This window comes from Schistosoma mansoni, chromosome 5 (genome assembly GCF_000237925.1).
Source record: "Schistosoma mansoni strain Puerto Rico chromosome 5, complete genome".
Taxonomy (NCBI): Eukaryota; Metazoa; Platyhelminthes; class Trematoda; order Strigeidida; family Schistosomatidae; genus Schistosoma; species Schistosoma mansoni.
This window is the reverse complement of record NC_031499.1, coordinates 8,803,870-8,864,817: the sequence shown is the minus strand read 5'-3', so window position 1 is coordinate 8,864,817 and position 60,948 is coordinate 8,803,870. Positions and strand designations below refer to the sequence as shown.

At 37.3% G+C, this 60,948-nt stretch overlaps 3 protein-coding genes across 3 annotated transcripts; 2 read left to right on the top strand and 1 right to left on the bottom strand.

Moving 5' to 3' along the window:
* Window positions 1-4,591: 4,591 nt before the first annotated feature.
* Smp_169340 (hypothetical protein) lies at window positions 4,592-5,237 on the top strand (the record flags this gene model as incomplete). Its single annotated transcript, XM_018797823.1, has 4 exons — window positions 4,592-4,636; window positions 4,700-4,825; window positions 4,860-5,012; window positions 5,048-5,237. 4 exons carry the CDS (start codon window positions 4,592-4,594, stop codon window positions 5,177-5,179), a joined length of 456 nt encoding a protein of 151 aa, XP_018652826.1. The 3' UTR covers window positions 5,180-5,237.
* A 6,305-nt stretch (window positions 5,238-11,542) lies between these two features.
* On the bottom strand, window positions 11,543-27,799 carry Smp_086750 (putative zinc finger protein; the record flags this gene model as incomplete). The annotated part of the gene is made up of 5 exons (XM_018797822.1): window positions 11,543-11,903; window positions 15,066-15,497; window positions 18,397-18,624; window positions 21,087-21,377; window positions 23,273-27,799. The coding sequence occupies 4 exons, from the start codon at window positions 27,797-27,799 to the stop codon at window positions 15,102-15,104; spliced, it is 5,442 nt and encodes a 1,813-aa protein (XP_018652825.1). The 3' UTR covers window positions 11,543-11,903; window positions 15,066-15,101.
* A 16,942-nt stretch (window positions 27,800-44,741) lies between these two features.
* Window positions 44,742-55,667, top strand: Smp_086760 (phosducin-like protein 3 (viral iap-associated factor 1) (viaf-1)). Its single transcript, XM_018797821.1, has 6 exons — window positions 44,742-44,774; window positions 47,503-47,617; window positions 47,668-47,773; window positions 47,850-48,096; window positions 49,033-49,241; window positions 55,273-55,667. The coding sequence occupies exons 2-6, from the start codon at window positions 47,612-47,614 to the stop codon at window positions 55,440-55,442; spliced, it is 738 nt and encodes a 245-aa protein (XP_018652824.1). The 5' UTR covers window positions 44,742-44,774; window positions 47,503-47,611; the 3' UTR covers window positions 55,443-55,667.
* Window positions 55,668-60,948: the final 5,281 nt, after the last annotated feature.

Here is a 60,948-nt window from a genome sequence, read left to right as displayed (position 1 = left end):
AAGTCTATATCCATTACACTATTATGATCATGGTTGAACCCTTTCACTATGTGTTCATTTCTTTACTCTCTCTTTATTTTTTTTCCCTTCTAAATAAATATTCTTAAGATTACGAAGCTTTGGATTAAGGCAATAACTTGTGTTACGCTGAATTCAACTTATCAGTCTCTTTTTATCTTCACTATGTATATACACCTCATACACATTGATTATCTTTTGCACTTAATTGAAACTTTCAGAGCATCACCCAAAACTATGACTGTGCTCGCACAAACACTTATTCTAACGTCATATCTCACCGCAATAATAAGTTATTTACTTATTAATTTATTCTGTTTTATTTTATTTTTATTACTCGTTTTTACTATACATACATAGTTGTTTATTCTTGTTCTGCGTTAAGATATTTACGTCTTCCGCGTTTCCTTTATTTCTATTTCCTTAGTTTCTTCCTTTCCTCCTTCAAAATCAATTCAAAATTCTTGCTAATTACACAGAACCTTATTTATTATTACTATTCTATTATTAATATTTTATTTTCCTTTTCCTTCCTTTCTCAAACATGGCATATGTATTGTTAACATTATTGAAAATTGTGTATTATTGCATTTTTGAAGAAACCCGAAATGGTTTCTTCACAGCACTTATGTACCCATAAGGTGTTTGTGAATAATAATAATAATAATAAAAGTGTCTTCTCACAGTTCACGAGGTCGTATAACTGATAAGTGAACCTGCGAAAATCTTTTCGATACACGGTACAGACATGACAGTATATTTTAGACAAAATAAATCTGATCAGTGAACACTTCAGTCAATTCAAAAAATTCTCCAGATCAGCACGCTCTGTCTAATGATAGCTATTTAAGTTACTTCACGTAAACTAAACTCTCCTGAATTAGTGACTGTAACTCTTGAATTTCATATTTACAGCGTTCCAGTTATGCTGAGGTTGGTCAAGACCTATCCATAGAAGCTGACTGGCTGTTTTTGGAAGTGGCTTCCGTTTCACATTGGTCACTAAACCCGAATGTGGATGTGATTGCGTAAGAAAATCGCTGAAACCTCGGTGTCTTGGAGGTCAGGTGTCGCATATGTTGGTTTATAGGCACACCAGTAGCGCGCAGGTTCTCAGTCGTGAATCTCATAGCATACATATAGGTTTACTCATCCACTTAGGAGGGTAGGTGGTCATCGCTTTCTTTGAAAGTAATTGCTATGATTGGCTGTCACCGACTTATCATATGCATGCTACTGGTAAAGAGGCTGTTATCCAGGCACTTCATGACATATACATAAACATAGGCACACTTTTTGTGAAATCTAATGATCATCAACCCATGGTTTTTAATACCATATATCTGGATGTCTTTGACGCGAATGTTTAGGTCGTTTGCGTTTCTTGGGCTCATTCACGCTCATTCCCTTTCTATATTCCCACAAATTGAAACCATATATGCAGAGACAAATGCAGGTCGTATACTTAGATACACATACTGGAAAGCCCGCGAGGTTTTAAACAGCCCCATAAACGAAAAAAATTAGCACAGTTCACAGCGGAGAAATGGTTTATTCCGTCCTCATCGACATTTCAGATTAGCCAAGAGTTTGTTCTCACTTCCCAGTAGCGTCATATGGTGAGTTTGAGCTTGATTTCACTTCTGGTGACGCAGCGTCAATGACTCTCGAATCTTTTTGTAATAAATCTCATACTGCATTTGACATTAAAATTTGTGAGATTGTAGTGGTATGTGCCCCTAACTACACTCTATTTCAAGCCAAGCATGTAATTACTGCGATTTACATTCAGCGTGTAACACCAGTGGAAGATCGAAGATGTTGAACACAGGAACAAATAATCAGTATGACGTGGCGCAGTCCTACGGGTACGGTTATCCGTGTGGCGAACCACTATTTACCACAACAAATTATTCCATCTTCAACTCAAATGTGTTCCCCAGGAGTGTTAAACATACTATTGCTGATTGTCACGATACGACGAGTCAAAATAGACATTGATGTGGATTCCAAGTAAGATCTTATAGACCAGGGAGTCGCGTCATCCTAAATCTGTTATTCCGGGTGCTATGACTTTATGAAAAAGAAGAAGATTGTACCCCATCCGTTACGATTTTACGTTCGGCCTTTTGTTACGTGATTTGTCCACCAATCGAAATATGACTTATTCTATTTTAGTAACGTGCCAAACCAATAACAGTCTACCGTTATGAGGAGACTAATGTCCTCAATGGTCCCTTGTACTCCTAGCCCGTCCATTTGAATTCAGAACACCAATGACAGCTTCCATCATGCAAACCATTTACTTCAAAAATACTTGGTCCATATACCAACCAAACATACCACATCACACCATAAAATAGAAAATAATATTTGTACAAGATCAAGCCATAATGTGACTGTGAACGTGGGATACGATAATCAATAAACTGAGCATAATTTAGGAACAGTCAATCGTATGACAATAATTCATAGGTCAAAATGAAGTTCATAATAAGATGAATATAGAAATACACAACCTAATTACTCAGTAGTTAAACAGTAAGAATATATACAGAATAATAGTCCATTAATAGGTCCTGGAAGTTGTCCGTACTTATGTCTTCACTAGGATGTAACACCGGGATTAGGCCTATTATAATTGTAAAGTGAGATCGATAAACGAACACACCAATGATAAGGTGTAACGATCACCACCACATTAACTTTCTTTGACCTTGTGTGACTATGTCTTGTTTATCCACCAATCACAATTTTATGTTCACTGTAAAACAATATTCGTCACGTTGACTCATTTTTCTTATGCTCTAGCTACTGTTCGGTATGTTATTTATGTCTCTCCTTTTTCCTATGCAATAGACTGCGCTGTTTATTTGTATACTAACGTTGTTAACTTACGTTTTTGAAACAGATAAAGTTTATAAAGCCAAATAGCTTACTTGTTCTAATTTTCGCTAAGCTAAGACTCTGTACTCGACAGTCTAGAGAATAGCTTAGAGTTGCACCTATAGGAGATTGCTTCCTACAATAATAGTACCAAAAACATATGTACCAATACCAAACAGGACCATAATTCTACATTGTTGAGTTAGTCTAAAAAAGCTCATGTTTACTCGCATGTATTACTTACGATTGTTACTCCCTGTGAATGTGCATGGGCTGCCCACCAGCATTCTTCAGCCAACCACGTTATAGATGACCCTTTCCAGTAGTTCCCAGCCACTATTCATCCTTTTCATGTCTGCTTCTAAGTCCTGGAGATTCTGACTTTGATATTGGTTGACAGTCGTTTCGAGTTCCAAATGTTCTCCAATTGTAGGAATGCCATCCTTACTTTGCCAATCCTTGCCTCAAAGTCTGAATTCGATCATCCTCGTTCATCGGTGATGCTGACTAGGTGAAAGAGAATGGTTGTCTTCACCTGCATTCGTTCATGTGTATGTGAAAAAACATTCAAGTCAAGTCGGCTGTGTAATCGTCAGCGGCTTAATTTCGAAAAGTTCAAGCTTCCTGTTCAAATCTATCCAATGCATCCTATTATTTTTTTTTCTGTGGACTGAAAGCATTATCAGAACTGTCTTTAAAATTCATAATCATAGGCGAATCATTACAAACTGTGTTCGTTTCCCAGGTTTAAATGTACATTGAGGCTGAGACCCTTTATATTTGTCAGTTGGAATTCCCGTCGGATTCCCGTGCTCTTTATTGACTAGCTGAACGATCTTGAGAGTAAATTGTACGGTCAAATCACTAGCTGACTTCACTACAAGACCTGGGCAGTTCTGGTTTTGATGGAAACACTAATTTCTTAAGTCTATTGACAAGGTTTCAGTCGCCTACCGAATTTCTGGGGACCAGCGTTGCGTTTAAGGAGCCTGCGTTGGAAGACCCAAGTTCGCTAAGTTTAACACAGTCGATAACATGGAGATGCTACGTTTCGGAATATACCCACCGATGTCCATACGTATTCCATCGACAACGTTGTCGAAAACCATCTTCTTCAGTCCATCTAGAGGCTCTGTTTGTTCATCAATCTCAGAAACTCCTTTATTCAAGGATTCTGATATTTGTTCTCCATGACCATGGTGAAATATAAATTGTTAAATAAATCTTTGGAAAACGATAAAACAATGAAAACGTTCTCAAAACGGATAAAAACGGCCGTATATAAAGTTTGGACATACTAAAACTAACCACGACATCAAAAGCTGTAAACATTTGATATTAAGTTGAGGCAAACCACAGTCAAATATTAACTGCAATAAAAATCAAAAAAGTTATCTACCGAATTTTAACCTCTTTGGGTCGAAAATGGCACTTTTTATGGGTAGGGACATGGCACAAGTTTGAGAAATCCAAATCACGTCAGAACTGAAATTCCAGTTCATAAAGCATGCATCTTGTGCTCGAAAATCATGGAACGAAATTGTATGCTGTTCCAAAACTAGGTAAGATTTACTGCTCACCAAACACAGATGCTAACAAACAGACAGTTTCGATTTCTGCCCATTGTAAATTGATTACATGCATTGACCTTATGCGATTTACAAACGCATTACAATAAAGCGGGGAAATGAGTTCGGATGCGCTACCATGTGATGACTTCCTGCAATCAGCAGTAAGCTAGCCTATGATATTCGAAACTGTCTTTAATGACATGGAACTCACGATAATTAACTAGAGACTCCTCAGTCTGTGGAGGAAATCTGATGACCGTGTACGATATGAACTTAATTCAGAATTACCTACAGCGTCATTCCTCAACAAAGTAGACTATACCAGCAAGTGTAATACTTTTGTTAATAAAGTAAGCACAACGGTGACTTTCGTAATTATAAAAGATGCTTAGTTATCACGAGAAAAGAACTAATGCGATCAAAGATTGTATCAAGCTAACGGCAGAGAGACTTATCGCACTGCAACGTTCCTCGGAGCTCAGTAGTAATGAATGCAACAAAGAAGTTACGCGCGACATTCAAAAGAAACAACTCCTGGTATATTTTTCATATCCTTGTTAATTTTTTTGCAGTTGAGACAGTTTCAAACTGAACTTTTAAATGAGGAAGTCATCCAAACTTCAGCGTTTAAAGTAATATACGAACGCTGTCGTGAGCATTTCCGACATCCTGTTTTCGACAAATTCAGAGATTATGATTTGTAGCTCTGTTAGTTTTTCGTTCAATGTTTTCCAGTAACTTTATTTAATAGATATGTTTTCGAATTTGTATATATTTTCTGTTCTGTAGTCACATTGACTAGTTGAGGTAAACTTCTAAGGTCTCTGACTAGCATCGTATTAAAAATGTGCCAACTGATATATTACTGCCAGATTCTAAGCTGTGTTCGGTCTAGGTGATCTTACATAATTTACAAATATATGCCATTCGATTATTCAGTCAGCTATAAACTGCAAGTCAGAAATTCAAGCTTCTAGACGTGCTAGGGTGAAGGTATCTGTTCCAGATTTCTGGCTGACGTGAACCACACTGAAATTGTTGGAGTCTGTGGAGTGGACGATATCATGGCTAGATTTCTAGTACGCAATCGATTCACTGAAGCTCGGTCAGATTCTTGAACAATCAACAATCAGTGTCACTCATCACATGCGGGTCCATGTACTCAGCTCTGAATTTCATAGTGATACTACGGCTGCCCGAACCCGCACTTTTTAAACCTGTTAGATAAAAGCCTACCGCTGAAATCAATAAGTTAATTTTCTACTTGAAAATATGTTGGTAGTCGTCAGCAGAACTTGTGGCTAGGTGGTTATTTTCTGCTTAGGTTGATAAATCCTAAAAATCGGTGTTTATCTTGGAGATAAGTGTCTCTTAGTTTATGCAGCATTCCTTGAATAAATATGCTGGACGAACGATTGCCACATGATTATGTATGCAGTTTTCCACTTTGGTAGCTTTGTACGATATGCCGTTCTTTGGCTAATAATAGATTTAAGGATACGGATGTCTCTGTCATCACTGATTTTAGAGGCAAGAAGAAAAGATACCATCCATAGTCAATAACATTGTCAAGATCTAGTGTCAGGAAAACTAAGTCTCATCACCATTTAGTCTATACGGATTTTAGCGCTATGGACTTTTGTTTCCACACTAACGTTCATGGCTACAAGTAAACAAGAATATAAAAAGTTAGAACAAAAACTAACCATTTCAAAGAAAAGTAACGTTATAAATGGTTAATAGGTCACACTATTTTTTTCAGTGAAACTCTGCTCAAACCGGTGCTGCGCGTTCTCACTTAACACAACCACGCAAATTTAATATAGGCTGTGACTAGAACTTCATGTTGAACATCGACACTACTTGGTTACACCGCATGAAGATTTGTGGTACTGAACATAAGTTAGATACCCCCAATGGAGCAAAGCCGCTGACCAGCATTCTCCAACGCACTTTGTCCTGGGTCTTCATTTGTAGTTCTATCGAATATTTCTTCATTCTTCTCATGTGTCTCCATTTCTCGGCGTAATGTGTTCTTTGGTGTTACTCTTCTCTTTTGGCCTTGAGGATTCCATGTGAAGGCTTGCCTTGTGATACAGTTGGGTTCTTTCCTTATTGTGTGTCCTATCCACTTCCAGCGCTTGCTCCTGATTACTTTCTCCACTGGAATCTGGTTTGTTCTCTCCCACAGTAGGTGGTTGCTGATAATGTCTGCTACATCTGCTTTCAGTGCTTCTGCTGTAATGTTATCTAGTCTCGCTGCTTTGCTGCTCTTGATTTGTCTGATGACCATGCTGACCTCTTCAATTGTTGGTGGGCCAACATCGATTGGGATGTCCTTGGGTGCTGCTTCGATGTTGGGTAGGTTCAATGGATTGTCTATTCGATTTAAGAGTTCCTTAAAGTGCTCTACCCATCTGTTTCTCTGTTCCTCAATATTGGTGATTACTTTGCCTTCCTTGCTTTTCACTGGTCGTTCTGATTTACGGTAATTTACAGCGAGCTTCTTTGTTGTATCACACAATTGTCTGATGTTTCCTTCTCTTGCAGACTTTTTTTACCGTCATTGCTAGATCTTCCACATATTTACGTTTGTCAGTCCTGATGCTCTTCACTTGCTTGTTTGCTTCTGTGTATTCAGCTTGTGCCCTGGCTTTCTCTTTTCTTGTTCAGCTGATATTGATTATTGCCTTCTTGTTCCTCCCTCCTTCAATCTTATCCGGTGTATCAACAGTGATTCGTTCATTGTGATGGTGCTTCTTGTGGCCCAGAATCTCCTGACATGTTGAAGTGATTGCCTCCTTGATCTCTTTACAGCTGTTCTCCAATTTGGTTCCCTCTCCAGTGAGTAGATTGTGAAAGGCCTGGAACTTATTTTTGAGGGCTATCTTGAATTCATTGTGTCTGTCAGTATCTCGAAGAAAAGTCGTGTTAAACTTTTATGATGTGTCCATCCCGTTGTCCAGTGCTCCTTGAGTTTCAGTTTCATCTTGGCGACCAGCAAGTGATGATCTAAGGCTATATCAGCTCCACTCTTGGTTCTCACGTCCTCCATCGTCCTTCTGAACTTCGTATTGATGCAGATACGGTTGATTTATTTCTGTGTAGTGTGTATATGGGGTACAGATGATGGCTGAGTATAAAAGACCAATTATTCCCTGCGTATTCGATTTTTAATTCTCAAAAAACTATGTGTATTATGTACTGTGCTTCGTATCATTTTGAAATTGAGATTTCTCTAAGTAAACTAGATTACCACGCTAAATGTCACAGCAAGCTGATGGTGTGCCCTTTGAAATCTCGTTACCACTTATTCGAATGCAAACCCATCAAATCAAAGTAAAATTCTGTGATCACTCCTTAGTAAGATTGTTGTGCTTATGAAATAATAAGTTAGTAACAAACAAAACGTTTTCTAGAGTTAGATATGTTCTGTAAGATTGCGTTAAGTTAACCTTTAGCAGTAAAAAATATACAACCTTGTTAGTGTCTCTACGTATATAACTGATGTATATAAAACCTATGTATATAGCCTCCAAATGCCCTGGCACGGCTGAGAGTGGGGAGAGTACTCCCTCCCTCTCCAAATGCCCTCACATGGCCTCGCGTATGTAGCCTCTGCCGGGGAAGTCCTACTCACTGCCTTCTCGTGGCATTACTGTCGTTCACGAAATTGAGAGGACGAAAAACGAATGTCCGGCGCTTTAACCGGATTGGTGGACACGGTAATTTCACATAGGGTAGTTGGAAAACCCTGATTCTAAACCAATGGTGCACATGGACTCCAGTATCCTGAGGGAACAAATGGCGTATGAATCAATCGTTGGTCACTGGCTACCATGGGACTGCATCTCCTTACGATGCTCCACTGCCTTATGGATCAGACCTTTAGGTCAAAGGCTCGGGGTGTGGCCCTCTAAGAAAACCACCTGCCTCAGTTTAGGCACCTGGACAGTATCACAGCCCTTACACAAATCAAATAAGATTTGTGTGGCGCATATATATCTGGTGCCCCTTTGTATCAATATTTATGTGTTTAAATAAAGAAATAAAATATAACCTCTGGTCGGTTTCAGTGCTTATCATTGAGCTCTAAAGCCCAGTTTAACCTCAAAAGCTCAGAGTATGTTATAAACATGAAACTAGGGAGTAGGAAATATGATGAGGGAAAAGTATATACAGCTGTAACTTTCGACAAAATTGAGATAAAGTCCTATTAGAATTCAATTCCTGACGTTATGAATTACACAAAATTCTAAGAAATCTCTTTATAGTGATAAATACAGCAAAACAACCCAATCCCTCATTAATTATTCAATTCGTTGTGATAGCCAGTCACCAGATCTACACAATATTTAAAATGATACAATGTATAAAACAAACAAGGCGTTATAATTCTAAAGAATGTTAGCTCTGCCGATATGTTTGGAATTCTGTACGAAAGTGGATTACGGAAACAAGTACGATACGCGATAATGATGCGATTAAAAAGACACCATGTGCCCTTTCGGTTTGCATATAAATAGCCAAACTAATAAATTACTGATGTGACATTGCTTAATACGTTGTAATCATGGATGGCCTATTTGTGTGGCTTACATAGCGTCAAAAGGATTGGCCGCTCAAACACCTTACAGTGCCGAAGAAATTCTACCGAATATAATACGACCATTCTTAAGTACTTGTAGAGAGCTCACCTGATTACCGACCTATTCACTTTTCTTGACTAGTGTGACTTCGCCTCTAGTGTTACCGCTGGTCCCAAACCCGTGTGAACGACTAGCAACTATAACTCATAAAAAGAAATCCCGATACAGATTTACTCACTATAGAAAATCAAAGGGTATTTATAGTAAACTGGCCATGAACCGACTACACTGAGTCAATATGAAAGTTTTTTGAGCTCCACTCCATTACGATATGCTTAATCTACAGAGCCATTGTTTGCTACGAATCTACTGGATACAAACTGATAGCCATCAGAGTTCCTAATGAAACATATATCCGTAACAATTTGAAGTAAAATCATCAATGGCTTTCTTCTTAATACAATAGTCATGTGCTATAGTTACCGAGGGAAGAATACGAGGTGTAAAAAAATCTTAAGATGAATACTTACTGAAGTCATATGTCGATTTCTCATTAAGGCTACAATGAGTTCACAGGATAAGGGATAAACTGCCTACCTCAACCAGCTCATCATTTCAGTTGCTCTTATGAAGCCAATCAAATTAGCCGTACAACCAAACAAATCGTTTGCCACAATTATGAACATCACTCCTCTTGGTTGGCCAAAGAGGAGAACAGAAAAATAAGCTCTATTTTGCCACATTTCATGGATACCGGTCACTGTGTCGATACAAATTTAGTTTTCTACGTTATTTGCAGAACTCTATCGGACTTCCCTCATATTTTTTAACATGAATAGGTATACACATAAAAAAACATAACCTTTGTGTACAGAAAAAGTCTACATGGAAACCTAATTTACCAGAACCTTGCTCATCTTGGCTACTACATTTCTCAAAAGTTTGCAATTCGATTAGTGTTAGCGGGAAATATACCGAATTATGGCAGGTTATGTGCATGATCGTGACAGTGCACGCTGATTGGCTAATTCTAAACCAATCAGCTCTGGCAGATTATTGGAGAACCATCTAGAAGTTTCTTATGCATATACTATAAATATATGAACGTTTTTCTAACCATTGATTGCTGTTCACCTACCTACCCTTGTTATTTTGAATGCAATTTCGTTCCTGTTCAACGTGTTCTGATTTTGGGGGTCTTATCGAGTGTCATTGTATAAGAATACTAAGCAATAGGAGTAGCTGGGTCGTTTATTAGCAATAATAATTAGGTTTTAATTTGTAACTTCACTTTACATCATCAATGTTGACAATCTGATTACTTACACCCATTTTATTAATTTTGAAAACACTAAATGTTTTTACATTCAATTGCTTAATTTCAAACCGAACTAATTCTTGTCCTTAAGTAGCGAATTATTATTTCTAACCAACTATGTAATCCTAACTTCAGATGTAATTTTACATCTGAGTTTCTAGCTGGTTACTATATTTTAAAGAAATATCGAAGAACATTGTTGAGTTGACCAGTCACCTTTTATTAGCCATTGCTTTTATTACTAACTTTAAAATATATAAAGCAATGCGTGAACTAACTGAAAAAATAAATACTTCTTCCCAGGAAATCTGAGGTAACTTTCTCCCCGAAGCCACTGAATTACTGCTACTCTTGATCGACCCCACAACCTTTAATTATTCATAGATAAATGTCAGCAGCACATAGATTGGTTTAAAGCGTGTTTCATGCACGATTGAGTTGATGCATGTTGATTGGCCAATCCTTATCCAATCAGCGCTAGTCGATATTTGGAGAAGGCACCAGAATCTTCTCATGTAAAAACTATGAATATACTAACATATTTCTTATTGTGCTTTTTTCTTCCATCTACCCTTTCCTGTTTAACCGTATTCTGATTTGGGGGACTTGCCAAGTGAATCGGTATCCAAGATTACTAAACAATAGAAATAGCTGGGTCGTCCATACGAGAAATCATAACGATTGAAAAAGTTTAGAAAAAAAAAGTATACATGTATATTCTGACTAAAATAATCCAATTTTAATGGTACATCAAATTAGAAATGTGCAGATTAAAAGTATTGTACACTTAGATCGTTTTCATCAAATTACAGTCGTAGTCGTCGTCATTGTCAACATGTGTGTGTGTGTGTCACATTATGAATATTCTACAAAAAATTCAGTAATGAATAAATATATAAAAATAACAAAAAATTGTTTGAATGGTGTATGAAATCACCACCATTAAACTATATATATATATATATATATATATATATATATATATATATATATATATATATATATATATATATATAAAGGTGAACATACTATACTTTCATAGTGGACAAATAGATATGTGCATATACAATTTCTGTAACAATAATAAAAAAAGAGAAGTAGCAAGACATGAACGGGTTTTTTTTGTTGTTTAGTATAGAAAAGTCCTGTACAAATCGTATGGTGATACAATCATAATAGGCATGACTAAATAGAATACATATAGAATATGGGATATCATTCAGTAATGTATCTATATATGAATAAATCATCTTCATCATCATCAAGCAATGATAATTATCAAGAAAAGAAAGAACAAATTTTCAATGAATATACACTATGAAATGCTCCATACACAAAAAACATGGAAAGTATTGTGACTAATAAAACAATATGTATGAAAAAAAGGAGGGGAAAGAAATACAGAGGGAAAAAAGAGAGGGGGAGAGAGAAACCATATTGTTTTTTATATGGAATTTTAAAAGAAAAGCACAAATTGTTGGTTGTCTTGATCGATACAAAAGTTGAGGGGGGGGGCGGACACTGAAAAGTTTAAAAAAAGCATAATTTATAGTATACAATTAGAGTAATATTTAATAACATAAACATTGTTACAACAGAGAGCGATTAATTTTTGAGCAACCTTATAAAGAAGTATAGTAGTTCTATATTCATTGTATTGTATCCTACCATGCCAGGCAGGTTGGTTGAAAAGCGGTAAGACTAAAGGCAGTAAACCCAAGGTCCGAAGGCGAAGTCGTACTGCTGACTGTACAGAAGTGTGACAGCAGTAAGGTGTTTCCTTCAGACAACCAGCATAACAGCGATGCTGCCTTCCCACAAGGTGTGGGGTTAGAAAAGGTCGACCCTAAAAATGCACACCTCGCCTTATCCTACGGATATCCGTCTCCTGAGGTAAGTTCTCAACAAGTACGGAACTAACACAAAAATTACCCTCAAAAAGGTCGTGTGTGACCGACCTCAAGCAGTTGTCCCTTTGGCACTGTGGTCACGCTCTCAGGTCATTAAGACCACTTCTAACCCAATTTCCTTTTCAGGTACCTCTCTTTCATTTTTATTGTATACTTTAGTGTGGTTCACAATTAATGGTAATATGTTTTTTATCTTACTTAAGTTATTTTACATTATTTAAAGATCTATTATTTCAGTACCACATATGGCGTGGTTATATAAGCACATGGTGATTTACTATACATGTTTCTATGTGATCAGAAATCTACTATACATGATTATATACATTTTGAATCACACAGATACCTGAACGATAGAGAAGTAATCTACTTCCTAACTTTGCCATCTGATTATTTACAGGGTTGGAAGGAGCTTAAGGACCAAAAGTCATTAAGGTCTCCGTCTCTGTCCACTAGTTAGTCACAGTGTCACTGATAAGCTAAATCACTGGTCTTACGGGAAAAATATTAGACGAATTACTCAACAGGTTGACTCAATAACTGTTTGCACCTACAAAGCGTAAATTGGTTACGCAGAGACAGAACAAAATAATGGATTTGTTTATTTTTTTTGTTGAAAATATAACTAAAGGTGTGAACTTAAAGAAATCTAAGTAGTCCTAACACTCCACAATTTCACACCATCTTGTAAGTTGAGTACAACCTCGAATGTCAATCATCTAACACACAATCCATTGTAAGAGTGGCACACAGACAAAAGATTTTTTTTAAAAATCTATAGCCATATTTTGCAGTACTTGTATATTTACATTCATGTCAAAGAGATCTCAGATTAATTAGCTTCATGTCTAAACTACAGTTCTTATCGTCTCAGTATGGGGGATTTGTGTCGATAGTAGTATTTCCACAGTTGGAATTATGAGTCGATCTAAGTCAGAGAACTACTAAAAACCTAGAAGCGTTGAATAGCCGTTTTGTTCTAGTATGGGACTCCTCAGCAGTGTGTATGCATGATACAATACGCATGGCTCGAACCCAGGACCTTCGTACTTGCGTACGAACACTTAACCTCTAGACCATAGTGATGATATTTAAATCTATGAATTTGAACAACCCTTGATCCAACGCCAGCAGTGGAGATCTGTCGTGATTCCAAATGTAAAAATACTACAATCTCCAGAAATCCCCTATACTGATAACAATCGGGTACTTACTAGTGACTAGCTTTAAGATGTTACTCCTGGAGTTCTAGTGAGAAGCCGTGACTAGTGTAGTCCAATCCGTATCGAGTGTGAGACAGATATCCACCTCAGACAAAGGATGAAGGGCTGCGCAAGATCATGAACAAATTGAAGTTGAATAATAACATCATTGGATCCCGGCTCAGTGGTCTAAAGACTAAGCAATCGCGCGCGAACCCAAAAATCCTGGGCTGGAGCCCCACATATGGGATCATGCATGCACACTGCTGAGTCCCATACTAGGAAAAAATGGCAATGCAGTGTATCCAGGTTTTAATGGTGCTCTAGCTTAGACCGACCCATGATTTCCTCTAGCGATAAGCATAAACATATTTTTTTTCTAATTCGTATTTATACATAACCTTTGTTATTTTATGATTAATTATTACTGGTAGCTTATTTTTCTGCCCCAAGGTTACAACACATGGCTACTAAATAAACAGAGTCCTTCCACCTCTATCGTTGAAGAGTTTTGTGTGTGTCAGTTGCTGAGTTATCGAGTTCGTGAGCATTGAAATAATCAATTATTGTAAGCCCAACCGAAACACAATTGTAATTGTTTATTGAAATTTAACAATTCATACAAGTAAATAATATTTACAAAAAGTTCAAATGAAAGATTATTGAAGTTAGAGCAAGACGTTTTATATATGTATCTTTTATACCAATACTTTAAGGGAGTAATTAGATAGCGATACTACTAGACATTGTTCATTTCATAAAGTTTAACCAAAAGCTTCAGTTTGATTTGAGAAACAATAATTCTATCTGAAATATGAAATGTTTTAAATATATAGACATGAACGAACCATTTCAACATTAATTCAGTTCAACGTGGTAGCCAGATATAAGTTCGGGTATATTTGACTGAGTTATACCATTAATGTGATGGTAAATTTGTTGGGACCATAGTTCTGTAAGAGCAATTTAATCACTAAAGATCAAGTGCTTAAAACCATGAATTTATTGTGTCAATGATCACCTGAGAAGTTGTTCAATAAAAGCATCTATGGAAAAGTATTAGAAGTACTAAACAAGGGATTTGAGCACCCCTTTTCTGCAAAGATATGAAACATAACTGCTTACAATATAATGTCAAAGGGTTGATCATGTTGTGTACAAAGAAATGAACTAGATGACGATTAGGATGTACATTGATTATGAAAAACTTGGAGATTAACGGTCCATACAACAATACCAATTTACAAAATCATTAACTTGATAGTTCAAAGTGTACAAGAGGAGTAGGGAGAGGGATTTACTAATTAATCTGGTTCTTTTAATGGACAGCACCAATTAAACATTCCTCTACTTTCGCATTATTTTTAATCATTTAAACTATTCCCATTATAATTGACAGTGAAATTAATAGACGAAGAGATAACTTAAGTTTAAAACACATTCATCAATGTAGCGAATGTTAACAGAACATTGAATGTACACTCAGCAAGGCCATATCTATCCATCTATCTATCTATCTAACTAACTAATAATAGGATTAGAATTTTAAATAAATTGGTTTGTTAACTTACCAATTACAAATGATATTGATCATTCATTTACATACATTATGTTAAACGTTGTTTTTTAGCTGAAGGTTCAATACTACATAAATCATCATTTAAATTAACGGATTCTAGAATAAAATTGTTAGAATTTGTATGATTCATATTGACAATGTTGTTATTATTATGATGATCATTATTATTAATATTATTATTATTATTATCAAGACCATATAATTCAACTACACGTGAAGCAGCTTCAGCTGCTGCACCAGCTGGTCCAGTACAATTAAAAGCACCAGGAAAATCACTTCCAACAGCTACATCAACTTTTGGTACATAAATCATTGAATTCATTGATCTAGCAGCAGCAGCTTGTCGTGCTGCTCTATCACTTGGACTCATTAATGCATCACCAAACATTGTACTAATACGTCCACGTGGTTTCAATTCAAGATACTAAAAGAATTTGATGAAAGAAGCGAAAAAAAGAAATAGAAAATAAGTGACGATGAAAGTTTTGATAAACATGTTAACATTGTTCATAGGAACAACTTAATTTATGGGAAATATACACATACCGTACTATATATAACGTGACTATTGAACTGAGTGTTTTTTGATGATAAAAAAAAGGAAAAGAACGAAGTGTAAAGTGGTAAAATCATCTCAAGTTAGTATACCTTAACAATACATATATAGTGTAGTTTAAATTTTAACAAAACACCGATTTCATATTGTATCTTTTTGAATGAAACTACTCTTTGTAATCGACATCGAATATCTTGAGGATTTTGTTTTAAAAAATTTGACCATTCTCCATACATACTGATTCAGTCAGTCGGTCAGCTACAACGTAGCTGCAGGCACACATATACATCGGTCCAAGTTGCCATACCTCGTTAGCACAACAAGATGAACACCGAATCCATAAAAGTAGTTAATTTAATGGTGGTAATATATAAAAGAAAGGATATAATACACAAAGAAAGACAGATTTGAAGTAATTTTAATCTCAAGGTTTAAGGGGGGGGAAGATAAAGAGTGTATACAACTGCGCCATTGTGATCGATTCTGAGCCATGTCACCTGGAGTCTCCAACCATTGGTTACGATAGTCGCGCGGACCCCATACCGATTGTGATGATACCTTGGTCTGTATAAATTGAACTTCAAGTTAATACAATTGTGTTGTTTTATTAAGACCTATTGTTTCAGAATGAATACAACTTATACACTGTAGTGTATGCTACTTACATTGACAGATACAAGTAGTATGTAGTACCAATCGAAAGTGGAATGCATGATAGATTCAATTTAAAAGAAGAGAAAGTAATTGCGATTACAATAGAACTGAAAAAAATCATGAAGCATGGTAAAGGACAGTTGATGAATTTAATGTATGCTTTTCATATTTTAAGAAGGTATTGTGTAATGTTGCATAAAAAATAAATTGGATTTCCCCACCTGAGTTTTCCATTCGCTACAATACTACTACTAATCAAATCATTTCAATGATATCACCAACAAGATTATGTCGATTGAATGCACGAAGGAATGAGGTTCGAATACGTATATTTCGTACACTCATTGACTTGGAGTGACAATCAGGAAAATGAAGCGAGATAAAATGACGAGCAGTGGAGAAGGTCAGTGAGTCAACTCGATTTAACGAAGTGTAATTCGATATTTATAGTCGAACAAAAATAGGTTATAGATATCTGATGAATAGGATAAACAATGCGCACGCTCATATAAAAACAGTCAAGGTTGATAAGATAATAATTAACAAGGTCAATATGTGACTCAAGAAGAATGAATAATTGGTCTGGATACTAGAATAATCAATGTGGGCGTGACATGGTAACTAGACACTACAATGATACATTCTAATAAAAATCCATTTCAATTCATCCATTGAGTTTTTTTTTTGTTTTTTTATTAATTTATAAATGAAAAAAAACAAGCAAATTATAATAAAATTATCATATACTACTCACTAACTAGGAAAGATAGAACAATAAAATTTTCAGTATAAACTGTTAATATACTATGATTTGTAGTGAGTTTTTTAAAAGAAATATAATGTTAAGAGATAAAAGATGGTAACATTAGGATTAATTTACAAGGAGCAGATAATCTTAACAGATCAAGATAATAAACCTTTGATAATTTGATTTTCTGGAATGCATAGTTATATCATGGAGTTCATGTACTGATATCTGAGATGTATCACAGATCAGAAACAAACCAACACAAATTTAACCAAGTAAATATGAAAAATAAAATGTAGGAAAGAATAAAATCTACACAGAATATAAGGTGGCTTTGTATTTTGATAACTATGAATTTCAAATGCTAAGGAGATAAACAAGTCTGTTTAACAAACAAAATTGAAAAAGGAGATTGATTATGAATACAAAGATCTTGAGTGATGTTGAAGATATGAGGGCAGTTATCAATTCCCGGTTGCTCACACCGTGGAAGGGTTCTTCAGGAGGTAGCTGATAAGAAAATCGGATTAGTAGTGGTCTTAATGACCTGAGAGTGTCACGGCAGTTCCCAAAAGACAAGTGCTTGAGACCGGTCACACACGACCGGTGTTAGTTCCTAGGTTAGATTTCCTCATAAAATCATCTGTGTACTGATGAGGAGTCCCATGTTAAAAAGAGACGGCTGTCAAATATTTCCACGTTTCGAGTGTTGGTCTAGCTAAAATTAGATTGTCATTGAAACTGTGAAAGCCTAAACAGAAGTTATAGAGTTTCCCATCATACTTGATCCTTTGATTTCATGAATTTGCTTGGACGAAAACATAAATCGATATAGAAGTTTGCCGATATATATATATAACAAGATACAACTTCACAGCTCTAATCTACAAATAATCACTTTACAATTGAATACAATATATTGAAGTTAGACATTAACACCGTTGGATGCCGGCTCAGTGGTCTATCGGTTAAGGGTTTCGGCTCGAGACTGGTAGGTCCTGGGTTCGAATCTCGCGGGTGCGGGATAGTGGATGCGCACTGCTGAGGAGTCCCATAATAGGACGAAATGGCCGTCCAGTGCTTCCAGGTTTTCGATGGTGATCTAGCTTCAATTGACTCATGATTTCAACTATGAAAATACAATATATTGTCAATTAGTCAGTCAGTTACAACGTAGAACTTCGTACGTACGTACATCAATTCGAGTTGCCATACCACATTAGCACAGAGATGAAGTTGTCGATTCAAATCCCACATTGGTGGAAGTAGTAAGAGTATAAGTATTATGTGAAAGATAAGGGTTTACAATATATTGTACTATATTATTATTATTTCACTTCAGAACTGTATTCAATATACACTTACATTTCCTTCTTCATCACGATGTTTTTCATGAAATTTCAAATGAACATTAAGATTTGATTTTTTATTGAATCGTTTTCTGCATATATGACATTCAAATGGTTGTTCACCACGATGTATCCTTAGATGTTCATTATAATATGCAGCTTTAGTAAATCGTTTATTACAATATTCACATTCAAAACGTGCTTCTTTATGTATTAACATATGCATGCCAATTTGTGTAACAATCTATGAAAAAAAGATATGAAGAATAGATTAATTCTATGAAAGAATGGTTGATCTATATGAACGAAATAACTAAGGTAAATTATTCTTTTCTGTTTTATCTACGATTCTGACCAAATTATCTTCGATAAAATTTGTTGATGATGCTTCGCTAGAAAAACCATTAAGCATAGAGTAATCAACTGTTATGCTCCGATAACAATAATGAATGGTAACTTTGGGATCCATTTTTGGACCAATATTATGCATATCATTTTTATCGTATATTTGCTAAATAATTAAACTACTCATATGTTCATGTTCCTTTTATTGTGAGCTTTATTTTGACCCTTGGACTATTATTGTACGATTTACCATTCCTGAGTTATACCCAATCTATTAATTACTGCTCCCTCTATTTACAGACACATTTGGCTAACTATTGTTATAAATGTTATTTTCCATTTCATTGGTACGATGTGGTCAGTCTATTTGGTATATAAACTCAGTATGTTTGAAATACAAGGATTCATAACACAGAGGATGTTATTGGTGTTTTGGACTTAACTGGTTGGGCTAGGCAGGAGCAGGATCGATAAGCACTCTAGACTGCTCGTATGGATTCCGTGTGTCACTGTTCTAGTCGATAATTCGCTGCTCTGTGATTGGCGGTCTTATCACGTCATACATTAACTAGGCATCCACTCGGCCACAAGATATAACATCAACATAACAAAAAACATGTATGAAGTAAAAATCTTCTCCATCATTTTAAAATCGTACAAGCGTACGATAATGTCTCTGTTGATCATAAATTTTTTAAAGCCTACTCATAAGGACACACTGATTTAGATGTATCCAAAAAACTGATCAACACTTAGACTATCTGTAAAGAAACAAAAACGTTCTAGTTACTATTTACAGGTACCAAGGGACAATACAAACTTTCTGATTTTATGTAGTGAATCGAGTAATTTCGATAAAATCTACAAAATAGTAAGTGAAGTAATTTTATACCATTATAATGGTGATTGAATAAAAACAATAAAGTATACAGTGTTAAAGCAGTTTAACTTGAAATGTATTCCTGTTGCAACTGTGCTGAAACAATCATCTATTTTCAGTAAGCACTAGTTTTAAGCATAAAGAAAGACATCGTCTAACATGGTGACCATCTGCAGCAAACAAACGATGAACACGAACAGACCATACGGCCATCAGTCATCGTTGGAGAGGCTCAATTGAAGACTGTCGTTCGTTCTGGAATACCTGTTTGGATAGAGATCATGCTCTAATACGAGCACTCATTTGATTGCGCCTCACTGGATGCAAAACACCATATTAAGAAGACCCGTTACAGTTAAACTCAATGACGAGAAAGCCAAAAGTAAATTCCAGGGACAACTGAGGTCACACTTAGGTAGTTCTGCAAACGAGGATGACCCAGATGTTGCTTGGAAATATATACAAACAGCAATGACACTTGCTTCGGTTTGGGCACCCAGGCAGTGTCACAGCCCTCACACAAATCAAATGAGACTTGTGTGGCACATATATATCTGGTGCCCCTTTGTACCAATACTTATGTGTTTAAATAAATAAATAAACTTGAAATCGATCAACGAGAATCTTTTGAAAATCCTACATGACGTTACTCAAAAAAAAAAGGAAAATCCAAAGGTGATTTAAAATAAACTATTTAATTGTACTAGAAACAACTGATTGTTCACTTATGACCATTGTCAATTAACATTTAATAAAAGATACTTAGGGTTTCTTCTAACATGAGAGTAAATTATAAGTTTTTATACGAGACTAACAATTAACATGCAATATCTTCTATTCATTAGTTGTCTACTTGGCGCCCCCAAATGCCCTGGTACAGCCGAGAGTGGAGAGAGTCCGCTCTCCCTTTCCAAATGCTCTCACATGGCCACGCGTATATAGCCTCTGAAAGGGAAGTCCTACTCACTGCCTTCACGTGGCACCGGTGTTGTTCACGAAAGTGAGTGGACGAAAAGCGAACGTTCGGAACTTTAACCGGGTTGGTGGACACGGTAATTTCACCTAGGGGAGTTGGAAAACCCTCATTCCAAACCAATGGTGCACATGGGCTGGCTCCAGTATCCTGAGGGAAGGAATGGCGTATGGATCAATTGTCGGTCACTGGCTACTATGGGACTGCATCGCCTTACAATGCTCCACAGTCTTGTGGATCAGATCTTTAGGTCAAAGGCTCCGAGTGTGGCCCCTTAATAAAACCACCCGCTTCAGTTTGGGCACCTGGACAGTATCACAGCCCTCACACAAATCAAATGAGATTTGTGCGGCGCATATTTATCTGGTGCTTCCTTGTACCAATATTTATGTGCTCAAATAAATAAATATAATGTCTACTTGGCATGAATCCCTAATGAAATAAGACTATGTTTAATAGAATGAAATTGAATTATGAAACCTAAATATCAGAGAAATGAAAATTTTACCTTTCCACATATTTGACATTCGAATTTTTCAGGACCTAATTGTAAGTGTTCTACTCGAATATGACGTTTCATAGCCAATTTACTCTTGAATGTTGTTTGACAATCAGTACATTGATAAATACGAGTACGAAAATGTTTTTGTCTATGTTGTGCATAACATCTTAGATTAGCGCATACTTTATGACATATTTCACATTTAACAGCTCCACTATGCATTTCTTTTACATGACGTCGAAGTTCTGTTTCTAGACGAAAACGTCGTTGACACATGAAACATTCATGAGCTAGTTCCTAAAGAAAAACATTTAATATTTTATGCAATTTATTTCCGTGACATTTGATAAAAATCAAATTAGTTAAACATACGAATAACGAGGACTGTATCTATTGAAAAACAATATTATAAGTGAGGTGAAAAATAGTCGAATACAATTCATCAAATGTAGATATTTATCATCATTATTCGGATGTACAACCTTTGTAAACATGAGCTTCCAATATTCCAGTGAATTATATTTCAAATGGAAAGGATTTAACGTCTCTCTATTTAAAAATTGTTATCTGTAGAACGTTTGAACGACATGCTCTGTCGTGACTTTTGCGGTGTGACTTTGGTGAGTATTTTTTCTCAACACCAACTACTCAGGTTAGTAATTATTTACTTTACGATTGGATCTTAGTTAGATAACCAGGGAGCACTAGACAACTATGTTTTCCCCATTTTGGACCCCCAAGACGTGTGCATTTACGACCCCATCGAGAGTCGAGCTCAAGACCTCAAGGTTTAGCGGTGAGAACTTAACCCTCAGACCATTGAACTGAGTACCATTTTAGGACAAAACAGCTATCCAGTGCATCCTGGTTTCTAGTGGTTATCTAACTGGTATTAATATTATATAAATTATGAAATTTAACAATCACTACTATAAGTTTGAAAACTGGAGGACGTCATGAAAATACTTGCAAGTAATTGTTCGCCTCACGATTATGAACCGTGCTTGAAAATAATAAGATAATGGGTAGTTAATTTAAGTCGAACTAGCAGAGTAGTAATGTCATGGGCAAAATAAATGACTTTAAGCTACTAGTAGGTTACAGATTCGAGACCCGTCTCACAAAGGTAGATAATACGCAGGACCTTTCAATACTATAATAATTGATTAAAAATAAGATGACGATTAAAAAAACAGGACGAAAATAATTGAACCATAAAATTTCCGAAACACAAAAAAAGATAGAGACCAATCTAACATTGCACATTGTTTCATTGCTCTAACATCTTCAAACCCTAATCTTTCACATAATGCTTATACTCTTACTACCTCTACCACTATGGGGTTGAAATCGACAACTGCATCTCTGTGCTAATGTGGTATGGCAACTCGAACTGATGTATGTACGTAAGAAGTTCTACGTTGTGACTGACTGAGTGACATTGCTCTACACAACATAGAAGAGGTATAATTATTAAATTGTTCTGCATAATTAGCTACTAATAAACTTTTTTAGGGGAAACACTTGTGCTTGAGGCAAAAAGGAATAAGGATTGATGGAAATTGACAATACCTTCTGGTCTGAGAGATATAAACTAGTCTTGTTATATAACGCTTTAGTAGTTTTGTTTTGAAAATCTCCATAACGCTTATCAGTGATGGTTTGCACAACCAAGAAATGGCATCTTTTCTCTCCCAGTTGACTACATGGATTTATAATATATTAAATACAGAGTATTGAATAAAACGAATAAAATAATCAATCTGATATTTGTAGTTACCCATTAACTGTTTTTTCATGTTTACAAAACAGAAATGATTTGTTGTTAGACTAAGAATGAATGGCATGTTGTTGCTTACTGATACCTAGTAGAAGATACAAGGTTTACATGACTATTCTGATTATATACATCAGTGTGTATGAATCGTGACATGGAGATTAACATCACGCAGAAGAAAAGATTACTAGTAAGATACGATAAATCGACGCCTGTCACTGAGAGTACTTCATCAGCCAGAAAATAAAGTTGAAATAACACTGTCTACTTGACTGAATATGAATAAACTATTTTATAAGAATGAGAAAGTCTCATTTCCTTTCTCAATATTAGAACATTGAAGATAATAAGGGATATATTGTTAGTGACAAACGAACATGTCAAGTGGTTAAATATAATGTGAAAGTGACCTTACCTGATTATGCATACGGAAGATATGATATCTTAACGACGATCGCTTAGGATAAATTAAGCCACAGTATTCGCAAGTTGCTGGTCCTTGATCATCTCCATGATGACAACGCATATGATGAAGTAGAGAAGGTCTTAGCCGAAATGCCCGTCCACATTCCATGCATCTGTGTGAATAACCTTCATTATGTTTATCCATATGAGCACGCCATACTCTTTTATCATTGAATCTCTCGTAACAATGGATACATTCATATATAGGCGGGGAGGGATCATCATGTACTTCACGAGAATGCCTTAACAGACCTTTATTAAAACCCCAAAATTCACAATGTGTACAACGAAATATTGTCTGAACACCTGCATTGGCAAATTCTCCGGTGGGAAAATGTACTTCACCAAGATGAGCAGAAAGATCCTCTGGAGATTCGAAAACATCAGCGCAAATACGACAAATATCCTCAAGAGTGGTATTGATATTATGTTTTTCACTAAGATGTTGTACGTAATCTTTTCCACTGCAACGAACAACAAATCCGCATAGTTTACATTTCATTTTACGAATACCGAGAGAAGAAAGATCTTCTTTATCGACACGTGGTCGAAGATGTCGTGTATGGGTGAGCATATGAAGCATATTTTCCGACACTCCGTCACCTGGATGTACTACTCCGTGTTCTGCCCACTGATGAAAATAATAGTTAAATTTCGTTCCATAAAACTCTGTACAAATGTCACATGTCATTAGTTTATTTGCCGATTTTTTATTAGTACCATCCTTGAGGTTTACTTCTTTATCTGGATCACTTTTCACTATTTCAGCTTCCTCATTCTCAAATTCTTCCAAGGCATTTGGTGCATCAGTTTTTATGTGTGTATGATAATGATCAGACAATTCTTCCATTGACCGAAGGATGTTATTACACAAAATGCATTGAAGGTGATAAACAGTGAAGTGTCGAAGTATTTTATCACGTGAATTGACTTGAGTTCCACAGATACCGCAAACACATGCATCATCTTTGGCGTCTGATGTCACTTCATCAGCATTTGGAACAGAACCTTCCACAGTTGTATCATCTCCAGACCTAGTGTATGAATCATCTGCTAAGATGGTCTTCGAAACACCACCGCCGATTCGAGATAAAGGGGTACGAAGAGAGAAACTAACACCATCACAAAAGTCTAGATGTTGTGCAAGTACTTCTGCTGATGGGAAATAATCACTGCATTTTTCGCATTGTGGAGCTTCCATTCGACCAACTAAAAGATTTGTGTTGAATACGTTCGCAAGTCCAGCGAGCAAACCACTACCTGGGACAGTGTCTTGTTCAACTAGTTCATCATCTTCTTCATCTTGGTCACTTCCAGAATCATTTTGATTAACTGGATTCGGACGTAAAAGAACAGATAAAGGACCTGAACGTGGGCATGCATGATGTTCATTCATATGAACTTGCCATGATCGCCGATCAAGGAACGAAACATTATGAACTCCACATCGGAACCTAGAGAGACCTAAATGTCTCATTTCATGATCCAACAAACCGTTTGGTGAACGCAGTTCTTTAGCACACAAACAACAAACACCCCAGTGTTCAGGAAGAGGAACTGGTGACGGCGGAGGAGCATGAGGATTTGCGGCAGCTTCAGCATAAGCTGCAGCCTCTGCTGCTTCAATATGCTGTCTGGCTAAAATCTCTGGCATGTATTTTTGTGCCATACGTAAAACAACATCGTATAAACTAACTGAGACAGGCAATTCGAAAAACAGACTGCACAAATGATCAGTGAAACCAGAAACAACACTACATAATTTGGTTTGTTCATAATGAGGATAATAAAATGCTGGTAAAACAGTTGAACTGTTAGTCTCATCGTTCACTATCCGAATGTTAGACGGACAAGACTTGTGAGCTGCAGAAATAGACTGTGCACAAAGTGATGGATTTCCTGTATGCGGATATATGGAATCACAGCGAGCGGGAACAATCTCAATAATACGGCGAATAACACGTTGATCATCGATTTGTAAACCATACAACAAACCGTTTATAGCAACTAAACGATATTCAGCAGAAGTTGGTTTAAATGATGACTCATATGACTTTAATTCTGAAGGAGTGATTTGATCGAAATTGACAGAAGCAGCTTCACCATGGGGGTGTACACCAAGTTTATCATCTGCTACCTGAAGAGTAAGACGAACGGGCGAATCAAATGCAATTGCAAGTGGAACACGCCTTTGACGATCGAGTATGACAAATTTTGTACAGTGAATTACAGCTGCAGGACCAGTTGATGTCAATGGAAGAGTTGTAGTGTCTGGTCTCGACGAAGCAACAACAGCTGCAGCAGCTGCCGCTGTACTACTAGAACTGGCCAATTCACGTAGCATAACTTTTCTTAAAGTATCAAATAAAAGATCAGGAACTACTAACAAAGATTTATCTTCAAGTATATCTTCTGGATCAACTGTATGTACACCATCAAGTGCTATAGATAATTCTGGCATGAATCCATGTTTTTCTAGACAAAACTTGGATTCATCAACAACGGAATAAACAAAGAAATTATCATTTTCATGATCATTTTCAGATGGATGACAACTAACAGGATGAGCAACTAATAGTAAAGTATCTCGACGTCCATTTGGTTTAACAATAAATGCATCTATAAAACGTACTGGTCCAAGTGGAGAAGACTCTTGTTTGTTTCCACGTTTTGATGAACTATATTCTTTAGGATCAGATTTTAAAACAACCCAATCAATAATGTTATCTAACACTTCACGAACTTGTTCCTCTCTAGTTTGACGATTTGTTCCTTCCGCACCATTTTGATCTACTGGACAAGTAGTATTGTCCGATAATGGAGTTATATTAATCAGATCGATAGGAGCTATTGGTCTGTTATGTGGAATTTCAGTACTGTTCCATGTGTCTAAAATTGCTATCCCAATCAACTGACCTTCTTTATTAATTGCTAAAACAATTCTTTGTAAATTCGGTGGTTCAAGTGGACTGATATCTATATCAGCTTCCTCGTCTTGTTGATGTACTCTGGCAAGAGCTAATTCATAAATTCGCTCTGGAGGCAATGCAACTAGTTCAGTTAATCTTTGATACAAATCAGATGGAACAATTAATTGATGAATATCTGGCATATATCTTCCAAGATTACCAGCACCGGTAATAAAATTATACTGTGTATTTGATACACCAAAATCGCTTGCAACAGAACTACGAATTGCCAGTAAATTTGTCTCTTGATTAAGAATATAAGCTGGTTTAATAACCAGTTCTTCATCAATATCTTTACTAAGTGTTTCAAGATGTTGACTTATTGGTGTCATATGAGCAACACCAAACAATGGCTGATGAATTATAGGAATTAAATAAACAATACGGTGTTGTAATTGATCATATGGACGTGCGACAAATGCATGTAATAGTTCAACTACTTTATCATGATCATTAATACGACTCATAAGACTTTGTAAACTGGCAGATGCACCATAAAATAAATTGGCATGTTGATTACTAGGTTTACAGATTTCCGCTAAAAATTTATCAAAACTAGCATTTAAAACATTTGATTTCAAGAAACTTGAATAAGCATCTAAATCTGCACGTGTTTTAAGAGCAGCTGCAAGAGCACTATAAATATTGGATCCCCAACTCGTTCCTTTCCCAGGGGCAGTTCTACGTGTTGACCGACTAGCTGACGTTACATTCATACCACGATTGGCAGCATTTGTTGATATCTTTTTCTTTAATGAAGTAACACGTTTATCAGAAATAATACTTTGTGCATCGAAATCATAAATATCTCTTTGTATATGATTACTTTCATCTTCAAATAACTGTAATGGCATACCGCCGTTAACACCGGAATGATCCATTAAAATAGAATCTCCCAATTCATCATCATCTTCATCTTCCTCTTCGGATTCGGACTCTCCGGCTTCGTCTTCGTCAGTGGATCCACCTTCTTCCACATCACTGCTGACTGTTAACTGGGCCTTTGAACTTCGGCGTGTGCGTGAAGAAACTCCCTTACGAGATCTTGATATTTTTGACAATTTATTAAGAGTTTCTTCATCAGATGGAGCATATTCACTGTCTTCATCCCCAACATCAACGTTTTCATCCAAATCGTGTTCATCATCATCATCTGCAAGAAACATATCGGAATAAGAATAAGTTTCTTTTGTTGGTGCATTAGATACTTTAGGTTTTGGTGTAGACTTGGCAACTGCAGCAGAAGTTGAAGAACGTGTACAACGACCACTACTACGAGTCTTTTCAGGTACGGTTTTGGGACGTTCATTTTTCTTACGTCTCAAAACAGGAGTGGCTGCCGGTTGGGAAGATTCCCTAGCTTTTGCATGTGACTTCCTTTTAGACGAACGGTCTTTAGATTTTCGACTTCGGCTAGATCTACTATTTGATGCTTTCTGCTTCCGACCATGGGATGATACTTGATTAGGAGTATTGGATTTTGTATTCCCTCGATCTTCTTGTTTCATTTATTCAATTTAATTGGACCTAAAAAATTATGGAATTAATGAGGAACGGATAGAAAATTTAAAGCAAATTGATAGACAAGTTGATTACTTCACTACTACCAAACAAACCGATTATAATGTTCAAACAAAGTGCCCACTAAACGTTAAAAGATGGACACCTTATTACTGAGTAAACCATACTTGGATATGCAACAGTTAATTTAAAACCGTAACTGTCATTTTAAAGACAAATTTTAGATTTTCGAATCTCCAAGCACAGAACGTTTAAGGAATGTATACAGTACATATATGTAATGGTTAATATGTGTTTACAGCTTGTTTATATATTCCATCCAATCGTTTAAAAGGCTATATGCTTATTCTTAATAACTGATCTGATTATTTTGAAGTATTTCGTCATCAGAGTGGCGACTTAATAACTGCAGTGTTCGGCTTTCAACAAACCAGTTGCAAGTGTAAACCCACTTCACCTTGATTGAAACACTAGAGTGATATAACTTGCCCTCAAAACCGAGTACAACAATTAGAAATTGGTTGATGGGTTTTATCGAGTAGGACATTTGTAAAATAAGTATCCAGTACATATCTTTAAGGACCTAAATACTATGCTTTAATATTATAGCTATTCAAACAGCCTTGACAATGACTTGTTCTAACTATTAAATCTCAAAGCTACATCAGATTTAAACCCCCCCCCTAATAATAAACAAATGACATCTTATTGCAAAAGTATATATCGAATCATTCGATCAATCTTAACGTAGAACCTGGGACATATGTACATAGGTTTAAGTTGCTACATCTTATTAGCACAGCGAGATAAAACTGTCAGGCCGAATCCCAGTGATAAAGGTAGTAATAGTATCAATGGTCTCAGAAATTATCAGGCATCAAAAATACGATTGCAAAAAAATATAAATTAGTGGAATGATATGGTGTAGAAGGCAGTCTAGAAACCTAAAGGAATTTTTTAAAATCTGGTTGGCGCTTTTTAAGCAAGATATTTTTCTACAGGATGGGGTTTCCGAATACATACCCAACCCTCCTCTTTTACCCGGGCTTGGGAACGGAATAACTCTAGGAGAGCTACAGGCGTAGTGATGAGAGCAGCAGCCTACTGTGGGAGAAGACAAACCAGCTTCCAGCAGAAGAGGAAATTAGGAAAAGACGTTCCAAGTGGATAGGACACACTGAGGAAATTACCAAACTGCATCACAAAGCATGTTATAACTTGAAATCCTGAAGGGAAACGGAAAGGAAGAAGACCAGAGAACACACTGTGTCGAGACATGGAAGCAGACATGAAAAGGATAAATGGAAACAACCGGAAAGGGTTGCCCAGGACAGAATTTGATGAAGAATGCTGGTGCGCAGCCTATGCTCATCCATGAGGGGTAACAGGCGTAAGCAAACCTAAGGGAAAAATAAAAGTGAATGTAACTGAGTCATTGTTAACTATTTTGAACCATGTCACCCAGTCTATAACTATTAGTTACAGTGATCCCACGGATTCCAACCAGTTAGTTTGTAACTATCTACATGGCTCAGTGTAATAGTCAGTGTCTGAATGGGCTGAAGCCATGTCTTGGTAAGGCCACCCTTGATTTCATTTCAACCTACTTTTACGCCAGCCACTGCGCGAGGTAGTCAGTGGATGAATATATGTAGCACATATTCTAAACATCTCAGTCGATATAGATTTGCAACCTTGTCAATCGATTTGCCGTCTTTGCTTAACACTCTGCGCCTAACCTCAGAATTGCTAACTAAATGTGTGTACTAGAGCAATGAGCAACTTTTTCAATTGTTTTGACATATGTTGATGCTTTAATGTCACAGAATTTCTTGTTAAGAAGGATGAACTATATGAAACGAAACACATCGAAGCGAGTGTCACATTGTGGTCAAGTGGTTCGGTTATTTCTTATTTTATAACAAAATCATATGTTTAAATATTCCTCGACTTAACGTGCAAGAACTGGATAGTACCATTAGCTTTCATTAAGAAAAATTCCAAAGTGACTGAATATTTAGAAAGAAAAACTGATACCTAGGTAGTAAGTTGCAATTAGTGAAGCTTAAAAGCAATCGCTTTAGTCACTATGATGTACAACAAGACAGAAGATGACTTCATGGTTAAAGTAATGGTCATTTATTATTTACAGATTAGCATATTCAGATAGGAGGCACTTTGTCAAAGTTAGCAAAACTATCGAGCTGTTCAAACAAATGGAGTGGTTTCGAGTCATACTTTAACCATATAGTCGCCACTACATTACTTATAAGACCACTATAAGCAACAATGCAAGCATGTTCGGGATGCGATTCTCCCACTCGAAGTGCAAAATGTTACTTCAGGATTATTTATTTGTTTTATTTGTACATATAAATATTGGCACAAAGGGGTACCAGATATATATGCACCACACAAATCTCATTTGATTTGTGTGAGGGCTGTGATACTGCATAGGTGCGCAAACTGAAGCAGATGGTTTTCTCAGAGGGCCACACCCCAAGCCTTTGACCTAAAGGTCTGATCCACAAGGCAGTAGAGCATCGTGAGGAGATGTAGTCCCATAGTAGCCGGTGACCAACGATTGATTCATACGCCATTTGTTCCCTCAGGATACTGGAGTCCATGTGCACCATTGGTTTGGAATGAGGGTTTTCCAACTCCCCTAGGTGAAATTACCGTGTCCACTAACCCGGTTAAAGGGCCGAACATTTGCTTTTCGTCCTCACAATTTCGTAAACAACACCGGTGACACGGGTAGGCAGTGAGTAGGACTTCCCTGGCAGAGGCTATATACGCGTGGCTATATGAGAGCATTTCGAGGGAAAGAGCGGACTCTCCTCACTCTCGGCCGTACCAGGGCATTTGGGGGATCGGGTTGCATCGGCACCTTAACTAATGATAGGGAGTGAAATAGTTGTGTGTTGACCGCTTCACTTATCTTGGGAGTCTCATCAGCCTTTGTGGTCTGGTGTGTGACGAAATCTCAGCACGGATATAGAAGGCTCGTCTAGCTTTCGCCAACTTGCATCATTTATGACGTAGGCGGGATATCAGTCTAGCAAACAAAGGAGGGGTTTACTGTGCAGCAGTTCGTTCCGTCCTACTCTATGACAGTGAAACATGGCCGATAAGAGTAAAGGATACTCGTAGGCTACTAGTATTCGACCACAGGTGTCTTCGAAGCATTGCTCGTACATCCTGAGACCACCGAGTAAGTAATGCAGTCGTTAAGAAACGGGTACTAGGTAAGGATGGCAAATCGATTGGTGAAGTAGTGAAACTTCATCAGTTGAGATGGCTGGGACACGTGTTACGTATGCCCAACTACCGACTGCCCCGAAGTGCAATGTTTTATGGTGTAGTAGGTAGGAAGAAAGTTAAGGGCGGCCAGACCAAAACGTGGCACAAATCCATGAAATCACTGACAAGTTGACTGAGCCATGTTAGTAGGTGTAGACTACCTGGTTGAGATCCGCGAGATGATAGCAATCGACTTTGAATGACATGGCTGAAAATCGTTTGCAATGGCGAAGGTGCGTCCACTCCATGTGTTCTGCCAAATTCTAATCTGAATTCTTCATATCTTTTATTTCACTGTATTATACTCCATGAATAACATCTTCAAACCCTAATCTTTCCGATTACTGCTTATACTCTTACTACTACCACTACGGGATTTGAATCGAAAACAATCTCTGTGCTAATGTGGTATGGTAAGTCGAACGGATATACGTACGTACGAAGTTCTACGTTTTGACCGAACTGAAACTGACTGATAAGAATACATGTTTTAAAACTATTACGTCGCACGTTGGAATTCGCTTGACGATTTTAGGCAGTTATCAACCCTCAAACTCAAAATGTCGCTTAGAGATGAATAAATAAATTTGTATTAGATTACTGATTATAAGGTGAAAGATAGGCAACAAGGAACAACAAAGTGGGTTATGCAAATTATTGATTGAATTGTAACCCATGATTATGTGAAAAAATTTCTCTTTGCAAAAATATCCTTTTTCAGATACAGAACTGGTCAGAAACATCAAAAACTAGCTAGCTTTATCAAATGTTAACTTCTAACTATGGTTAAAGATATCGCAGTCTAACTAATTGGCAGTAAATCAGACTCACTGGGAAAACAGCTTAGCTTTTATATATTCTTTTTAATACAACATTAACTCACTAGACAGTCGAGTCTATTTTCACTTGAGAATTCGGTCGCTTTCGGCATAAACTTTCAAGTATAAATAACAACCTATTTTTCTGCACTAAACTAGTGTAAATATAATGAAGTCAATTCGTTTTTGTGGAGAAGATAAAAACTGTCCTAATCCTCCAGACGATCTGAAAGAAGTATTATTACCTCCAGGAATGAATTTTTATTAATCTATACGAAACAACTCAATATCCAAGTAATGAAGCTAGGGAGACTTGTCATGGTCTTAATATCCGCATCTCAAACCTGGAGTATTCAACATTATGACTGTTATCCTAAATAACAAACAACCAGCTTTACTTTTAATAAACTCCCTGTCTCAATAAACTAATTTATACTTACTACTATGCATAGATCCTTAGTACATGACTGACGTTGAAATTTCATGATTAGCCTTGGCACAACAAATACGGAGGCACGCTACAGGTAGGTAAGAAATTAGTGTATAAGTATAATCCGGGCAGCTCGGCTAAAATATGAGAAGCGGTTGGTCCAATATGTAATAAAGTACACGAAGAGACTGTTTTCGTACATACATTACAGAAGAACAGACCCCCGATGCTACTATGCGCTGATGTAAGTCTGGCGAGAAACAACAGGAGACCCAGATGCATGTGCACTTCAAGCGAGCATAGATGTTCTGATTAGCTGGTCTTGAAAAGTGGCTGGTGCCAATCAACGCGACTAAGTGTGTTTACATGCACATTGAAAATAAAAAGCAATTAGGTGAAGCATGAAGGAAGAGTCAGTGCTAGCAGTTCGGTCTCACAATGACTCGAGTAAAAATGAGTCATGATCTTAAGACCATGGTCAACTGCCGTGACGTCGCAGCTAATGGGTTTAGAACCCTGCAGGCCTCCAGGACTGGCCTGCGTCAACACCTGAACTAAGGATAGGGAGTGAAGTAATCGAATGCGTCGACAACTTCACTTATCTTGGAAGTCTGATCAACCCTAATGGGTTGGTGTCTGACGAAATCTCAGCACGGATTCAAGAAGCTCGTCTGGCTTTTGCCAACTTACGTAACCGATGGCGAAGACGAGATATCCGTCTAACAATTAAGGGACGAGTATACTGAGCAACAGTTCGCTTTGTTCTACTTTACGGCTGTGAAACGTGGCCATTAGGAGTAGAAGATACTCGTAAGTTTCTAGTATTTGACCACAGATACCATAGAAATATTGCTCGCATCTGCTGGGATAACCGGATAAGTAATAGTGAGGTTAGACACAGAGTATTAGGGAATGATGATAAATCAGTTGATGAGGTCATGAATCTTCATCGACTGAGATGGTTGGCCATCTGTTACGTATGCCTGAACACCGATTACCACGACGCGCAATGCTGACTAGTGTAGGGGATGGTTGGAAGAGTTAGGGGCGGCCAAACCAAAACATGGCATCAGTGCTTGAAGTCACTAACTTCTAGTCTGAGCCATGTTGGTAGATGCAGACTACTTAGTTGGGGTCCGCGTGACTATCGTAATAAATGGTTGGAGACTCTGGGTGACATGGCTCAGAATCGATCACAATGGCGTAGGTGAATACACTCTTTATCTTCCCTTAAACCTTCAGATTAAAATTGCTTCATAACTTTTTTCCTTCCTATATCCTTATATACAACCTTTCTTTACATACTACCACCACTAAATTAACTACTTCTATGAATTCGGTGTTCATCTTGTTGTGCTAACGAGGTATGGCAACTTGGACCGATGCATATATGTGCCTGGTCCTACGTTTTAGCTGACTGACTGACTGAGGCCTCAAGATGAACATTCATCAAGTTTGATATCACTATGTTCACCATAGTATACACAACCTTGATGGGATCCAAACGGTGTCCAGGCTAAAAGCCTCTGTTTGAAAGATGACTCGGATATTCTGGAGAAGGTATAGAAGGCAGTTATCAATGCAGTTTCAGAACTCCAGGGCTTGTCATACGAAGGGCGGCTTAATAAGCTAGACGTCTTTGCTCTGTCCTATCGCAGATTAAGAAGTGATCTGATTTCGATGTTTAAAGTAACAATAAATAACTTTAAACCTGACATTTCCGCTTTTTTTCCTACGGATCAGGACATATCAGAGGTTATGGCAGGTGAGTAGAAAAGCCAAGAAGGAACAAAATAGCCGTGGTATGCAGGTCTTCACACCGAGTTGCCGATTCTTGGAACCTGTTACTCGAAGCAGTGTCCTCCTCCTCAATTAAATCATTCAAGTGAAGACTAGACAATCTTAGAAACTTACTGGGGAAGGATTAACACAGGCCGTAGGTCTTGTCTTCGGAACACAAATCTGAATCATAGAACACAAACTGACCAAATACATGAAAACAGAAAACAAAACATGGAAAGGGCAAACTGTGGCAGAAGTCAATAAAAATGGCGAATAAATTGTGGGACGTTGTGTAGGTAGGACCAATGAATGCAATAAGATATAGGTGGATGTGAATCTGAAAGCAACATGATGAATTCCGGTGTCAGCATACCTAGTCGTCAAGTGAAGTCACGTATAAGTTCTACACTAGCTGTGTGTTACCGATAGCCATCGCTGGTATCCAACCTTCCATGTTTAAAAAAGACCCAAGTCACACTGACGGGGTGCTAGTAAAGTGACAACCACAGACGAAGGGGACGTCACGCTGTCTGGATGAGCAAAGTACCGAAAGCCTAAGGCTAAATTACAGCAACAAACGTGCAAGTCAAGAACTCTTGTAATTCAATCAATAAGTACAGTAAAAAACACTCAACAGACTTGTGGGTATCCAACTTCCAAGCTAAAACCATCATCAACTTATAAAGAACGCATGGACACCTAACTATGAGAAAAACTATGCAGTCAGAAACTATTAAACCAATTATACACAACTTGTGAATCAAAAAGTACATGTTTATATGAGGAAACAAGACTGGAAAGAAGAAATTTCGAACTTACTAAAATCAGCAAAATGGCGACGTATACTACTGAATAGGACTTTCAGTAGGCAGGTTGTGCGATACTAAACAAACAAAAGTGAAAAAATTAAAAGAAGTATGGTGATAAAATAAAAACCACTTCGTTTAATAATAAGTAACTTGAAAACATAATTATGAGGACAAAAGAAAGAATAGCGCTTTTTTCAAACCTCACCAACACCCATAGATGTCTCCAGTAGAATTGATGAAACGAATTCACTACTTCTACACAGAAAATTTGATTTCGAAGATTGAAGAGGACGCTAGTCTTTCCTGAACAATTCAGCGAAACGTTTTCCTCTATTTCCACCGGTGGTTAATTCCCTAGTTGTTGTAAATGAATCCTAAAGTAAATAGCTCTTTAAGTCATCGACATTTACGCTGACCCAGTCAATTTTACTGAGCAAGTCATAGCTTATATCACAAAATTCATGGTATATCGACTGTCTTTCAAATATAATTTCACACTCCGTTCCTGACTTCTGGTTTGACTCGGTTTGGGGTATTTCGACCATTAAGTTGTTACACACAAAATTTATGTCAGATAGTTCTGGTCGGAATAAAATAAGCTTTCCATATCTAGTAGCAGTGGAGCACCAATACTTATAGGCAGGAACCTAGATATATTATCGATAAAATAGGAAAAAGAAAAAATATGTAAACCATAGTAAGATACTATCCTTACGAATATGTCAATTTTTCTCTTCAATGACTCCTGGAAGGTCGCTTGTACTGTATCAGCCTGCAGAGAATTCCGATATTTGACTTTTCTTAAGCAGTAAGTGTGCCCACAGTCCGTTCTGTGTTGTGTCTCCAGTTTCTGGGTGTTACTCCTCAGGCTTGTGTTCGGACTAGGCTCAATTATTTGTTTAAGGGGATATTCAGAAGTGTTAAGGATGCTGTAGGCCATCCTAAGGTCACTTATAGGGCGCCTGTACTGTAATGGGCAAAGGCTAAGTGATTGGAGGACCCTTTCATAAGACATGAATTTGAGTCCCCGAACTGATTTCGTGGCTCACCATCTGATACGATCCAGAGTGTCCTTATCGTTTTGGAGTGAGAGAGGAAATACTATATTTCCGTATTCTAAATGGTAAGGAATGAAATTTTCGAAGATTATGTGAAAAGTTTTCCCATCAAACTGGCCCAATTTAGCCAGTGCGAGGTTTGCTCGAAGGGCATTTATGTCGCATTTTATGTAAGACTTAAAATCGTAGGGTAGCAACTCCTCTAAATCTCTTTCAACTTGAAATACTTCTAGAAAGAGTTGCCCAACTTGTAATCTTTAACATGTCTCAGATGGACCACGTCACATTTTGAAGGTTAAAGGCAAGTCTGTTATAATCTGCCCAACTTTGAAGTCGAGTCAGATTCTCTTCAAGTGCCAGTTTATCCTCTTGGTTACAAATTTCACTTCACAGTTTCAAATCACCAGTGAAAAGTAATAAATCTGATGATACCTGCTGTGGGAAATAGTTCATATAAGTCAAGAAGAGAAGAGGTTCTAGTACTGAACCCTAGGGGACACCACTAGGACATTCCATAGTCTGAGAGAAGGTGAAGTTAACCCTGACCTTAAAATACCGATTTTTTAGATAATGAAGTGTGTTTTCATGAGTAGCTGTATTATTTTTAACTCGTATTTTGAGTATCATACTCCTTGTTTAACCTCCAAAATATGCTCCCTTTGATGTGTTTCAGTTGTGAAAAGCGTCGATCACCCTTGTCCGTGTGAAGAATCATGGACAAAATAACACGTCACGACTAAACCTCACCTTATCTTTCTGCGCTGTGCGCGTTGAGATTTATCGGCTTGAGGGGAGTTGCGTATAGTTTAATTCTTTTGACACACCCTATAATGGTCACCATTTTCCGGAACTCGTTGAAAGCGAACAATATACTCTATGGGACAGCAAAACATGGTGAAACAGCTTCTTTTTTGACGAGGTCTTGAAGGAAGTACTGAAAAACCAATTTCATTTCCTACGAAATCCTTTTCTAAAATTTGGGTTTTACAGGTCTTGTGATTACAAAACTCCTTGTGCATTAAGATATGGATATTCTTTAAAGATATTTGTTGGATACGAAAAATTGTGAATCTAGGAATTGATAATTCGAAAATACATAACAATGACATTATTAGTTGATACGAATGACTAATAAAGACCAGACTCCTGTCTCTTATTATCACGATTATCAACAGAGATATGAGGACTACATTTTAGGGTGTTAGGCGACAGTGTGTAATTATGGTCTACTTCGTTATTAGTACTGCTTTTATAATATATCCAATCCTAAAATTGTAGATTTGTCGTGATTTAAGTGCCTAGTATTTAAAGTCCTACGTGGAAGTCATATCGTTGTCTACACAGACTCGTCGTATCGTAACAATCACCAATATATGGTGGAGTACACATTTAGGCTGGAAATAGAACAATGTATTTGATATGAATAGAAACTATAGGCTACACAAGAATGAACACGCCTGCAAGGCCAAGTCATGCCATTCGATAAATTCAAATTAATTGATGTCGTTCTTCTCACCTTCTCCATTGTTGGGCTTTTCTCCGCGTTAAATGTTGAATATCTATTTCCTCAGTTGCCCAATGCCACTACACTACTCTCTCACTAAAGTCAACGTGATGTTGGTTCGCTACGAAATCTGGTGGGATTGTCTCGTGCCGGAGGTTATCAGGAATAATAGGAATCCTTTGGGTATAGGCAAGCTGCAAGATAAACCAATAAGTAGGTGGCTGCAACTGGTTGAGAAGTACATGTAATAATTTCAAAATGTTTAGTTTGATTTTCAAAAGGCAGAAATGGAAATCTACGTGGATATTATTTGAGCCAAACCAAGTGTGATTATATTAATCAAGAACGATTCCGTGTAGAGCTATTTTAATAGGTCGCCGTAAGATGCGCAGTGATAACCGTTGAATAATAACCTAACTTACAGGTAGCACAAGTATTTTGTGTTTAGAAATATTAAAAACAATCAATATTGTAGAAATTCTAATACTGGTTTCATTTTTTTAAATTGCGAAGCCAAATAACGTTTATGCAGGTAAGCTGTCCGTATGAGTTGTTTTCCAATTACATCTGCATTAGTAAGCTAACTGAAAGAACAAATGTACAACCGTGGGAAAGAGGAATTCCAACTAGTATTCCAGTTAGTTTGTTAAGTTTGATACTGTTTATTTGGTTACGGAGAGATTTTATCGACCTCACTATTACTTAACAGTGATAGAATTTAGTAATACTACTAATACATATGAATTGGTATCAAAAATTCTTTCAATAAGTAAAAAGTGATAATTATGTGGATTTTGGACAGATAGCTAAGAGGAATTGGTTAAACATGAGAGTATTCGTGAGAGACATGCCATAGACTCGATGTCATTTATGTTCATACTCACTGGCTGACGGTGCATACTAGTTACAAGTATCCAGTTCCGCATAAGTTTGGAAAAACTTACTACAAATATAGTGATTAAGAATTGATGAGATCGACCAAGCCTATGTACCATAAACACAGGTGCTGTGGTGTTGCACGATGCTTCCAGTCAAATAAATCTTTACAATATAATGAACTGTGAGTGGCGCTCATTCGATTATATGGGAGAACATAAATTTTAACTAAGGGATGTACACTCTTAACTCATGTCTATGATAATGGCTTGAACCTTAGTCAGCGTTGGGATAAATTCGACACTGATGTCTTCAGATTGCAGGAGATTCGCTCGATTGCTTATACTGATCGATTGCATGCATGATTGTGTCGCTATACCTGCAATTAGGCTAACAAGGTTTTAAGATATCTACTGAATGAGCAACCGGTAGAGAAACATACTGCAATCATCTGTAGTGAATTAAAATAACGAGATAATAACATTATTTAGTGATAATTACATGTCAATTTGTTCACCGATTTTGGTAATAGTTTCATCAACTTCATCAATCATATTACGCGATTGTCAAGTCATAACAATGCTTCATGACGATATCCTGAAACCATTATAATTAACTAATTATAGTGTTGATTGAGAATTAGCCAGTAGAAAATATGTATTTTTGTTTTAGGTGATTCTGAAATAGCAAAAGTTTGTAACATTAAAGAATCTAAGCTACCTGGTCTTATTATAAATTGCAACCGAAAAACATTCTTCCACATAGTGTTAACTTTAATAGTAGGCGCAGGAGTTTTGATTTTAAATGTGTATTTGACCGGCGACTACCTGATTGTTTAGCTATTATACTAGTGTAGTATGATAGTACCCAAATGTGGTGATTTTATTATCTAAACTGTGTTCATCTTTTTAGGCGACTAATATGACAGACCAATCCATAAACCGAAACACGTATAGCAACAACGACTATGATGGGTTTGGTGAAAATGTTAAAAGCGGTTCTACTAATTATTAAATTCAAATGTCAGAAAAGATAAATGCATCGCATGTACAGGCCAGTTTAACATGCAGTTTGTTGGAGTATATAACAACCTAAAAATAATAAACTTTACCAAAATGGAAAATATCTTTGAAGTTGAGACGAATTATCGGGCTTCAGTTAGGAATATGATGAGTTATAAACTTCACATAAGAAGCTGCTGTAGTTGGCCGAGAGATATTTATAAATATGACAAAGGTAAGGGAAGCTAAGAAATGTCACTTTTTGAATCTAATATGCTTTTCTTGTAAACAACACGCTCTTCATAAAAGTATACTGTGATATGAGACTGTTGAATATATCCTAGGCCGAAAAAGATTTGGGAGTGGTTCATAAAAAATATATACGGTTGGTCTAGGTAAAAAACATACAGCGTTAAGTACAAAAACAGTGGATCGTCTTTTTTGTAGTTTCATGGGGAGATATACCGATAACCTTGATGGGTAACGGTTTGTGAAAATTAAAAACTACTTAGTGTTTGCTATATAAGTACCCGTTTCGTTACGAAAACTTGTAGTACTGCATCATTTTAAACGATTCGCTAGAATGTTGCGTTGTATAAATAAGTTTCTTCGCTAGGACAGTGTTTTCGAACGGGTACGTGTGGCATTATTACCTAACCATATGGTCTTCGAAGCCAGGCATATAATGATTGAAAAGATGTATATTCGACATGTAGCATTCGGCAGTGCTGGACATGGAGGCATTCATTCAATCAGATGACATGGCTCAGCATTGCAGACTTGCTCACTATGTGTAACTTATTACTATTCACATTAAATATATTATTTTATTCCCAACGCAAATATGTTCTTCACAAGTACTAAGTATCATCGTTAATTTTTCCGATACGCTAAGTTATTCATCGGCAAAGACTCGATTATTAGAAAGGTTCGAACCCTTCAATTAGTTAACAGAAGCCATAGGTTGCATAACAGAAAACATATGAGGACCTTTTCAGCTTAATATAATTCTGAAAAACAACAAATCAATCGTGAAACAAACGATTAGACTTAGTTGTCAGTATCAAATTCAATAATAATAAATAAAAAAGCAGCTAACAGAATGTATTTTTAAGTGTCTTACGTGTTGTAAACAATGCTCTTCATTTTTAAACCCTCCCAGGATTTCAACTGCTCATTGGATATTAGAAAAAACACCACAAGCACCAAATAAACGGATTCGAAAACTTCAATTAGTTATATGAAATCTGAGAAAAACGTAATTACAACATTCACAATACCACTAGCAATTCACTGTTTACGTACAATAATGACATCAATGATAAGCACTATTTAGATATTACTCGTCAACATTCATTAAAACTTTGTTTATGATTTAGTCAGTGATTTCGGATCCTGTTAACAGAAATTCATTCGTAAACACAGACATCGTAAACTAGCATTAACTACAACATGGTTCAGTTACCACGCTCATAATAAACACGCATCGCTTTACCTATGAAGAATATGTGACTGATTTATGTGTCACTTTCAGTAGTGTTATGCACAGTTCTTGTATATGTTTATAAAGCGATCAAAAAAGCCTATCTACGTCAATTGTTACTCAGATACGCTACATAATAATATGTCAGTTCAGTCGAAAACGACAATACCGTAACGGTAAATAAACCCCAAAAATCAATAGCTCTGTAAGTTTTCGACATTGGATTCTGACCACAGTAGTTTTAGTGGATCCACCTAGCTGAAGGCGCTCGCTCATGCATATGCACCAGATCACAAGTGGGAATGCCGTGCTCAACATCCCTTGCAATAGCTTCCCAGTTTAGATCAGTCACTTCTCGATATATTGATAATCTATCAAATATATTTTCCATCCTTCTCGTTTCTGTCTTTTGATCTCACCGGGTGGGTACGATTCAGTTATAGGAGTTGCTGCTAAAGTGTTGCCAAAATGCAATGCCTGTAGCATCTTCAATACTTACAATGGAGAGATCATTTTATGGCCATATGTTAGCGAATTGTTCAATATTCATAAATAGTTTAACGCTTAATTGCTTGGACCTACATTTTATGAACAACTACCAACATTCATGTTCATTACTACCGAGATTAGGGAGGTGAGTAATATGTTTAAGGTCTTAGAGCTTATTTTTGCTTGAAACTCTGATTGCCATCTATTTTTGACTTGATAAATGATGAATTTCACTTGCCTGAGCTTGCATTGTCACAAATAACTACATTAGGCTGAATAAACATTGACCCTACTTGTGAGCAATAATTAGGCCAAACTACTGATAAGCTGGAGTAAAAAGTATGTAATAAGCACAAACATTACAAAAACCTGCGTGTGATGGAGAAGATATTGTTAACAACTGATAAATAACGACACCCAAAACTCTTGACAACATGTAACTTGTGTGCAAAAGCCCATGGTTTAACGTCCTGTCCGTCATGTGAATTTGAACTAAACGATTTCATTTATTCTGCCTTCTCCCTCGTTGGGTTTTTCCTCGCATTAAACGTTGAATATCTATCTTTCCAGTTGTCTCGTGTTCAGCTTTGAGGATTGTGTGGTTAGGGCTCAGGCCATCCATCATATTACGGATTGTCGCGATAGGAAGATCCGGTGTAGAAAATGATGTTACTTATGTGTAAGAGTTTATGGATTAGATGATTACATCATGATAAATCTACATCTTTAGCATTGCGTCTATTATTATAGTAGTACTACTATCGGATTAGACCACTAATCTACAAGTTTCCCTTTTTGAACACTTCCGATAGCTTGGTACATGAAATTTCATGTAGTCATTTTTTCATATGCACAAAAACAATAAAAGAAGACAGTCTTCAGCTCCAGATAAAGCTAATCAACAAATTTGTCTCCAATCTCAAAAGTTTATTCCGTCATGCGTTCTTTCTTCGACAAATCAAAACCTGAGTTTCTTAACCCCTGGGTCCTTATAGACCGACCAACAACGACGGTGATGCCGCCGAGCGTATGGCAGAATAGCGCTTCCGGACAATTCAACCGACCCACACCAACTGTATTGATGAGAGGTTTACTTGCAGCTCAGCAGGACTGTCAGAAGTGAACCTGAGCTCTACCTTGGCGTATCAGAATCTGCAGCACGTAAAGAAGACACTTATCCTTGTCCGGATATAGTTCATTTTGCTATACTGAGGGAAGCGCTTCAATCTTGACAACACCGCTTAGTGTGATGTTCTGACGCTCTCTAAACCGAGGCACATTGCAGAACTTTTGAAGTTGGCTCACATCACATTAATTTTCAAAGGAGGTCGACTCAGCTAACTTTCAAACTACTGACCTGTGGCACTTACCTCTACACCCTCAAAATTTATAGAGTCTCTGATGTGCAAGGATCTACTTAATGTCCACAAAAGTCTTTGCAACCCGACAGCATCGTTTCAAAAAAGTCACTCTTATAAACCAATTTACTGACTCCGGTGGGCAGATGAACAACCTAAGTTGATCTGAAGAGGAAGGTTGATGTTATACACCTTGACTTCTTAAACTTTTTTGACAGGGCCAACCTATTAAGTCATACCAATAAGCTCACACGATTAGGTATCAAACAACTTCACTTCACATCTAAAAAACCGATATTTTAAGGTCAGGGTTAACTTCACCTTCTCTCAGACTATGGAATGTCCTAGTGGTGTCCCCTAGGGTTCAGTACTAGAACCTCTTCTCTTCTTGACTTATATGAACTATTTCCCACAGCAGGTATCATCAGATTTATTACTTTTCACTGGTGATTTGAAACTGTGAAGTGAAATTTGTAACCAAGAGGATAAACTGGCACTTGAAGAGAATCTGACTCGACTTCAAAGTTGAGCTGATGATAATGGACTTATCTTTAGCGATTCAAAGCCTCAAGTGAAATCGTTAAGTGCGTCGTCTTATCATAGTTTGATCGGCATAAGAAGTTAGGATGTTAAACATTATTACGTCGTGGATGAATTTGTACGTTTTCATGATGTACAGGACTTCAAAAAGTGGTTCGGGATTTGAGATTCCTCTAAGTGTTTTGCGATAATGTTTGATATGTCTCTGCGACAGTCCAGATTGTCCAGAGACTGGAAAAACGAGATAATTCGTCCAGTGTTTAAGACCGGGAGTAGAGATTCAGTTAGTAACTATCGACCCGTGAGCTTAACTGGTGCAGTCGTGAAAGTGGTGGGAAGAATTGTTTGGACGGCTGTTATAAACTATATGGAAGGGCATAATCTTTAATCCATGGAACAACATGGTTTTCGGAATGGCCTATTATATTTGATAAATCTCATTGCAGGAGATTGAACTGAGGCGAAAGATATAAATATTCCTGTAGATGTTGTGGATGGCGTCGAGTCGCGATTAACTATGATCACCACTACAAGAAGATTACGTGCCAGATATGGAGTTGGATCCCTCGGTGAGTCAAAAACCAGGTGGCTGTTGATGGTTTCAAAAAGATATATCTGTTGGCGATCTCGTGGTGTCGAAAGAATACCGAGACGTGCCAAAGTTTACGGTTGGAACTACTGAGCGTACTCGAGTACGTGCAGGGCCACAGACAAGGGAAGAAAGTGTCTTTGGTACAGTTAAACAAACAAGTACGGTAAAACAATCACTGGTATAATTGGTTATATTAGATGCAATTAAATAACTATGATGATTCGTATTACTACACAATATGTGAATGTTACGCAAAGTAAGAAACTATACAGATTTTGGAGTCACACTAAGCAATGGTCTCAAAACTACCAGTCACTGTAAGGCTGTTGCTGCAAAATGCTATAGGGCATTATAGTCTATTCGTAGGTCTTTCCAGTATTTGGATGAATTAGTGTTTAGATTATTATACCCGAGGTAAGTGCGACAACATTTGGAATATGGGATACAAGCAGCGAGTCCTTTTTTCAAATATGAGGCGGATATGCTGGAACGAGTCCACCGACGAGGGATCAAAATGGTTGAAGTTCCATCTGGCCTATTTTATGAAGACAGACTGAGACACCTTAACTTATTTCCGTTATCCTACCGTAGAGTACGAGGTGATCTAATATTGGCTTATCGTATACTGAAGGATAAATTTGGTATCGTTATGACTTCTTTTCTTCTTCCGCCTGAGGCTGATCATTTGAGAGGACATTCGAAGAAAGTTCAATAACTGAGATCAAATCGTCTACGTCTGGAGTTTCGTTTCTAGCACCGAGTAAAGAATTGCTGGAATTCTCCACCAAAACACGTATGAATAGCAACTTCTGTTCCACCTCCACAGTGTTACAAGTTGCTAGGATTAAAATAGGTCGGAAGATTGAAGACTGTTTGGCGGACTATACACAGAGTGCGTTACAGTAACCAGCACCCCAAGGTAGTTGTGAAGATTTCCAGTGTCGGCTCAGTATGATTTCAGGAATTAGTATGTGATGAAATATAAATTGGAGACACGTAATGGAAAAATAATTTTCTTATAAAGTCTGATCTTAGCAAAACGTCGTAGTCTTTTTGTCGCATACCTGTACCCTATTGGGCTACCCCAAGCTTGTTCACGCAAGCAGAAAAGGGGAGATAAAGGCTGAGATCGTTAGGAAAATTCAGTGTCGCTAGATCAAAAGTGTGCTTAGATCCTTGCTTTATTGTCTTTTAAGAGGAAACAGTGGAACGTTCCACCTAAATGTTCTGAAATGCACACCAAATAGTTTACTTTTCGCTACAATCTGTGATACATTTTCGACCTTTAGGTTACCCCCTACCGTTGAATTGGTGCACGAAGAATCGTACGCGTCTGAATTTTCCCTCCCCAAGGAATACAACTTCACCACCCAATCGACCAGACTTATAAGTATGACGCATGTGTTGTAAGACCTCCTTTTTGGAGTTTTTGATAAAAATCTGCAAGTATATTCGAAATTAGAGAGTTCTGGTTATATTTCCACCCTAGGAGTTACCAGCCTGTCTGTCGTAAACGGAACTCTATGAGAGAAGCAAAAGTAATTAGTAAATCTGTGACATCAGAGGAATCATTTAAAAAAAGGAAGCCGATTGTTAAGCTCAATAAAAATTCACACAGTTGTCCTCTACATATGTCCAGTTTGTCTCTATGCTACATTTCGACGGAAAACGTTGGTATATGTATTATAAAGTTTATTAGGAACCCCCAATACTGTCCAAATAATTACGAAATCTCTAGATCCCATTACTTTATCATCACTACAAATCATAAGTGTTGCCAAATAAGATGTAAAATAGGGTCATAATTAGCATTTAGTGTTTGATATGATCATAGGATTGTTCACTGAAAACTGAAATCCGTGCTTATTTGTGGGTGCCTGGTAAGGGACTGAAGGTATACCTAATACAAAAATCATGACCCATCAAAAGCCCTATCCTTTGGTCGCTACTCACCTTATGGAGGATAAGGGGCCTACCTTGCACTCTAGGTTACCAAGATCTATTATTTGCGGATAACAACATGGTTTGGAAAAAGACAAGAGTTCATCTGGATGTGCATAGGGTATACTACTGGGTTACCAGAAACTTGCTCCCTCCCAACACCAGTAAGCTCGGAATAGAAACTGCGGACTGTAGTAATGCATCAGCCTCATACTTTACTGGGGATCTCAACACCTTCCATTGAAGAACAGCACGTCGGCACCACCGTATGTGGTGTTCTAGGTTTTTCTGCAGTTGTATTTTGCAGCCTACGGAACATACTTTGTCTTGGGATCTCTTTCTAGGATTTTACACCACCTAACTCCTGGACTATTCAAAACGTTCTTCAGTGTTTACTCAAGACATCGTCTGGAAAAAACTCAGGTTGCGTATTCTATTTCTAAAAGGATATAATCGCCGTGGAACAAGTTCAGAGAAAGGCAACTAACCAGATGCTTGTACTAAAAAAACAGTAGCGATGACACCTTTCTCTAAGTCCTCCGAAACAAGCTTCAACTTTCAATTTAGCTCTGTGCCTACTGTAATAAATCACAGCGTTGCTTCTCGCTCACTCCTGTTATTCCTAACCAATGTCTTCACTTCATACTCAAAACGACCATAAGGATAAAACCTCTCCGTAATCAAGAACACTTACCTAAACGTATATCCAAAGGAACAAGCGGTTCACTATTTCTCTCCAAAGTTTGAAGTTTTATTGGTATGACTGTTCTAGCATTCGTTCAAAACACTCCGATGTGTTTACACTGTCCATTCGAACACAATTGTGTCAGACTTTGAACTTGAACTGATTGTTGTTTGGGCTTGTAAAGTTTGCTATCGTGAATAAGTAAAAGTCAATGTCTTTCAGGCCAATTATTTAGAGCTTCAGGTGGACACGCAAAGGAAAGGTCATCCCCATTTCTAAGACAAGTGAGAAATGCTTTTATTTTAGTCATATAATAAGATGAATAACATGAATTTTGTAAGCAAGGGAATAGGCAGTCTATTTTTAAGTGTTCGTTAAGTAGGATGGTCATTTATTTACTTGAACACAAGGGGGTACCTAATACATATGCGTTACACAATAACAATGAGACCAGTAGTAGTTATCATTAGTTTATATGGTTGAGACAATTAATACAAATATCAAGTGAACAATATTAAATTAGGGTTTTAAGGCCTATCCAATAATAGCAAGTTATACAACGAAGTAGTGGATCTGCATTAAGTATCTGGGATAGTACTTATAACTAATAGCGCTTACTAATTTTTATTACTCTGTCTAGTACCATATTGAAGAATGACCAAAAAATCTTTAACAGGTGTAAACTTCACTGTTCGATGTCCTCACTATAATTGAAACCTGCGATAAAAGATTATTATTAAAACCGCTAATAACTAATTACAAGTCCATTCAACCTTACCCTTTATGTCCTAAAATTTTTAGTATTCTTCCTTTGTTCCGTCTTCTCGACTCACGTTCGGTCTGCTTGTTGCATAACATATAACCAATTCCCTTAATTTACTTACTGTACAATGTCAAGAAGTGTGAAAATTTCAGCCGATGGCTTTTATCTTAATTCATGTGTTAATCTATTTGTTTTGATTGCTCAGTACACATTGCCACTTGGCGTCAACTTATTATTATTATTTTTGTTTAATTCAAGTCAATGATGGACATATTTATGTGATTGAGTATTACTGGTCTCTACTATCTAAATCTTGATAAATTTTTCCGTCAATCAGGTTCAAGATTCGTTTTCATTAGCGAGGAATATGCTGGTTTGTTTTTATGAATTTAATTTAATCTCTGAAAACCTGTCAATAACTAGAATCCAAACGAAGATACTGAATGGAACGATATTTTACGTCAGAAGGGGATTTTACCACCGAAAAAAATTGAACCTGAAGAAGAACTTCCTCCACCTCCAGATTCCAGTAAATACTATTGGTTTTTTAAATACAATTCTACCTTTACTTCAAAGAGAGAATTATTAAATATTCATATTTTTAGAATCTATTTTAGATAAATTGACATCAGATGAGTTAGATGAGAAATTCGATTTATTGGAAGATGGAGAGATTGATGGTGAAGAGGCTCGTTTCCTTGAAGAATATCGACGTAAGCGCATTGGGATGATGCAGGAAATGGCATCAAAAGCTCGTTTTGGTAGTGTACGGGAAGTCACCAAAGCCGATTGGATAACGGAAGTGACAAATGCTGGTGATACGTTTGTTGTAATTCATGTTGGGGAAAAAGGGTGAGCACTTAGTAAATAAAAAACCCTAGTGTTATCTGTAATCAGTGGAATAATGTGATTGTCGAAAATTTATCAGATTAGGATGTTCTATTAATCCTGAATTGCTATATGATGTTTCAAACACGGTTTGTCGTTCATAATCATATAACACAAATAATTTCGTGATATGTTAAGTTCCAATATTATGATAGACCTTATTCAACCACTTAGGGCTATAAATTTGCATCAAATTCGTTGCATGGTATATTAAACTGATTTTTTTCTGCTTTGCCTTCTAGTTTACATGTATGATTTCTCGCTTTCCTCAATATTTTAAATACTATCATTATGTTAGTCTTGCTATGAGTGCTATTTAGAATTTATGATGTACCATTCATATATGAGGAATTCATAGGAGTTTTGAAGTACCTTCAACCTATTTCTAAATTGTTATTTATGTTCCTACTGGTTTCGAATCCGTTTTGAAGGGTAGGTGTTTGTGGTTAAAAGCTACATATTATGACTGAGATTAGTTACACTTTTATTTATCTTCACTATGGAGTAGAAAGAATTTAGAAAATCACCAGTGAAGCATAAATAGATGTTTTCTCTCAGTATAGTTGACTACGAAGTCACTTGGCTTTTACAACTGAGTAACTAAATGAAATCGCTTCTGAGTTATATTGCTGACATAAGAACTGATATTGCGCAACTTTCGAGATCCGGGTAAATGAAGGGAGAGTTTTTCAGGCACTCAGCCATTTGTTGAAAGTTGACTTGTACAACAACATAATCACCTCCCAACAAGTAAAGAAAATTAGTAACATTACATCAGATTATCTCCTCTAATCAACCTCAACTTGGAGTTCATTTGTATATATCCTTGGCTAGTGTTTAAATATTTTTTTTACAAAATATGTTATAGTTTGTCAAAAACAATTTAATTTTATATAATAGGCATGGATTATGCAGTTTAATCGACCAACATTTTCGTAAATTAGCACAAAAGTTTCCTACAGTGAAATTTCTTCGTGGTGAAGCTAGTTTATGTATTCCAAACTATCCAACAAGCAACTTACCATCAATTCTTATCTATAAATCTGGTGACTTAAAAGAACAGTCAATTGGTCCTGAAGCTATTGGTGGAAATATGGTCACTTCGAAAGGTAACTGTTTATGGGTCTATTTGTTTATATACTTTTTTTGGTTACTAGTTACTTTTGTCTCAGTGGTTCGGAGTTTTATAAGCTATCAGACCATCAAAAAATATTTTAGTCTATACAAATTAACTCATTGGCTATTTATAGGTTCATACACTGGTGCATAAACTACGTGTACCCAAACCACTATGAGGTGGTGTAAGTTTGAATTTTACTATTAGTCAGTTTAGGGCCTTATTTCATAAGTCATCTGGGAATAGAATAGTGGATGCGTGTCTTGTCCCATTTGGGACTCATTGGCTATATGTCCTTGTACTCGTGTTGATCTTCACACCGGGACTTGTACCTAATACATTTTGCGTGAAGCACCCTACTGGTTATCTACTTAGTTATTTGGTTGAGATGGTCACTGGCTTGTGCGATATGAGTTGATTTCGATCCATTTATAAGGCTTACCTTCAACGTCTTCAAAGCTAAAGGCACTGAGTTCAAATCCTCGTATGAATATTGACACTGAGGTACAGTTACATTCAAATGACGATTTCCAAATGTGACCAAACATTCTGGATTCCGCTGCTGGCTACTATCCAATTCTGCTTAAAATACTTGTAACCTAATGGCGATGTCGAAGTTATCTCAGTCAGTCAGCTACAACGTAGGACCAGGCACACATATGCATCGGTCCAAGTTGCCATACCTCATTAGCACAACAAATGAACACCGAATTCATAGAAGCAGTTTATTTAATGGTGGTAATATATAAAAGAAAGGTAGTATATAAGGATATAATAAAGGTAGAAAGACAGATATGAAGCAATTTTAATCTGAAGGTTTAAGGGAAGATAAAGAGTGTATACACCTACACCATTGTGATCGATTCTGAGCCATGTCACCCAGAGTCTCCAACCATTTATTACGATAGTCACGCGGACCCCAACTAAGTAGTCTGCATCTACCAACATGGCTCAGACTAGAAGTTAGTGACTTCAAGCACTGATGCCACGTTTTGGTTTGGCCGCCCCTAACTCTCTTCCAACAGTCTCCAACACTTGTCAGGATTGCGCGTCATGGTAGTCGGTGTTCAGGTATACGTAACAGATGGCCAACCATCTCAGTCGATGAAGATTCACAACATCACCAACTGATTAACCATTATTCCCTAATACTCTGTGTCTAACCTCACTATTACTTACCCGATGATCCCAGAAGATGCGAGCAATATTTGTAGGACATCTGTGATCAAATACTAGTAACTCGCAAGTATCTTCTAATCCAAATGGCCACGTTTCACAGCCGTAAAGTAGAACAGAGCGAACTGTTGCTGAGTATACTCGTCCCTTAATTGATAGACGGATATCTCGTCTTCGCCATCGGTTACGTAAGTTGGCAAAAGCCAGACGAGCTTCTTGAATCCGTGCTGAGATTTCGTCAGACACCAACCCATTAGGGTTGATCAGACTTCCAAGATAAGTGAAGTTGTCGACGCATTCGATTACTTCACTCCCTATTCTTAGTTCAGGTGTTGACGCAGGCCAGTCCTGGAGTAACAATTTACATTTAGATGGGGAGAAACGCATCCCAAACATCCTGGCATTGTTACTCAGTGCTAACAGAAGACTGCATTTTATTAGCGTCTTCACCAAAAAGGACCATGTCATCTGTGTATTCTAAGTCGATAAGAGGACTTCCTGGTAGGAGATCAATTCTTGAAAATTCAGTCGACGAGAGTGTTATTACCAGAAGTAGGTCTATGATGAAATTAAACAAAAATGGGAATAGTGGACAGTCTTGCGGGACACTGCTTGAGGTTGTAAAATCAGATGACAGTTCGCTATAAGCTCTCACTCGACTGGTAGTGTTCGAGTAAAGAGCCTTCACAAGGTTTATGTACTTCTGAGGTACACCTTTCAATGACAGACACTGTCACAGAACCTCTCGGTCTACAGAATCAAATGCTGCTTTTAAGTCAAGAAAAGCTATCATTGTCGGACACCGATAAGCATGTCTGTGCTCTAAAACCTGACGAATAGTGTTTATGCGGTCGATACAGCCACGACCTGGTCTGAAACCAGCCTGATTTTTCTCGTGTTTTTAGTTCACGAGTCTTAGTTAGACGCCCGATAATTATTAAGGCTAGTATTTTATACGCTATATTGGTCAAACTAGTTCTTCTATGGTTACCACAGGATGATTTTGACCCAACCCTCTTCGTTTACCAGAACTTGGGACTGGTAGTAACTCTAGAAGTTATTATAATGGTTACATAGATTATAATAATGGGTTAACTTGAATCTATAATGTTTTCATGCAAAGTTCTACAATTTACTTCATCATCAGCTTATTGTTGTTCAGTAATGATAAGAAAGTTTGTAGTTTCAAAAAAAAGATAGTCTTGAAGGTTTGGAACCATTTTTAAGGAATTTCTGTAGACCAGTTCAAAAGACAGATCTTCTTCTTCTTCTTCTTCTTCTTCTTATTATTCTTCTTCTTCTTATTATTATTATTATTATTATGGATTGATTAAGGTAAAAACAATTCCGCATAAAAACAGGAAGTGGTAACCAACTTTCCTAGTAACTAAAAGTAAATTCTATCTTAGATTATCAGTACAAAATTGTTAGGTGGAATTTGAAAAGATTTTCATGATTTGCTACATCTTTCTTAAACATTTTATAAGTTCAATATCATCTTGTTTTTTCCTTTTTTTGTATTATAAATTTTCTGAAGCAGAAAATTTCATCGCTTAGATTCAAAATAATTGAGATTGTGAGAGGATTTGTAGCTCATTATAAGAATGACAATAAGTTGGTATCTTTTTGCTTTAACAGGTTTCATGATTAACTTTTAATATTTCATTATCAATCTAAGTAACGTTGTCACCTAGTTCGCTTCATTTATAGATATAAGTATTCACAATGGATATTGTTTGTCTTTTGAAATGCTACAAATCACCAGGCCCAGATGAATTACCACTGGTCCTTTATAAGTATAGTGGCGAACTTCTGGTTAAGGAATATGTTGAATCATTTTTTAGAAGTTTGGCGATTAGGCTGTTTCAAGTTCCTAAAATAAGACAGTAGTTGTCCCTATCTTTAAAAATGGTTTACGCCACCTGTGCAACAACTATCTCGGGATAAGTCGACTTCCGATCGTTTTCAAACCATTGGCTTCCGTTATGCTTCATAGTCTATTCAAAACCCGAGAAAGATTGATTTTTCAGGAGCAATCTGGTTTTCGTTCTGGTCGAGGATGTATTGATCATATATTCACTCTCCACCAAATGTTTGAAAAACGCCATACTTATTGGAATATAACAATCGCAGTGTAGGATTTATTTTGTCCTACAGATATACTACTAAACTGTAAACGCTATACTGGCGATCCCAGAGTCTATGTGAAAGCTATAGTCAGAACAAGGACAACTTGGCTTTAAACTTTATCTGTTTCTGAACATAAAAACAATTAGATTAGTACAATAATTAAAGAATTACAGTCATTAAGTGAAACGCACAAACATACCGACCAGTATTGCGTGTCTTATTAAAATGAATTAAATTTATGAGTCACACTAATATAATAGGATAATAATGTTTTTCAATTAGTAGGTCACATGCAACAGGGATAGTTTACAGACACATCAGACCAGATTGACGTGGTGGGAGCTTAAGCAACGATTTGATTGGTTAGTTATGGACATAACTAACACGCAGTATATTTTGATATCAGAGTGGCATTCGATTCATTGTACAGGAATATTCTATGGAATTGTCTATTGAAGAGTAGTGTTTCTGAGATGTTTACTAAGATGTTAAAGACCCCATATACAAGCACGTAATTCAGAGTGAGAGAATTCAGTCATCTCTCCTCATTTTCTCATCCAATCAGTGAGTTCGGGAAAGGTTTCCCAATCTCACTATTCCTCTTTTCCTATTGAACACCTGAATTATTCATCCAACCTGGACTGTTTTTCCGAAAAACTATATTTGACCTTATTATTTTTACACACACGGACAAAATCTCGACTCACTACTTTATATTACAAATGCGTACTATTTAAACTTGTGTCAATTTGACTTCTGTTATTCATCTACTCTAAAGAAGTGGCTTACATTAAGTCAGGAAACGTCAGAAATAAAATTGTTCTACTCATTCGGATGTAACAACAATATGTCTATTATCAACTCTCTACCCAATGCTCACTTTATTTGAAACTATCATGTACTGATACCTATATCTCCATTTTCTTAAAATTTCATCATAGACCTACTTCTGGTAATAACACTCTCGTCGACTGGATTTTCAAGAATTGATCTCCTACCAGGAAGTCCTCTTATCGACTTAGAATACACAGATGACATGGTCCTTTTTGGTGAAGACGCTAATAAAATGCAGTCTTCTGTTAGCACTGAGTAACAATGCCAGGATGTTTGGGATGCGTTTCTCCCCATCTAAATGTAAATTGTTACTCCAGGACTGGCCTGCGTCAACACCTGAACTAAGAATAGGGAGTGAAGTAATCGAATGCGTCGACAACTTCACTTATCTTGGAAGTCTGATCAACCCTAATGGGTTGGTGTCTGACGAAATCTCAGCACGGATTCAAGAAGCTCGTCTGGCTTTTGCCAACTTACGTAACCGATGGCGAAGACGAGATATCCGTCTATCAATTAAGGGACGAGTATACTCAGCAACAGTTCGCTCTGTTCTACTTTACGGCTGTGAAACGTGGCCATTTGGATTAGAAGATACTTGCGAGTTACTAGTATTTGATCACAGATGTCCTACAAATATTGCTCGCATCTTCTGGGATCATCGGGTAAGTAATAGTGAGGTTAGACATAGAGTATTAGGGAATAATGGTTAATCAGTTGATGATGTTGTGAATCTTCATCGACTGAGATGGTTGGCCATCTGTTACGTATACCTGAACACCGATTACCATGACGCGCAATCCTGACAAGTGTTGGAGACTGTTGGAAGAGAGTTAGGGGCGGCCAAACCAAAACGTGGCATCAGTGCTTGAAGTCACTAACTTCTAGTCTGAGCCATGTTGGTAGATGCAGACTACTTAGTTGGGGTCCGCGTGACTATCGTAATAAATGGTTGGAGACTCTGGGTGACATGGCTCAGAATCGATCACAATGGTGCAGGTGTATACACTCTTTATCTTCCCTTAAACCGTGAGACTAAAATTACTCTTTATCTTTTTTTCTGCGAACTATTTCCTTCTTCCTGCACCATATCGTTTGAAGCAACTGCTTCTATGGATATAGTGTTCACCTTGTTGTACTAATGAGGTATGGCAACTTAGACCAGTGCATATATTTGTCTGGTCCTACGTTGTAGATGACTGACTGTGCGATGTGATATTCAAGCTATGCAATATTCACTTAATGATTTTCTTATCAACGTCCGTATTTATGAAATGTACTGTTCACCTAAGTGCAGACTACTTTTACAAGGCTGTCGGCAGCATGTGGCTACACTAACTCTTGGTAGTGTGCAGTTAGCAGTAATCGAGATGTTCGTGGTAGCTGTGTGTGTTGCCGGTGTCGTGAGTGACTAGATAATTTTCAGTATTGTGTAAGCTTGAGCCTCTTATACAATTCTAGGCTCCTTCAGCATTGCTATGATAAGATTTTAGCCGTAAAATGATCGGGTGTTCAACGTGTTGGTGAGAGCAGTTTTGCTCTATGATTGTGAGACTTCGTGTTTCGGAATGGAGGATGTTAATCAGTCCTGTGTATTTGATCATCATTGTCTACCAAGTATTACTGATACTCATTGATCACTTATTCGTTCCAGAAAGTTACAACTTGTCATTTGAACTACTGACGATAATTGAAAAGCACTTATACTAATGTTTCAAAGTTTCTAGTTATCTCATTGAACTAAGCCATATTGATTATCTCCTTTTAACTAAAATAGGTGTATATAATTTTTATTTTGAAAATGACGTTAGTCCTCAATATATTCTAATAATTCTTCTAATCCCTTTTTTCCTTGATATTTTGTGTTTTTTCTCTTTTTTACACAGAATTGGAATGGCATTTAGCCAAATTAGGTGTATTAGAATCGAAATTAACTAAAGATCCATCGAAAAGAATGAATATTAAACTGGCTCATAGTAATCGTATCAAACATATAGTTAGTGGATCGTCTGATAACGATGAGACTGACGACGATGATGATGATGATGATGATTAAAGAACATTTTCAATAAATTAGTCGATATGATTTTCTCGTCTCGTGCTCAAAACCGTACGGCCTTATTATCCATTTCGCGCCAAAATACTATTTGCATGTGTATATTATTATGATGTTATTGTTTTTCAATTTTAACAAATTATGGATTGAATTCATTCTGCCTTTAAATTAGTTTACTTATATTGAATTGAATTGTTTCGAATAATAATAGGGTTCTAATCTTTCTGTTGCTATTATGAACCATTGATTGATCTCTTTTGGAATATGTGATTGCTGAGCCGATAACCTCGATATTGCCGTTAAGTCACGAGTATTTTTAGCACAGCTGAGTAGTGTCTAGCAGCGGCGTTCAGGATACGTGTTTCATTCCATATATGACTCCTCAACTGAATGTCTTTAAGTTCAAACTGCCAACGACCTTTCACTTTTCACGAATCATCACTTCAACTGTATAATTGGGATTAAATTCACATAAACTAATTAACCGTACAAGCTTTCTTGTTAAATTTGTTGGTTAGAAAACACACTACTTAATCATAATGATGAAGTAGTTGGAGTGAAGTTTATTTAAACGACAGCAAAGAATATTACAAGAGATAAAGGACCATTTAATGTAAAAAAACACTTGGGTTTAAAGGATGTGCATTATTTTTGAAATAGTATGAGTCCGTACCCCTCTATTCATCTTATGACATCATAAAATATGGAAACTTGTGACCATCAATTTTGTAAGTCTTTCTGCTGTAGCGCGCTCTATTTGAGACGTATTAATACGCAAGCCCCAAACCTGCTACTGATTGATGAAGAAAGCTTGTTTAGTTAAACCGACTAACACGTATAAGCGGTCATGAATGTATACTCCTTAGAAAACGAAACAATTTCTTAGCCGACAACATTCACTTGTCATTAGATTGACTCTCACACGATGACCTCATTTGACAAATCGAAATTCACCCGCCGTGTCACTTCTTTGTAGGTCTCAACAGCATTATTGCTATACCGGGGCTTAGGTTGTTGATATACCGAGTACCACTTGAGCACCCGAACGCTAGAACCCTACAAGTCGCAAATGAAAAGACGGGTGAGAGGAAGTGCTATTCCAAACAGTGTCCAATATGGTACGGGACTCTCGGCTATTTATAAATTTTAGTAAGAGCGGAATCATCATTATAGTCATCCACTCTGCGTACAGTGGTTTTTCGCATTTGCCTAGAAGGGGAGCTACACGTCGAGATTCTGGAATGTTCTTCCGAAAGATGATTGGATGGGATGTATTCAGCTGTTCCTGGGCTTCCTTTAACTCACCTGTGAGCCATCCTCACAATTACTATTCATAAACATTACCTAGTTACTTTTATTTCTCAGCTGGATTTTGTTTAACGAGAAGTAAATGGTTGTCTACCCTTATTTGAAAACTGACTCAATATCACCAACTGCTTTTATTACTTTTCATTTAATATTCTATATCTGATCGAAATGCACTGCTCGGTGTCTCACCCACTAAGCATAAATCACACTTGAGAAGAAATAATCATCAAATACGTATTCATATCAAGGTTGGATTTAATAGTTTCAAATAAATTGAGAATTGGTTGGAAAGTGATTAATCATAATATTTTTTCTACTAATTGAAATATAACGGAAATATAATGATTACTTATGATCAAGTGGTTATCACTGGATTTTTGTGTTTGTTTAGTTTAAATTTGTCTACTTTTTCTAACATAGACGATGATCAGCCAGGATATCACTTACGGATAAGTGTGCAGAAATTGGCTGAATCTAACGTTATCTCCATATTTCGTGTAGTGTGTACTGTTCATGGTTCCCAGGTGTATCACAGTTAAACGAATTCAGTAAACCCGTAGCTTATCAAGAACATTTCTTGAATGTTCCAATGAAAGTGGTGAAATTTTCAACCAAGCTGCCTGGTCAATGTATTATGCATCTTGACGCATCAGTAACGGCAAATAAATCCTTTAAAAAAAGTTTTGTAAGTCTTAGATATTTGGTGCTGAGTTCCTTAGTTTTAGTGGACACATCATAGCTGAAGGAGCTCGCACATGCATCCTCACTAGATCATGGGTGGGTACGCATCCCCAAAAGTCATTAGCCCCATAAGATTAAACGCTTCTTGACAAATCGATGGCCTATCAATTATATTTTAGAACCCCTTCATTTCTGACTTTGGATTTGACTGAATTGGTACACTTCCATTATAGGGGTATTAAGTGCAAAGGCATTGTCAAACCCTGAATACCTGTGACATTTTTAGTGATGTCAGACGTGACCTGGTATACCAACTGGCAAGCTATGAGTCTGTTCTTTGTTGGAACATCATATATATATGATTCTTTTGCGTTTACTTTTTTACCTATTGTGATATATTTTTCACATTTCGGGATATTTCTTCCGCCAGATGGTTCATTATATCTTCATCATGATGGAACTGACACATAGGTTAATGTGATGTTTAAGAGTATTTGAATTATAGTATATACTAGTAATCCCAGAAACAACGCAATTTAATCAAGAAGTATTAGATGAACATGAACGAATGTACTGTATTTGGAATTCAAAATCAAGGAGTCATCAATACAAGGGAATCATTGGTTCATTCAGACACCACAGTTAATTAAAATTAAATCTCTTTCGCCTCCCACATTTAAGCTAATGCCATTTCGGCCTGACAATATAGAAGCCCGATTGTGCTACACAGAAGATGACTTACACGAGCACGAAGTGATAGAACACGCGCGCGCGCTATTCGAACGGGAAGTTTAGTCCTAACGTGATTTACATTTCTCAAACTTTTGCTGTGTTCTTACGCAACAAAAGTATCATATCCAATCCAAAGAATCTATTCTGAGCTATACGTTCGGTAGATTACTTCTTTTTTGTGTTTCACTCTAATTAATAGTTAACTGTGGTTTCGCCTCAGCTCACTATCGGTTTTTTTTATAGTTTTCACGTAAAGGCTAGCTTTAGCTTATCGTTAACTGTTTTTATACATTTTTGATAGTTTTTGTTTACTGTGTGTTTTTTTTATCGGTCCTAAATTTACTGCTTATATTTTTAAGACAGTCTAAATCACTAGCCATGAAAAATTCATGCAAGAGACCTGGTTGCCGTTTTGCCGTTACATCTGGCATGCAATGTGACAACTGTAAAGGTTGGTTCCATGAAGCATGTACAGATCTAACAGCAGCAGCCTATAGCAGACTCAGCAAGTCTGATCGTAGGTGGGTATGTGTTACCTGCAACACCGATACGGTAGTTATGTTGGGTACTATCATTACTTTACTGACAGGTCTGAGAGATAAGTTGTCTAAGAATTCGGTAAATGATATCATCATGACGGGTAACAAAGCTGGAACGCATAGGGCAAATAAGAAAAAGGATACTGACAGGTCGGATATCGACGGTGCTGTTAACAGCACGAGTGATGATGTGTTGAAACTCAGCACCATCCTGACATCGACTGTCATCGACTCCCTCAGTAAACTTGGGTCCCCCGGGGAACGGTCCTTGAATGAGACAGTGGTTCCTAAAAATCCTGTAGGTGGATGGACTCACGTTAACAGGAGTAATAAAGCCCAAGCGTCCCCTCCGAAACTGAACGTCCCAAGTATCGTGCGTAAATCAATTGATGCTTTGGCCGCAAAGTCTACACCCAAGACTGTCCGCCCGGTCATCACTGAGCCCAGGAATCGAAAACGCGCCTCGACATCCAAACAACAAGATACCAAACCTAGACGCCTTGGAAAACCTGGGAAATCAATTGCGGTTCGTGACGACTCTGTCATAATCATGAACCTTATTGACAACCCCGACCTTCCTCTCAGTTTGCAGGACAAAAACGACAGGATGCTCTGGGGAGAATTAATCAAGAGGCTTGAACTCCCTAGAATAGAGCCTTTGACCGTCACACGGCTCACTCGGGGGAAGGACTCTAACCACCTAAACCACCCGAGGCTGCTTCGTGTTACACTTAAGAATGCCTCCGACGTAGAGGACGTCCTGCTAGCCAGTCACTTACTGAGGTCCGATGGGAACGTAAGAATACTGCCCGACATACCGTATTCTGAACGAAATCTCATCCGGAACATCCCTAAGGAATCTCGTGAGGCGTTCTTCCGTGGACGAAATATCATTGTGCAAGGTGTGCCGGAAAATACGGACCCAGCTCTAGCAAACTCTGATATTCGGGAATGGAAATTCATCAAGCATTCCTTAAAACTCAAGAACATATTGACCCAACAGGTAATGAGACTGGCCAAGAGAGACGAAGACTCTAGGCCCCGGCTGCTGAAGATAACCTTCCCCTCCTCCCACATGGCGGCTGCAACTCTGGAAGCATTTCGTGCCAATAGACGTCGGTTGCCAACTGGCATCCATATGCATCCGGATAGGCCCCACGACAGCAGGATCAAGCACAAACGAAAGCTGGAGCTGACAATTCCACTCGTGGACTGTCTTGATCATAAAAAAAACGTGTAAAGGACAGGGACTACCAACTCGGCAAACATCGTATAGGTAGGCTACCTGTCCACTCACACACGGCTCATATAGACAAACAAGAAGAGGCTCACGCGTTCCAAATTGAAAGCATAAACTGCCTATACACGAACGCCGCGAGCTTGCCAAACAAAATGGATGAGCTACGTGAACTTAGCAACGCTAATGATGCCCATCTGATAGGAATATCCGAAACTTGGATAACGTCTCAGTTTACGGACCAAGAGTTAGCAATAACTTGGATGTCTTTATTTCGCAACGACAGAAAAACAGGAATGGGGGGTGGGGTAGCACTATACGTACGGTCATGCCTGGATGCGCACCAACTTCACAATCAAGAGTTTCACAATCTTGACGAGTCAGTATGGTGCTCAGTAAGATTATCTACCACCTCGAGGTGCCTAGTTGGGGTCGTTTACAGGAAGCCCACTGCCGACATCGAATATGACAAACGTCTGCTGGAAGGATTAACTCGCTCTACGCGTCTTGGATTCTCTCATATCCTGATTCTAGGGGATTTCAATCTCCCTAGAATCAACTTCGTGGAACATACATACATTGGTGGTGCCAACTCTACTGAAGCTCTGTTCTTCAACCTTATCGGCGACCTGGGATTATTTGAAAATGTGAAGTCGGCAACCCGTTGGAGAAACAGTCAGACGCCGTCACGCTTAGACTGGGTATTCACAAACGAAGAATTCCTAGTTGACGACCTCTCAATCCTGGCTCCCCTGGGCAAAAGTGATCACGCCGTCTTATCATTCAGCTTTGTCAGCAAGACGGAGCTACGATATCCTACTAGCAACAAGCGCTGGAACTTCAAACGGTTGAATGTGTTAGCTTTACAGGACTATCTTCAACAGGTGGATTGGAATGTTCGCCCTGAAATTGAAGTGGATGCTCATTGGGATTTCTTACTGCACACGATCTTATGTGCTACTGAGCATTCAGTTCCTAAAATGGTCCCAAAAAGCTACAAGCAACCTCC

Excerpts from the sequence above, each read along its gene's own strand:
- Smp_086760 (XM_018797821.1), top strand. Across the intron at positions 48,097-49,032 it reads ATTCATGTTGGGGAAAAAGG|GCATGGATTATGCAGTTTAA; the intron begins GTGAGCACTTAG and ends TTTATATAATAG. Across the intron at positions 49,242-55,272 it reads AAATATGGTCACTTCGAAAG|AATTGGAATGGCATTTAGCC; the intron begins GTAACTGTTTAT and ends TTTTTTACACAG.